Consider the following 72089-nt stretch of genomic DNA (forward strand, 5'->3'; position numbering starts at 1 on the left):
AGATCTGCTTCTGCCTGGTCTGAGCCAGGAAGGAGTTCAGAGGCCTTGGCTAAGGGCCTCTCCAGAAAGCTAAGGAAAGGGGAGTCAGCCTTGTCACTTACTACATGATCATTTAAAGGGAAGCAGTCTGAGGTCTCATGATAGAGCTCCTCCAGGGTTGAGTTCCACAACCAATTCCCTCTCACAGGAAGTGATGCAAAATATAAAGGCAGTTCTTTATGTCACTCTATTTATCTTACATGTACAAATGGTGGCTTAAACTTGGCATTGGACAGCCCAGTCGTCAGTCAGTTGTTTCTGATTTGTCACTTGCTAGTGCACTTGGGTCATAGACCTTCCTCCCCCACACTTAATCCTTAAGTGGGGGTGTATACATTCCTGGTTGCTAGCATTCTAAAGACTTACCAGAGTGGAGTAAAACTAAAATTCACATGAGACAACTGAAGTCACTCCAACCCCAATACTATCTTCTTTTTGACAGGCTTAAAATAGTTATTTCAATTTAATTTTGTGAAGAATATACCATACTGAAGGCTTCCTCTGGATACTCATAAGTTCATCATTGTTTTTTATAAAACATGTCAACCAGAAATTGAAACAATACTCCAGCTATGGAGACACTTTCCAGATGAGGAGAGTGGATGGTGGTAATATCACTTAAGAACTCCCTAGGCTTAAAAAATACCTCTTTGGGCATGCTGAAATAATCCCATTATCATATGAGTTCTTACTTACCATACCATACTTTTAACAGCTAGTATTCTTGCGATACCTAAGTCTCATATTTTTACCCCTGAAAAATATCATTGTAGTGCTTAATGAAAATTCCTATGAAAATTCAGGGGGATTTTGTATTTCCTGTGTCCTTAAGAGATGTTGCCTTTTGCAACTAAGTATAGTCTATAATTTAACTTTTGTTCTGAGAGAAACCCTAGAGATATTTTTAGGACACATTGTATATAAGCAAATCAAGAAATGAACCAAACAATTCTTAATGCTACACTAGACGCCAAAAGAGACATAGATTCAATTCTTTCCTCTGATATTCAGAGGTGAGGTGTGATCCTAGCCAATACCAGTTAGCTTCTCTGAGCTTGTCTGCTCATCTAAAAGAAATTAATTCCTACTTATCCTTCCAGGGACAAAGCAATGATGACAAAATAGAAGCTGGGACAGCTCAAATTATTTTAAGAATCCTCTCCAAGTAACAATAAAATAATGCTCCAAATTGAAGAGTTAGAATCAACAAGAGACAGTGAAAAAATTTTCTTAGAGAGAATGACTTGAAAGATAGGTAGAAAGGGCCTGGTTTACTAGGGTAAAATGTAGCACCACCTACAGGAGGTCATACCAAGAACTATCAGCACAAGCCAATAGAAAGCCGTCCTATCCCATATCTACTGTTCCAGATTCTGAACCTGGGTTCAAGCCAACATCCAGACCTTAAGACCAATAGTAGTGCAACCTCACACATGCTCCTCAAAGTTCCACCCACTAGACCCATGGTGGCAAACCTATGGCATATGTACCAGAGGGGACACTCAGAATCCTCTCTGTAGACATATGTGGTCATACCAGCACAGATTTTGCCAGACTTCATTACTATAAATCTCTATAAAGGAGCCTCCCCCTAAGCTGAGAATGTTTCTCACATTACTCACACCTCTAAAAGGTTCCCCATCACTGTCCTAGACTAAACCTGAAATAAGGCTGTAAGCTTTAGAGTAGAGCAGCTAATGATGTGCCAGGTCAAGAAGAAGACTCTAAGCCCCTTTCTAGGCCAAACTGAGGCCCCAAGGCCCAATACAAAGCAAGAAGCAGAGGGTTTAACTGGTATAAGTCCAAGGAGAGGTCTAAAGCCCTTGCTCAGGCGTGCAATAAGGTTCTGAATCCCAGTGAATCCCTTGATTGTGTAAGCCCAGAGTGAGATTTAGAACCCCATTGAGTACTGAACCCCAGTGCAAGGCAGTCTGCAACTGTTCCTAGCCTCTGAAAGCCCAGAGGGAGGTCCTGAGACCCAACCCAAGGTCCAGGCAAACTTACAAGTCCAAGGATAAGGTATTTGACTGTGTCCCAAGCCTGAGACAAAACTCTGAGCCCCAACACAGGGTAGCTCACTCTACTCTTAGCTCTTCAAGCCTTGAGCAATTTCAGGGGATGATTAAATCAGCAGTAGAGGTCCCTTTTTTGGGGTCACAGCCCACAGGCCATTGTAACACCTTTGAAGAACTGAAAATGGCAGAAATTCAGAAATAGAGCTAAGGGAAGCATCAAGGAAAAATTAAGTTTAATAGATTCCCCCCTCTACTCCTTATTTGAGAACAGAGCCCATATTTACGACAAAAGTGAAAGTTAAGAAAAAGGCTTGGGAAATGAGTAAATATTTTTAAAAAAACACATAATTATAGAAAATGTTTATGCAGACAAAGAAGAACAAGGCACAGACACAGAAGGTAGTAGTGAAAACAAAGCAAATAAACAGAACATATCAAAGAAAAACATGATCAGCCTCAGGCTCTGGAAGATCTCAATAAGGATTTCAAAAAGCAATTAAGGGAGACAGAGGGAAAATTGGGTAGAGAAAGGAAAGCAATACAAGAAGAAAATAACAGCAGAATTGGCCAAATGGAAAAGGAGGTTCAAAAGCTCAGAGGATTGTACAAAGACAAAAGGAAAGGAGGGGTTGGAATATGGTAAATTAAATCACTTAAAGAAGCTTGAAAGATTATTAGAGTGGGTAGATGAGAAGAACCATTGGAATTGGATGTATATACATCAAAGCATACTATCTTTCATATCAATGCATTACTGGTATTATTTGTGGGGGGAGGGGTGGAGTTGATTTTGTATGAGTATGCTCTTATAATTATGACGAACATGGAAGTGTATTTTGTCTTATAATATATGTATGGTCCTCATCAAATGACTTATCATCTCTGAGTCAGGGGTCAGGAGGAATGGAGGGATATGATTTGGATGTTTTAATTATTGAAAATGTATGTTAAAAGTATTATTCCATGTAATTGTGAAAGTGTCTTGCAAAACAAATATCCTATACAAATATAAGATTTTTAATAATATTTGTTTTTAAATTTAATTATATTTTTTCAAGATTTTATTTTCATTCTTCGTTTTTTCCCTTCACTCCCCCAAGAAACAGGTAATATATAATCTGCATGTGAGTTACCATATTAAACATATTAGAGAAAATATCATGAAGGAAATAAAGAGAATGTTTTAATTTCAGTTCCTTCTATAGTGATGGTAGCCTTGTTTTTAATTTTTTAAAATTATTCATCACTTGGAGTTGTCCAGGATACTTGCATTGCTAATAAAAGTTAACATTCATAGTTGATCCTTGTATTTTATTGCTTTTACTGAGTACAATAATTTCCTGGTTCTGCTCACTTCATTTTTCATTACATCATATAGGTCTTTCCAGGTTTCTTCGTGATCATCTTGGTTGTCATTCTTATGGAACAATAGTATTCCATCATTATCATAGACCACAACCTGTTCAGCCATTCCCTCATTTATGGACATCCCTTCAGTTTCCAGTTCTTTGCCACCACAAAAATTGCTTCTATAAATATTTTTTGTACAAATAGTTTCTTTCTCCATATTTTTTATCAGTGGTTTTTCTGGATAATTTTCCAGTCCTGTAGAAATCCTCCCCATCCTTACCAGTTTGAACTAAATATGAATACTAGATATTTTCTAAACACAATAAACTCATAAACCCAGAGATAGAAAGGATCTCAGATGTCTTCTTCACTACCCTTCATTTTATAAATGAGAAAACTGAGGTGTAGTGGGATAAGTTACTTTAACACATTTCACAAAGCTAATAGAGGCAGAACTAATATTGAAACAGACTCCTGTGGCTCTGGAATTAGTGCACTTTCCATTAGATCACAATACCTCTCCATTTTTTGCTAACCTGAATTCTCACAAACCATTTTCTATTCTTGTAGTTCACATTTTCTAATTCCCATCTAACAGAAAACCTATTTTCTTTTGGGTTTAGAACCCTGTTTTCTGCTATGAAGTGACTACTTTTTCCCTATTCAAGATGAGAGGTCATTCTTCATTTTCAATTTTCCTTTTACTCCAATTTTTTTAATATATGCTACATTCCTGAAAGAGGGAAAACATCATTGAGGATGTGCATTGAGCATCCCCCAATCCACTTTTTTTATAATCTCAGCATCTATAACAGTATTTGGAATGTAACTGTCATGTAATAAAGATTTGCAGAAGGAAAACAAGGGTGTCCCATTGCATAAAGAATCAGGCCTACGGACAGCAGGAAGTGGGTTCAAATCTGGCCTAAGACATTTCCTAACTGTGAAACCTGGGTAAGTCATATAACTCCCATTTCTTAGCTCTTACCATTCTTCTGCCTAGGAAACAATATTTAATATTGATTTTTAAGGCAGAAGGTAAGAATTTTAACATAAATAAATAAAGGTTTAGGGAATTGAATTGAAAGCACCTTGGCGTCAGTTGAGGATCATTTCTACAGGACATGATAGTCAGCTTAGCTAAAATGGAAAAGCACTCTGAAGGAGAGACAGTAGACTACATGTGCCAGGAGAACCAAACATTATGAGTACTTTGATCATCATTTCACCTTGAAGCTCAATGGAGATAACCCAGACTTCGTACCCAAAAAGTGGGATTCTAAGTATTCCCTAATCACCAAACATCCTGCTAGTCAATTGACCACAGCAATCATTGAGAAAAGGAATATTTGTAGAGAAGGGATTCTTCCTCTTCATTATTATTAGTTAGTAACTCCTGCTGATCAACTGGGGGAATCATGGGAGCAAAAATACTTCCTCAATTCAAAAATCAGAACATTTCTCCTGTCCTCTTTCTAGTGCACCCTTCATGATCATCATCTGGAAAGGTGGAACTACAGAGGAGTCAGTCATTTCTGTCAACTGCCTAACAATATCCACAAATTCAACATGTAAATCAGATCCTATAAAACATCAAGGCAATCTGAAGGACATTCAGATGTAGCATGTGCCAGGCAAGTCAAACCACCATGACAATCTTTACTACCTTTTAGAATCTGAAGGAGCCAGTCTAGAATCCTCAATGAAGAGATTTGAGAATAATAATGCATCTTCCCCAGTGTTCATTGCCATCATATTGGGAAATGATGCCTTAGGAGATAGAGACTGCCTGACCACTACTACTAACGATCCTACAACCACAGCTGTTGAAGTTCTAGGAAAAGAAAGACTCAGTCAAAGACCAGAGTCTTGGCACTAGTCTATTCACTCAGTGGAAATGATATTAAAGATGAGGCTTTGCTATCTTTCTTGCCACCACATCATAAGGACCATATGACATTCCTATCTGATTTTCAGCTAAAACTTCCATTTGTGCCATCAAATTTTTCTACCTGTATCTCTTGTACTCAGAAATGTTTTACCCATTAGTGCTTAATACATGTTTTCATTCATTTATTCATATATGCATATTATAAGTAGCATGAATAACTTTATTATCTATGAAAATCTTATGTAAAGTCTTATCAAGTATCAGGACTATCTTAAATACTTGGATAAAAATTTTCAAAGATCCATACCTATTTGTGTATGTGTATATGTATGATTTTCTTCTTGTTCAAATATACAGGCAGTATAGAGTCAAGAGAGATTGGGATTTCAATATCTGTTCTTAAAAATACCACCTTAATCTATTCACTTTATTTCTCTTGCCTTCCAGATTTCAAAACCTTCATTCCACCTGTGTCTCATTTTGGACTTTTTTCAGTTCCTGAATCTCCTAAATGTGGGACATCCAATAATGTCTGAGGTCATTTCAACATAAAACAAAGCTTTGTAAGACCTTCACCTTCTCACATGTGTATTTTTCTATTGGCATCTTGTTGCTTCCATTTTCTAGAGAAACAGGCTGTGTTCTCTATTCTTCACCTTGTCGTCTTCCTGACTTTTGAAGAATGGTTTTCTACCCTGGAAGTAACATTACTATAATTCTTGGCTTCACTTTCTATGTTATCTTCTTAGTTTCAATGGAAGCTATTTGAATTATGGACTGTATTCTTGCTTGTGTAGCATCACCAGTGATTATTACAATCCTGTCATACAATAAACACTTAAAAAGTCCTTCATCCTTGCTCCCTCCCTCCTTCCTTCCTTCCTTCCTCCATTCCTTCCTTCCTTCCTCCATTCCTTCATTTCTTTTTTCCTTCCTAAAATTCAGTTTTCTCATCTTTAATATGGTCATAATGATTTAATGCTAATATTAACTAACTATATGATTTGTTATAAGTAAAGACTTATTTTATAAAACTTAAAGGGATCTAGATGTTTGAGATTTTATTAGTATTAAGAGATTAATATATTTAACCCTTTATTTCTAAGAAGCCTTCAGCTTTAAATTTTATAATAAAGTCAGAGCAAATATGAATATTTTCAATTCTGTTTAAAAATATCTAAAACTTCCCAAGATAAATGAAAATAATTAAAGGAGCACTGTTGTCATGGACATAAATCAGAAAACTAAGGAAGTTTGAATTTGTATCATGATAAACAATGAAATATAACCAAGAGCTATAATTTTACCTTTCAGACTATATAAAAATATGTACATATATGTTTGAGGTAAAGTAGTGGAGATGACCTATCAGGAATATGTTAGGGATTAATGGAGAACTATAAGAATCCTTTATCAAGTCTTATTTCCTCATCCAATAATTTTATTTAAAGGCACTGTTTTCCCACAAATTTTCCAAACTGGAAATCATCTAACAATACTGTCTTCGTAGAAGACTTTAGATGTGATCACAATAGACATCTAAAATTTTGTAGGATCACGTCTTCCCCTCCTGTTTTAAAAGACCTTTGGGGATTTCAATTTTTTTTCTCACTGAGAGCACTGGTTTTATTGTAAAATCCATCTTCAACTTCCCCTGAAGATGAAGGTTGTGACAACTGGATTAAAAAGAAAAACAAAATTCAATGCTGAATCACATTCTGCATTGTGGGGAGAGAGTTGAGAACTGGACAACTTTTCTTCTTTCTACTCTTTTCTAAACAGTTCCCTTTAACTTTCAGTCAGTAACAAATAAAATTACTATGAAAAAAAGTAAATGTGAACATATATATATATATAGACCTATACATATGTAAACATGTATGTGTATAAATGCATATATATGTGTGTATATATATTACATATATATATATATATAAATATATATATGAGAGTGATATCTGTAAAAATCTTTGAATGTTTGTACAGTTCATTATTTTTAACTCCTGTGTAGTGTAGTGAAAAGTTTTAAAGTTTTTAGTGGCTTCCATTATTGTTTCTGACATATACATATATATGGTATATATGACCCTGAATGACTCATTTAATGAAAAAATATTTAATCAAATTCAAATTTAATAGGCTTTAATCTACTTTTTAAAATTCTCATTTGCCAAGAAAGTACTTTTCTAGTACTACATTCTCTCTGTATCTCTCTCTCTCTCTCTCTCTCTTTCTCTCTCTTTGTCACTCTCCCTCCATTCATGTATACACCTACACTCACGCACACATTATTAGTAACATTCCTAGAAAATGGTACAGTGATAAAAATGCAAATCTCGATATATTGAACTATTTGGAAATAGAGGTTAGGTTTTCTGTGACCACAAAAAAAAAACAAATATTGATGAAAATACATTTGGTTTCATACAATTTTAAATTAAATCTAATTTTATTCACTTTTCTTAACATTATGACTATAAAACAACCAATAAAATGCCGTGAAAAAACAAACAAAACAAAATTGTTAACATGCAAAACATTTTTCTTGTTAGTAACTCTCTATAAGACTCTGACTAACTGGGCTAAAATAAAACCAAACAAGCAGATGACTACAACAATAGTTAATTCATACAGCACTGTGATGCAATAAAACTGACTTTTCTTGGTACAAGTTTTCTTGGAATTTATTTGCTTCTTTTACAAGGTATTAAAACTGATGTGGATGACAAAACTGTCACCTTGGAATTCCAAACACAAGGGGAGCTCTCTAATCTACAGTTGTAGGTACAACAAGATCTATTAAGCATCTCATAGCATAGAGATAGCATCTCTATCTAGTCACAAATGCACACAGCTAACAATAGAAAAGTAAAAATGATGTTATTAAAATATATGAATGTTTGAAATTGTGAAAGTTAAATGCATGAATATTAAATATTGACTATATAGGTAGATTAGATAATCAATTCAAAACATTCATGCATTTCTAATCTTTCCCCCCCCACTGCGATTTCAGAAAGATATTAATCAGAAAATTTTTCTAACCTATTTAGAAATATTAATATACCTTAAACTATTGTACTGATGATTAATGTAAATACTGAGGAAAACTATTGAGTTATAAAGTCATATTCTATAGACTAATTGAAAGTACCTACAGGTCAGCTCTGATATGAGACATCAATGCAGGGATGACACATGACTTATTTTGATATTTCTAATTATTCTACAAAATCTTTGTATTCAGGAAACTCTAACCTATTCCCAAGACTTTGAGATTTATATGTATTCAACATGGCACTATCTATTAAAACATGGAATTCAAAAGTTTATGGATTAATATTATGTCATAAAAATTGTGGGCAACAGTTTTGTCTGATAAATGATCTGGTTCGCAGTTTAGTTGTTGAATTCTTATGAATATTTGGGAGTCTAAGTTTTTAGTATAAGGAGTGTTAACTTTATTTTATAAGTGAATTAATAAATATTCAATTATTAAGCAATCATATTTCCATATACTGTAAAAAATAGACTCGAATACAGGACTACAATCCCCACAAGCCTTTGCTCCACTTCCCCAGAAGGCCTTGTAATCTCACCAGGGCCGAGATCGAGAAGGTATTTAAGCTGATTCAAAGACTTTTGAGGGGCTTGGCTCTTTTTGGACTTCCGTTTTGGAGCAGGCGCATCTCTTGCATGATGTGAGGTTATTTTGTCTAGCCTCTGGCCTAGGCACATGTTTCTTACTTGTATATTCTTTAATCTTTAACCTTTAATAAACCTCTAAAAAAGATAATACTCCTTGCTGAGAGAAACTAATTTCTACCTGCCTCAGTCTCCACATATTCCTAAATTCTAATCATTACAGTAATATTACAAAGACCCCATATTTTACCCTAGAGACCAATGTTTCAAATGATAACTGCTTGAGACCTGAAAGACTCTGATCTTTTGACTAGTGCATGTATACCCCTCTGGGTGCTGCTCACTTTGGGCAGTAAAACTGAGAAAGTATCTGCTAGTACTTTTTCTCCTGTCCTCATGTATAACAATAAAATTTGTCCAAATTCCTTCTGTAGGCAATCACTTTTCATTGGTATTCCCTTGCCCTAAGTGCACACATACACATGCACACACACATAAATATAAAGCATTCCCAAATATTTTAATATTTTTAAATTAAAATTTAATTTAATTAATTTAATTTTTTAAATTAAATTAAAATTAAAAAAATAATATTTTAAGAATCTGTTATTTCATCAATGTTGGAAACCCCCAGTATAAAAATTCTCTCCACTGATGCTGAACAACAACACCAACAAACATATATGTGTGTGTGTGTATATATATATATATATATATATATGTATGTATATATGTATGTGTGTATATGTATATATGTATGTATGTGTATATATATATATATATGTATATATATATATATACACACACACACACTTTGCTGGGAGACCACAGAGTACCACATTCATCCAGGCTAATTGACAACATTAGGAAACATTGGATTTGATATTTGATTTAGAACACTGTCTAAAATTTTTGTAGTATTTTTAGTTTAGTTTTTTAAAGTATTTTAATTCATTATCTTATGTGATCCTATCAATCTAGTAAAACAATCACTGTTTTTTTAACTATCTTACTAACTACCAGACTGAGGACTAGAGAGGGGCTAAGTGATATGCACATAGTCAAAAAACTGTTAAGTATTTATGGAGAAATCTGAAAACAGGCATTCCTGATTCTGAGTTCAGGACTTTAATCACCCTATACATGTTGCCTCAATCATCAGGTTCTGTGTTGGCAAACAAATGGCATGCATGCTGAAAGGGTTTTTTTCCCCTCCTCCTCTCTCTATGAGGGCCTAAGGGCATTTTTCATATTAGTTGCCCCTCTGCCCAGAAGCCCAAAGAGAGCACTTCTCTCCCCTGATCTAAATGATCCAGAGGTTCCCTTCAATCTCTAAACCCTAAATTATCTTTAAAATTCATCTCTAAGTCTCAAGTTGCCATGTGAAGAAATGGGTAAAAACATCAGTTTTTATAAATAAAATATCCACTGAATTTATTTTTATTTTAATCAAAACTTGGGACATGAATAGCAAAATTAGAAAGATTTCTAGAAATTTGAAGAAAGATGGTTAAAAGAACAGATTGTTATATAACAATGAAAACAACTTGCCTCCACAGTGTCACTTCCACGTCAGAGTTCTTTGGAATCTTATACACACTGAATTCTATCAAGGGAGAAAAAATATCTTACCAACACCCCCAGGTTGTTGATAGGATAAGTAAGTAAGATAACATACTTGTGAAGTTAGTAATCATCTATTGTCTATTCAATTTCCATCTTAGCTAATAAGGTCTTCACTTTGTAAAAATTAAAATTAATCTCAAATAATAAAAATATTATATTTAAGGGATTTTGAAGTATAGTAATAAAAAGGTAACAAATTAAAAAGCACATACCCATAGCTAATCTCTCCATTCAAAACCTCCACTTACCACCAAGGTCACAACACAACACATGAAGTAAAGAGGGCTTGACCAGGAACCCCCACTGAATTTATCCCTCTGTCTACAGGAAGTACATAAGAACAGGAAGTAAGTGGACTCCAGGGAAATGCAGTTTTTAGGGTAACACATTTCCAATTATACGACTTTGTCATAGTAATTGCTTTGTGAGCAGACAACATAAATGTCCCTTTTTAAAACTCTTAAGTTCATTCATTCAAAGATAAGAGTGAAATGGATTTTTTCTTAAGTTTCACCAGGCCTACTCCTAAGGACACATTCCCCATCTTGGAAATAGGGGTACAGGTTGAGGTTTTAGAGGCAAGAGGCTGCCTACACATACTGGGTTTTCATTTGTACTATGAATAGATTTTAATTTCCCAATTAAAATAGTTGTAAAATTTGAGGATGGTTCCAAAATAAATGTGAAATTCTTTTGAAAAAAAAGTCAGCAAATCTCTGTGGACATCTGGAAATTCAGTACAAGTTAAGGTAATGTGAGTTTAAGTGAGAATGACCCAGTTATTTTCAATTAAATTATATAGCTCTTATACTCAAAAGACTGTTAAGCCTCAAACTGCTCCCAAATAACTTTATGAATTATAGAAGATGAAAAAGGATAAAATAATATGAAGGCACATAAAAAAAATGATTGTCTCTTATCTCCTGCTCTTTGGAAGACATCAGGGAGCATATGCTCATTATAATATTTAATGAGTGATCCAGGATTACCACAATTCAGGCTCCAGTCTTTGCACAATGCTGTTTATCTTATTAGAAATCTTTACTCCTGTTGATCATCTGAAAGACTCAAAATACAGTATCCCAGTCATATGTAGATCATTGAAATTTAAAGCATAAGCTTTATCCAGCAGGCTCTAGCTGCTAACAGACAAGGTGATATATGGAAAGTAGAAATGAATCTTTCTGTACTGCATTTGGAATATATAAATTATTTAGAAACTGGAAAGGATCTTAGGCATTATATAGCCCTGAAACATCCAGATATGGAAGAGGAAATTGACAATCAGAGAGAGAAAGTTATTGGTCCAAGATCACAAAGTTTGGAAGAGAACATATTTAAAGTTGGCCTTCTGATACCAGGTTCTTTGTGTTATACCAGTCAACCTCAACTATACCCACTTAACCTGGAGTCCAAGAACTGCAAAAAGTTAAAAATTCAATATAATTCATTTCTTTTGTATGCTATGTATATTTACTTGATATATATTATAAGCATCATTCTGATGAAGCCAGTCTTCATCAGATCACTGAAGACATTTATACTCAAAGAAAATTTAAATTAAAAGAAAATAATTAAAAATCACATCTAATCCCTGTTGGAAATACAATTTGTCAAACAATTCTGTGTATTCCTAAAATAGAATTTAAATTATATGTATACAAGTTATAAAGGAAGTTTTCTATTTTTATCAGAACATACATATTCACATTCTCTTCATAAAGATGAGGAAATTAAAACATCTAGTAGATAAATGCACTAAATCTAGAATCACCAAATTACTATGTGACTGAGTCAGCATCTGAATATAGTCCTCTTCATTCTAAGCCTAGAACACTGTCCATATTATCAAATATTCCTTATCTCCTGGGTATCATATAACATTTAGTAATTCTATAATTCTAGGTTGTTTGTTCTCCTTCATAATTGAAGATTAACAAAATAATATCAATAAGTTATACTTTTTCACTTGCATCTAAATTAAATTTAAATGAGTCAGAGTAGGAAAAAGTCAGAGAACTCTCTTTTCCATTGTCATCAAACTGCAGTGGCAAGACAAAAGTCAAGATTGCTGGTGATGCCTTAGGATGCAGTGGAAGACCTTGGATTCTTTTTTTTTCTGTTTTTAAAAATTTTATTTAGTCAAATTAGAACATTATTCCTTGATTACAAGAATCATATTCTGTCCCTTCCTCCCCTAACACCACAGTTCCCGTAGCCCATGCACAATGCAACTGGGTATTACATATGTCCCTGATCAGAACCTATTTCCATTTTCTTGGTATTTGGATCAGAATGTTCATTTAGTGTCTACATCCCCAACCACATCCCCTCGATCCCATGTAATCAAGCAGTTGCATTTATTCTGTGTTTCTACTCTCATAGTTTTTCCTCTCAATGTGGATAGAATTTTTCTCATAGTTCCCTCCAAGTTTTTCAGGAACACTGAATTGCAACTAATGGAGAAGTCAATTACATTCGATTGTACCACAGTGTATCAGTCTCTGCGTACAATGTTCTCCTGATTCTGGTCCTTTCACTCTTTATCACTTCCTGGAGGTTGTTCCAGTTCCCTTGGAATTCCTCCACTTTATTATTCCTTTGAGCACAATATTATTCCATCACCAATAGATACCAAAATTGTTCATCCATTCCCAAATTGAAGGGCATCCCCTCATTTTCCATTTTTTTTCCACCACAAATAGTGCAGCTATGGATATTCTTGAACATGTTTTTTTTTTCCTAATTATCACCTTGGGGTACAAACCCAGCAGTGCTATGGCTGGATCAAAGGGCAGACAGTCTTTTAGTGCCCTTTGGGCATAGTTCCAGATTGCCCTCCAGATGGTTGAATCAATTCACATCTCCATCAGCAATGAATTAATGTCCTGACATTGCCACATCCCCTCCATCATTCATTACTTTCCTTTGCTGTTATGTTAGTCAATCTTCTAGGTGTGAGGTGGTACCTCAGAGTTGTTTCGATTTTCATCTCTCTGATTATAAGAGATGTAGAACACTTTTTCATTTGCTTATTAATAATTTTAATTATTAATTATCACTGACTTTGAGATTCAGTCAGAGTCAAATCCCTTTGCTCAGGTACTCTCAGCCAGGAGTCCATTTCAACTGCCTGGATCAGCTTTTTTTTTCTCATCCCAAGGTTCCAAGTTCCTTTCTGATCATACCCCCTTCACTCTTTGAAGGATTCTTGCATATCTTCCAGGCTTATTATCAAAGTTTCCAGAATTCTCTCTCTTACAGGTGGTGATGAGCAATACTTAATACACTCTCATTGTAACTGACTCAGAGAGGGAAAAATGAGTATCCTCAGATGGATATCATTTTCTATCACTCTACAGAGAAGTAGAAGGAGAATAAGACAAGGGAAGGGGAAGGTAATTGCAGAGAGGGGCTGGGATGACAAAAGGAAAAATACTGCTGAGAAGGACCAAGAGAAAGAGAATAGAGCAGAATCTAAAGGGCATAATAGGTTGAAGGGCAATACACTGTTAGTAATCATGACACTGAATGTGAATGGGATGAACTCACCCATTAAACTGAAGAGGACAGCAGGGTGGATTAAAAAAAAACAATCTACTATATATTGTTTACAAGAAAGACATTTGAGGCATGGTGACACACAGATTCAAGGTAACATGGTTTGATGGGGATATGATAGGGGTTTTGATGTTATAAGATAACTATTGCAAATATTAATAACATGGAAATAGGTTTTTAATAATGATATATGTACAACCTAGTGGAATTGGCTGTCAACTCTGGGAGAGGGGAGGGAAGAAGGGTGGAAAAAATCATGAAACATGTAACCATGGAAAAATATCCTAAATAAATTTTAAATTATCTCTCTATGAACTTATACCCAAAGATAAATATTATATGTACACACATATATTTATATATGTATGCATAGCTATACTTTATATCTTTACCTATACACAATCAAACAGAAATATATGTACATTTTATTTTAAGGAATCCAATTAGAAACTTCAATACTAATAACAATATATAGTATATACATGGCACTTTAACATTTTCAAAGTGATTAGTTTCTGTTATCTCATTTAATTGTCAAGACAATTCTGGGAGATGGGTGCAATTTTTATCCTGATTTACAAATTAGGAAATTGAAGCACTTTAGTTCAACTGACTTTCCTAGTGTTAAATACCTGAGTTTCTGAGTCAAGATTTGAACTCATGTTTTCCTAGTGTCATTTCCAACTGCAAAATCTAACTTCCTAGACATAAAGAAACAACACAGAAAACTATCTGTTTCCATCCTATCAACTTTAAAATAACCATTTCCATTAAATTAATGGTCTGCAAAGAAGTCAAATTTGTCAAAGCAGGATTTTATATTGATTATGATAATTTAATCATACTGTATTAAACATAGGTTGAGAATTTTCATCTCATTGTCTTACATTCATGTGCTTTAAACAATAGTAAACCACAAATATCCACACTTCATTGTCCATGACTTCTTTCTTTGGTCTCATGACTTTGTCATTTAAAATATGGATTTAGTGCACACAAAATGAATTGGCAAAGCTGGCAATAGGTGGAAACCATTATGAGATAATAATTTAGAACTAGAGCTCTATAAATCTCTTGCTAATAATGAGAAAATGATATCTAATTATGATTCAATGGCAGATAGATTGGTGATTCCAGAAGGTTATATTTATTTTAAGTCACTGCAAATAACAATCTCATGTGCCATCTGTCCAATCTTCAAATTCTGAATGAGGAAACTGAACCCAGGAAAATTAAATTACTTTCCTAGAATAAAAAAGTAGTAAGTGGCAGAGTAGAATTTCAGCCCTGGTGGTCCTCTATCAAATTATTACTCATTCCATTGTATGACATTTTTTTTTTCAATATTGGAAGTGATGCTAATTTGAAGTGACCTTATTTTAAACTAACAGAAACTGAGTTATAGCTCTTTGTGGATGACATGATGGTCTACTTAAAGAATCACAGAGATTCAACCTAAAAGCTAATTGAAATAATCAACAACTTTAGCACAGTTGAAGTATACAAAATAAATCCACATAAGTCATCAGCATTTCTATACATCTCCAACCCAGTTCAGCAGCAAAAACTAGAAAGAGAAATCCCATTCAAAATCACCCTAGACAAAATAAAATACCTAGGAATCTATCTCCCGAGACAAACACAGGAACTATATGAACATAACTACAAAACACTCTCCACACAACTAAAACTAGACTTGAGCAATTGGAAAAACATTAACTGCTCATGGGTAGGATGAGCCAATATAGTAAAAATGACCATCCTACCCAAACTTATCTATCTATTTAGTGCCATACCCATGGAACTTCCAAAAAATTTCTTTACTGATTTAGAAAAAAAACATAACAAAGTTCATTTGGAATAACAAAGGATCAAGGATATCCAGGGAAATAATGAAAAAAAAACACAAAGGAAGGGGTCCTTGCAGCCTCAGATCTCAAATTATATTACAAAGCAGTAGTCATCAAAACAATTTGGTACTGGCTAAGAGACAGAAAGGAGGATCAGTGGAATAGACTTGGGGCAAGTGACCTCAGCAAGACAATATATAATAAACCCAAAGGTCCCAGCTTTTGGGTCAAAAATCCAGTATTCGATAAAAACTGCTGGGAAAACTGGAAGACAGTGTGGGAGAGATTAGGATTAGATCAACACCTCACACCCTACACCAAGATACTTGAAAATAAAGAAGGAAACTATAAGTAAATTAGGCAAACACAGAATAGTATACATGTCAGACCTTTGCGAAGGAAAAGACTTTAAAACCAAGCAAGACATAGAAAGAGTCACAAAATGTAAAATAAATAATTTCGACTACATCAAATTAAAAAGCTTTTGTACAAACAAAACCTATATAACTAAAATCAGAAGGAAAGCAACAAATTTGGAAGCAATCTTCATAAAAACCTCTGACAAAGGTTTAATTACTCAAATTTACAAAGAGCTAAATCAATTGTACCAAAAAATAAAGCCATTCTCCAATTGATAAATGGACAAGGGATATGAACAGGCAGTTCTCAGCCAAAGAAATCAAAACTATTAATAAGCACATGAAAAAGTGCTCTACTTCTCTTATAATCAGAGAGATGCAAATTAAAACAACTCTGAGGTATCACCTCACACCTAGCAGATTGGCTAACATGACAGCTATGGAAAGTAATGAATGCTGGAGGGGATGCGGCAAAGTAGGGACACTAATTCATTGCTGGTGGAGTTGTGAGTTGATCCAACCATTCTGGAGGGCAATTTGGAACTATGCCCAAAGGGCGATAGAAGACTTCTGCCCTTTGATCCAGCCACAGCACTGCTGGGTTTGTACCCCAAAGAGATAATAAGGAAAAACACTTGTACAAGAATATTCATAGCTGCACTCTTTGTGGTGGCCAAAAATTGGAAAATGAGGGGATGCCCTTCAATTGGGGAATGGCTGAACAAATTGTGGTATATGTTGGTGATGGAATACTATTGTGCTCAAGGGAATAATAAAGTGGAGGAATTCCATGGAGTCTGGAACAACTTCCAGGAAGAGATGCAGAGCAAAAGGAGCAGAACCAGGAAAACATTGTACACAGAGACTGATACATTGTGGTACAATCGAAGGTGATGGACTTCTCCATTAGGGTCAATGAAATGTCCCAGAACAACTTGCAGGGATCTAAAAAACACTATCCACAAGCAGAGGACAAATTGTGGGAGTAAAAACATGGATGAAAAGCAACTGCTTGACTACAGGGGCTGAGGGGAAATGACTGAGGAGAGACTCTAAATGAACACCCTAGTGCAAATACCAACAACATGGAATGGGTTTGAATCAAGAAGAAATGTGAAACCCAGTAGAATCACACATCGGCTATGGGGGATGGGGGAGGAAAAGAAAATGATCTTTATCTTTAATGAATAATGCTTGGAAATGATCAAATAAAAATTATTAAAAAAAAATAGAAACTGAGATCTGAACCTAAGTGCAGATCCTATATTTGTCAACAGATAACTGTGTTACTTTTCTGAATCTCAGTTTTCACATCTAGAAAACGAAGCAGTTTGAATCTAGTAAACTATCCCAGGCATTTATTTTGTCCTATGAAGTTAAAAATCTGTATAAATAATTTGAATAAAGTCAGATGGTCTGCATATTCAGCTACTATACTATTTGATTTGAGAGGTTTAGCATGGATGAAAAATCTCCTCCTGATGCCCTCTTTTATAGGAGGTTGAATTTGGACTTTCTAGAGCATTTTACTCTGCATCTGCTGCTCTGACTGGTTTCAATTTCACAATACAGGATGCCTCTTCACTTGGTAACTGGTCTCCTCATGCCCATACTTTCCTGCCTCCTTTTGTTCTTCTCCTTCCCATTAGATTATAATAATTGAATCCCAGCACTATAGCACAGCATATGGCACATAATAAATGATTAATAGATGCTTATTGGATTGGATTAGATGGATTACACAAAGCTATGGGGACATATAATATCTGAATAATCTTTACAAACTGGAAGACTAAGATGAATTGAATAGGAAGAAATTCAACAGTGATCAATGTGTCCTCCTGCCTTGTAGTTCAAAAAATCAACATCACAGATACAGAAGGGAGAGGCAAAATTATAGAGTAATTTTTATTAAAAAAATTGATTTCCAGGGATTGAAGTCTCATTATGTGTCAACAATGTGTTCTAGAGTCTTCACACACACACACAGAAACTCACACACACATACACACAAGTTTATGAGAGATTGTGCTACAATAAGAGTCAATGCTCCTAGACATAAGGGGATAATAGGCTCACTATAGTCTGATAGTGCCTTTAATTTTGAGTTCACTAATGGTGACCCCAGCAAGGAGGACATTAGATAATATTCAAAGGACTCCAGCAAACATACTCAAGGTCTTTATATCTATAGTAAAAAAGGACTATTCAAAGAAATTTGGGAAATTTAACTTTAAAATTATATATATATATATATATATATACATATAATTTTTTAAAGAATAATGAGAAAAATTAAACCTAATCATGGTACAAAAGCAATGTAATTGATGATTTCAGGATGTTAGATTTCTTTTAATTTGCTAAAGATTATAAAACTAATCATTTAAGTTTGAGCGCATTCGTTAATTAGCTGTACATTGAGTTCAAAATATGTCGACATCTAATCTGAGATAATTCAGGAGGAATTTAGAAATATCATCAGCTAAAAGAGTAGAATAAATTTAGATTTTTACCAATTATTCCCCAATCAGCTTCTAATTAGTATTAATAATATATCACCTTCATTATCATTCTTACTAGTATTGTTATTATCTGATAACAGTGACTAGCATTTTATAGTTCCTAAATTTTTGCTGAATGATTTCTATATATCACTTCATTTCATACTTAACAAAAATCACTGAATTATTATCCCCATTTTACAAATATCACTTCACTAGTTAGGGGATCTCTTAAGAAACACAAACCCATGTACTCCAAAGAGATAATAAGGGAAAATACTTGTATATATTTATAGCCACACTCTGTGGGACAAAAAAAAAATTTGAAAATGGGGTGTTGATTAGGGAACTGCTGAACAAATTGTGGTGTCTGATTGTGATGAATACTCTTGTGCTGAAAGGAATGATGCACTAGAAGATTTCTATGTAAACTGGAAATTTCTGGAAATTTCTGGAAAGACCTCCAGAAATTGATGTAGAGCAAAATGATCAGAATCAGAAGAACATTGTACATGGAAACTGAAACATTGTGGAACAATCAAATGTAATAGACTTTTCTACTAGTAGCAATACTATGATCCAGGAGAATCCAGGGGAACTTATGAGAAAGAATGCTATCCACATCCAGAGAAAAAAACTTTGGGAATAGAAAAACATATGTTTGATCAAATAGTTCAATGGGGATATGATTGGAGTTTTGATATCAAAATATCACTATTACAAATATGAATGACATGGAAATAGGTTTTGAACAAGGATACATGTCTTACTCAGTGGAATTAATTTTCAGCTGTAGGAATTAGAAGGAAAGAGGGAAGGGAAAGAATATGAATCATGTAACCATGAAAAAAATATTCTAAATAAATTAATTAATTAAAAAGCATAAACCCATACATACATTCGCAGAAAACAGACTTATACACATACGCACTACAATTAAAAGCTTAAACCTTATCTATTATATTTATAAAGTTATGAAATATAATGGAATTATTTGAAAGAATTAAACACACCTCTGGAGCTGTGTACTTAGAATAGATTCTAGCTCCTGTTTCAATAGTGAATGTTCAGGAGCGTGATGAAAAGGAAGAGTCCTTGAGAATGTACCAGAGGGGATCAGGGAGGTAAAGCATGAATGTAGATGGAGCGACACATTCTGCTATCTTTTTGTCCATCAACATTAATCTTCTCATTTGGGATATTAGAATTCTAATAAATAAAGCTTCCTTCTGAATTCTGAGACATGGTAGATGCTTGAAGATATTGGCAGACTTAGATCTCTTCAAGGCAACTACACAGTCTGAGAGAGGGATACTTCATGAGTACTCCAGGATGGGGAAAGAGTGAATCTCTCCTATGGGATCAGGGAATTATACTTTGGAAAATAACTTTTCCAAACTTCATCCCTTCCTTCTGCTAGACTCTGTATCTACTTGTAGGAAAGCATGTTTTAGATTTCCTTGGGCATGTTATTAGACTTACATTTTGAGAGTTAATTCCCTTTGTAATAACTGATTGATATCAACTGTAATTTGATATTAGAAAAATATCACCTGTTAAGTTATATTGAGTAATAGAATTATAAGAAGACCCTAACCTCTCAAAGTAAACTTAGAATCTTGGTGGGTTAATGGTTTACTTTCTTCTGGGGACCCTATCTGCCTAGAAATGGGGATTGGGGAAAAGTCCTAGAAAGAAGACTTTAATGATATATATCAAAGTGGATTCTATTTAATTCCACATTTAATATATTCCCAAATATTCCTAACTAGGTTAATATTATTAGTTTACATAAATACGATGCTTTCAGAATTATCCCCATTTTATTATAGATTAGATACCTAAGTCATGTAGAAGTAAAAGACTTGTCCCATATCACAGTGGCAATTTCTCAGAGCCATGGTCTGAAGCTTTTAAATTCTCATTCAACATTGGCTTGTGTGTTTTTGGCTCCACTACAGTAACCTGAAATATTGCTGAATAGATATATTTAGGAAATCTCCTTTAATGAATACATAAGGATAGCTCAAATTAATGCTTTATTCTTTTTTCCCTCAGGATTAATTACTAAACGGATTGAAAATCTACTATTCACTTAAGCATGTTAGTCATTTACACCTATATGTTTTTGGTACAACTGATTTGTATTTTATTTTTAAAATGTGGTTCATATTAGTTCCAAAGTATTCCAAATTTTTAATTAATGGTATCTGAATTAATGATCTTCATTTGTAATGATGTGAGTAATTTGATCCAAAATTGACTTTTAAACTGAATCAAATTCAATTTTTTATGAACTGGTCTACTAAAAGAATATCATCACCATTTAAAAACCATTACAATAATTTGATTCAACAGACATGTAGTATATATTTACAATGTACAAAGTACTGTTCTTGGATTAATATTATTAGCGACAATAAGAACAATGACAAGAAATCCAATAACAACAACAAAATTTGTGAACTCAGAAAGTTGATATTTAACTTGCTTCCTTGTCCACCTTACATGTTGGGGATAATTTCTTGCTCTTTTGCTATCTGTTGACAAGTTTGCTTCCCTAATCTTGGATACTCTGATACTCTAATAGAGATAAATGGAATGTATTCATTCTTACTGATACTCTATTGTACTGACTTATGTTATGTCCACCCCAGAGAAAAACAAGCGAGCAAATACATTCATAATACTTGGCATGAGCAGACTATAGATGGAAAAAATCACTGCTGGAGCAAAGGGGAGACAAGTTACATTATATCTGTCATTTTAATTCAACGTGGTTTCATATGGTATGACATTACCCTGGCAACATAATTTAGCATGAGTTTTAATAACAAATAGGAAATACAGGTTTCTTATATTTTGCTGGTCATCTGTATTGAGAAATCAGTTTATGTTTTTATGTAAAATGTAGCCACAGGTAATTGATTTACCTTTTGCTTTCTGGAGTAATTATGTCTAGATTCTATAATACTGTACTTTGAAGAATTTATTTCATATTTGCTATTACTTCAATTATAACATCTAGCTGGTACAGTGGATAAAACACTGGGCATGAAGTCAGAAAGACTCTCTTTTCCCTACCTTAAATCTGGCCTCAGACACTATGATTAACTATGGTGGACCATTTCCTCATTTTGACATTTATGAAGAGCTGTGTTTCAAGTACTTTTGTAGAGGCTAGAGGTCAAAAGAAAAGTAACAGGTACTAACCTCAAGGGTTTAGCCTGTTACTGGGGAGGAAACAAATAGTACCTCTGTCAAAAGAAAGTATTTACACATTAATTTTGTTGGGGATAGGAGAAAAGTTCTTACTACAGGGGAAGATGAAGCTAATACTCCTTAGAACATAATTACTCACCTAAATATGGAGAAAGCTTGACATTCTAAGGGACGTATTTGAGAAGAAAGAAAATTTGATCAATGATGGAGAGAGAATGCAAAGTACTACATATTTAAAGGGATAATAGTTCAATTGATTTTAAGTACCACTTGCCAGAAATACATATATATATATATATATACATGTATATCTATGCATACATGCATATGTGTGTTTATACATACATGTATATATGCAATGTAGTTTAAGTGGCAGGGAAAGACTTCAGATTGAAGCTGGTGCTTCAACTAATTGTCCATGGAAGAATGAAGTTTTATAAATCAGAGTAAGGAAGGGAAGAAAATTGAGAAGAAAAGAACTGGGGTGAGATGGAGGTAGACAGCATAGGCAAAAAGATGGAAAATGGTGTCTCCTATAGAAGTATTGACTGAATCGTGAAGTAGGATGAAAGGTGTCAACCAAGTTATTTGTGGGGAAAGGATCAGGATTTGACAAATGGGGTTGCATTCAGGAGGGTCAAAAGACAGATTTATAGATGACACAAAGGTCCTCATGATAATCAGTGAAAAAGTTAAATGATTTCAGGTAGTATTTTATAGAGAAAGTGACATAGACCAAGGGATTAGGTAAGTCTTTTGAAAGAACAAAGGTTAGTAATAATTTACTATATATATATATATATATATATATATATATATATATATATATAAATGGATGATAGATTACCTCAATGTTTCTAAATAGTTTTCTATAGGTAATAATTCAATATGTCAATGTATAACCATTTAACAGATTCTCATAGAATTCCTGCATCAGTAATTTCTTGGAAGGACATTTAATATTTGGGGAGGAGTTGGATTGAGTTATCATTCTGGGCAGGGCAATGTTCATGTCTGACAATTTCTAAACTATGTCTGTGATGTTACTTGGGCCCACTCTCACTACTGGGGGCTACATTGCTCCTTTGTATATAAATTTAACAAATGAAGAGTGAAGATTGGATTTAGCTATCTCCTGATTCTAACAATGAAGATACTTAGCTCTTCCTTGATTGTGAAGATTAAATTGTAATCCCCAGTTTTTATTTAGATTTTAATCCCCAAAAGTGTTAACTCAGTATTTGAAGTAGATCTACTCATTTTAATCTACAAAAAAATAACCAACTACTAAAGATGTGAACTAACTACAAAAGGTGTGATCTAACCAAAAAAGGTATAATCTAAAAAAAAGAGTTGTGGACACCCATTTCATGCATTGAGTGGGAGGTATGCAACCCATGTGTCAATGAGTGGGCAGTCCTGGAGAGGAGTCTCTGCTGTCATTGGTAGATATAAAATTTAGGAGAGGTGACACAAGAGAAAAAGGTCTTTAAATAGAGGAACACAGAGGTCAGAGATGGATATAAATCAAAGAACTCTGACTTGGATTTGGACCAGAGGATCAGTCTCTCGAGTTTGGAGTGAAGAAGAATCACTCAGAGGAGAGACTGGAAGACAGACACTCAGACTTGGCTGTGGAACTTGACCCTGGAGGAGCTCATGCAGGAGACCTCAGACTGCTTTCCTATTAGATGGTCACCATGGTGAGTAAAAGATTGACTTGTTTTCCTGCCTTTCTGGAGGGGTGAACCTCTGAGAAAGGCCCATCGTCTTGAGACTCCTTTCCCTGATTATGGCCTTAGAATTTCTACCTGTCTCAGAGGAAGCCTGGGTTTTCTTTCTCTATCTCATTCCTTACTATCTTACCCCTATTGTAAATAAACTACCAAAAGTTCATTTAATTGAGTAATTAATTTTAGGATTTAGAAATTATATTCCTGGTCAAACCAATAAATTTAACAGAAGGCAAGGTGAGTGAGTGTATGATTTGTATGTTTTGTAAGGCTAGAAAACTAAATTACAATTTTGTTTGCTTGGAAATGGAGCTTTTGAAATTTCATTGTTTTACTAGGGCCTTTTTCAGAGTGTGTCTCAGAATATGCGGTGTGTGCTGTCTTTAGTGTTTTGTTGTAGGCAGACATTTCTCCATGGATTTAGCATAGGAGTTAAGATGACTTTTACTCAGGGGTCTTTTTTGGCCTAAATTCAGTGGTCCAATCCTAGGGTTATTAAGACTTCCTCTCTGACATGGCTTTTCCTCTGATCATTTTTGCATAGCCATAGTTGGATTGTTAGGCTTGCTATGGCTTTTGATGGAACTCAAGGTCCTTTTGACTTTATGACAAGCATCATTTTTCACAGCTTAAGAGAGCTACTCTTATTAGCCTGATTCTGTTAACAACCAATTCTTTGTTCCATAAGCCTAGCAAATACTGAATTCTCCTTAATTTATGAGTCAAATTTGTTTAATTTTCTAAGTGTCTATGTTATTATTCTGCTAAGGATTATGTTCTATAATGAGTTAATCTACATCTTTTCTTCCTAATCAAATCAACAATAAGTGTTTGGTGTAAGATGTTTGTGCTGAGTCTCGCTAAGTGTAGATCTATTATGCTGTGCTATATTCCAGGAAACAAGGATAAGGTGAGATTGAGCTAATAGAAGGTGAAATATACTTTAGAAACTTACATTTGATACAGAAATAACTATAGCTAATATTATAATACAAGTCTGTACAACATTGAAAGAAGAATAATGAATATGGTTGGAATATCCATTAGGTAAAAGGAAAAGAATAAGCATTTAGTAAATGACCACCATGTGCCATTCACTGTGTTAAGTACTTTGCAAATATCATTTCCTTTTGTTTTTATAATAACTTTATGTGATGTAGACTGTTAATATCCTCATTTCACAGATGAAGAAACTGTAGCATAGGTTAAGTGACTTCCCAAAGTGTATATAACTAGTAAGTGTTTGGGGTCAGTTTTGAAACAAGGTCCATTGATATAAGATACCCCATTTCTGCTTTGAAACTTAAGCAAGGGGGTTGTAGTTGATCCTATAGGTAACAGAGATCCATTGAAGTAGAAAGAATAGAGAACAGTGAATTTTGGACTAAAAAGGAGATTGCATTAATAATGATATTTGGATGGTTTGGAGTAGGGAGAGACAATGCAGGGAAAACAAGAAGGGTGACATTGTGGTAATCTAGGCAAGATGGTGTCTTCAACTAAGTTATGCCAGATATGGTGGGATTGGGTACATTGAGTAAGCAGTTGGAGACAACGCCAAAGCAATGAAAGCATGAGAATAGAAAGTTTTTGGTGTTTTCTATATAAATAGAGAAGTTGAATGAGAGACTTGGGGAAGGATAAGATAATTTATTTAGTTTTGAATACACTTAATTTTGATATATTTAGAATAAGAAGTTTGAAATGTTCAATTGGTATTCAATGATACATGAATGAACTGAAGAGAAAGTAACACAAAAAATACTTCTGGCAAGACATCAAATCAACCCATAAAGCAACATGGTACATAATTTGTCATTTTCTTCATGAAAAATTATCATCAGTGGATAATAACTATTCCTATCTCCTACTTTGGGAAAAGGAATGTTTTCTGTTTTGTGTTATGCTTTTTGAAGATATTTTATGGGGAATAGATGTGTCCCAGATATAGTGATGGGCAAAGGGTTTGAAAGTAGCATAATTGTCTTTTCTAACATATAATAAAATATACAAAATACTTTACGATAATTAGCATATTTATTTATTTATAGATTTGCCATAAATATCACATACCCTGCCAACTTTCCTTATATGACAGAAGGCTTTGTCTGGGAGACATATATGTTTATACAAATTATCCTTCATTTTCTCACCTTTCAGATCACTCTCTAGAGATGGTATTCACAATTTATTCTTCCAGTATTAATTCCATAGATGTGTATGATGATGTCTTGATTCTACTTATTTCACCATTCACTATTCCACTTCATTCTTCCTCATTATTGCTTATTATTTTTATGGGTCAGAAGCCTTCCATTACAATCATATACTACAGTTTTTTTTAAGGAATTCCCCAATTGAGGGGATCTTTAATTTCCATTTTTTTTGCCACCCCAAAGAGAACTGCTATAAATATTTTGGAACATATAGATTCTTTTTCCTTTTTTTTCTCATCTACTAAAGAAAGAGACCCAGATATTCTGGGTCTAAAATTATTCACAGTTTTTTTAACCTCCCTGGGTGTAATTCTAAATTTCTCCTTAAAATTGTTGTATCAATTCATAACTTCACTAACAGTGTATTAGTTTTTTTTTTCATTTTTCCACATCTCCCAGCATTTGTCATTTTCCCCTTTTGTCATTTTACCCAATGTCATTCATGGTTGTGATATGAAATCTCAGAACTTTATATTTTTCTAATAATAACTCAGAATATTTTTTCATAAACATATATTACTTTGATTTCTTCACCCCAAAATTTTCTGTTCACATATTTTGCTTGTTCATCAATTGTTTTTATTGGCTTTTATTCTTATAAATTTGACATAGTTCTCTATATTTAGATATGATATCTTTACCTGAGAGGTCTATATGATTTTCCCCAATTTTATAAATTCCTCCTATTCTTAGCAATATTTTTATTTGTATGAAAACTTATCAACTTAATGTCCTCAAAATTGTCCATTTCATATTTCACAATGCTCTCCATTTCTTTTGGACTCACAAATTCATTTTTATCCATAAATCTTATTAGATAATATATTCTTCTTTCTTTTGATTTATTTATATTCCCATATATATCACATATACATATAAATAATATAGGTCATGTATCCATTTTAGTTTTATTTTAATTAAAGGAGCAAATGTTGGTCTATACCTAATTTATACCAAACTACTTTCTAGCTCTTCCATCCATTTTTCCCAAATAGTGATTTCTTATTTCAAAAAACCTAGATCTCAATTTTTTTTCTGATATATAAGATTATAATAATGATAACAATTTTAAAAGAATATTTAATGAGCAAAATGCATTGATTTTGCTTATGATTCATTATTTTAAGTAATTTTATATAATTTATGTTATGACCACAATATATTGACTACACAGAACTCATTTCAAGCAGATAGAAATAAGCAGAATAAGGTAAAGAAAAGGAATCAAATATGCTATGCTTCACCTATACTGTAAAAAGCAGGAAGAGTAAATATGATCTCAGACAAAGCAAAAGTGAAAATTGATCTAATTAAGAGATAAGGAAGAAAAACAAAACAGATAATGAATTGATTCTACTATTAAACATATATGTACACAATGTCGTGCCATTCAAATTTTAAGAAAGAAATTACATTAGTTCCAAGAAGAAATAGATAATATATTAATAGAGGATATTAACCCCCTCCTCTCAGATTTAGTTAAATAAAACAAGCAAGAAAAATAAATAATAATAAATTAAAGATGAATAGAATTTTAGAAATGGTAGACTTGATAAAGCTCTGAAGAAAACTGAATGGGAATAGAAAGGAATATACCTTTTGTTCTCACTAGTACATGGCACTTTCACAGAGACTTTTCATTTAATAGGACATAAAAACCTCACATTTAAATGAAGACAATCATATATATTATAGACATCCTATTCAAACCATAATACTATAAAATTGCACAAGACAAAAGGCTAGAATAAAAGGTAAAAATTTAATGAAAACTAAATAACATTATCTTAAAGAATAAGTAGGTTAAATAGTAGATGAAATAATCATGAAGGCAATTAAGGATTTCACTAAAGAGAATGACAACAAGGAAACAGCAAATTAGTAAATAATTTAAATACTCAAAAGCTCACATCAAGAAAATAGAGAAAGAGTAGAACAATAAAGTGAATATGCAACTTTAAAAATAGAACTAAATGGTTGAGGGGACATGACAGAGGAGAGACTCTAAATGAACACTCTAATGCAAATATTATCAACATAGCAATGGGTTCAAATCAAGAAAACATGTAATGCCCAGTGGATTTATGTGTCGGCTATGGGGGGTGGGGGGGAGGAAAAGAAAACAATCTATGTCTTTAATGAATAATGCTTGGAAATGATCAAATAAAATATTTTTAAAAATAGAACTAGAAAAATAAGAAATTTTTAAAAAACAGATTAGAAATCCTGAAAGTAAAATGAGATATTGATGAAATTTACAGTAAGAAAATCATAATACATGGATTTGTTTTTATGAAAAGAAATCAATGACATAGATAAAGTATTGATTCAGTTGATCAAAAAAAGATAGGAGAAAACCAAATTACCAGCATTAAAAATTAAAAGGGTGAAATTACAAACACTGAAAAAGACATTAAAGAAAATTTTCAGTTATTTTACTCAATTATTTGTAATAAATCTGATACTCTAACTGAAAAGAGTTGAATATGTAAGAAATACAAATTTTCTAGATGAATGGAAGAGGAAATTGAATAGCTAAATCTCAGAAAAATAAATTAAACAAGCTATCAATGGTTCCCTAAATAAATAGCTCCAAATCAGGTGAATTCACAAGTGAATTCTACTATATATTTAAAGAAAAAATTAATTCCAATAGTATGTAAAATATTTAGGAAAAATAGCTAAGGAAGGGACTTTACTAAATTTTTTGAGATACAAATATGATATTGATACCTAAACCAGGAAGAAAAAAAAAACAGAAAAAGAAAACTATAAATCCATATTGTTAATGAATATTGATCCAAAAATAAAGTTAACAAAATACTGTCAAAGAGATTAGACCAATTCATCACCAGGATCATACACTATGACCAGGTGGATTTTATATTAAGAATGCAGTTACAATTCAATATTAGAAAGACTATTAACATAATTGATCATATGAAAAACAAAACCAACAGAAATCATAATTATTTCAATAGATATAGAAAAAAATATTTTGGCAAAGTACAATACCAATTCCTATTTAAAACACTAGAAAACATTGGAAGAAATGGGACATTCCTCAGAATAATAAATAGCATCTCTCTAAAACCACCAACAGGCAATTCCTTCCTTATAAGACAAGGAATGAAACAAGAATGTTTATTATCTCCAATACAATTCAATATATTCATATAAATGCTTGTTATAGCAATAAAAGAAGAAATTGAGAAAATTAGAAAAGTCAATGAGGAAATAAAGCTATTACTCTTTGTAGATATGGTATATTTAGATAATCCTGGAGAGTCAGTCCCAAAATTATTTGAAACAATTAGCTATTTTAGCAAAGTTGTAGTATATAAAATAAACCAATGTAAATTATCAGTATTTTTCTATAGTACCAATAAAGCACAAAAAGTGATAAAAAGAAAAACTCTATTTAAAGTAATTGTAGACAATATAAAGTGCCTGGGCTGTCAAGGCAATTTCAGGAAATGTATAATCACATTACAAAACACTTTTCACATTAATAAAGTCAGATTTAACTAATTATAAAATAATTAATTACTCTTGGGTAGGCTGAGTCAATATAATAAAAAACACAATTATTTCCAAATTAAATTATGTATTCAGTTCCATAGCAGTAAAACTACCCCAAAATATCTCAACTAGAAGATTAAAAAATAATAATCTTGAATTAAAAAAGTTTTTGTGTATCAAAGGATCTAATACAAATATGATCGAAAGTGGCTTAGTGAAAGAGATCCCAAACTATATTATAAAGTGGCAACCATCAAAACAATCTAATTCAGGCTAAGAAATAAAGTGAAATACTAATGAAATAGATTAAGTGCTCAATATACATTGTTAAATGACCATAATAATAGTCTAGTACTCACCACGTGACAAAAACTGCTGGGAAAAGTGTATAACAGTATGGCAGAAATTATGTGTAGACTGACAACCATATACCATATACCAAGGTAAAGTCAAAATGGATACATGATTTAGAAATAAAGGGTGAGACCATAAACAAATTAAGGGATCATGAAATAGTTTATTTTTCAAACCTCTGGATAAAGAAATGATTTAGGTCAAAATAAAACAGAACATCATGAGATAGATGTAAATATATAACTCAGATTTTATATATATATATATATATATACATATATATATATATACCAGCAAGATTAAAAAGGAAAAAATATCATGGAGATGAGAAATGAATGATTTCTGAGAACACAAAGCATTCCTCAACTTACAAATGGTGAAAGGTTATGACCCGGCAATTCTCAGATAAAGAAATTAGAAGCTATCTTTAATCATATGAAAAATGGTCCAGCTTACAAATGATTAGATAAATTGAAATTAAAACAGCTCTGAGTTACTACCTCCCATCCATTCGTCTGGCTAACGAGGAGAAGAAAAGGAAAATGTTAAATGTCAGGAGGGATGTGGAAAAATCAGGACACTAACACATTATTGGTGGAGTTTTAAATTGGTGCAAACATGCTGGAGTGATATCTGGAAGCATACCCGAAGGGCTATAACATTGTAAATATTTACGGTTTAAATATTATAGTAGTCTCTTGGTAACCAAGGATGATGATTGTATTTGTGCGTTTTCATCTATGGTGTATAGATGAGTGTGCACAAAAAACACTTGTGCATGAAGGAGATTTAAGTGGAAAAGTTGATGCACAGAGACAGTCCCACTCTCTCAGCGTTGGAATCCTGGGTCCAGTGGCACGAAAAGTCGTTACATCTGGAGACTTCCTCAGCTGCATTGGATGGCCATGTTGTCTTTTGTGCTCCAACACACCCTAAGCACTCCACAGTGCCTTGCTGCATCGCCATCTCAGCCGTTGAACCTTCTTATTGGTTTCTTCCATCTGTTCAGCTGAAGCAGTCTTCACATGCTGGGTGAGCAAAGCCCTAGTTTACCAGGGGTCCACGATGACCCAATAGCTACTCTCACAAGGTTTAGCCGGCCTGTCAAAGCCATTGACCGGGGTGTGGCCTCTGCTGCATGCTAGCAGCTACTAGGAGCCACAAGTGAGAGCTGGAAGTCAGATGAGGGTCAGAGGCTGGAGAGCTGCCCTAGGAGGTCACAATAAGCCCTCCATACCAAAGATATTACTCCTCCCTGAGCACCCCATACACCCCTATCCCCCCCAAGATTTGCATTGCCAATGGATAAGGGAAAAGAGCCTACCAGTTCAAAAACATTTGTAACTATTTTTTGTGGTGGCAAAGAACTGGAAAGTGAAGGGATGTTCATCCATTGAGGAATGGTTACATAGGTTGTGATATATGCTTGCAATAGGATATTATTAGAGCATAAGAAATGTCAAATAAGGTGATCAAAAAAAGCCTTTAAATACTTATATGACGTAATGCAAAGTAAAGGGAGCAGAACCAGGAGAAATTTGTACATAGTAATAACAATAATGTATGATGATCAATTGTGAAAAACTTTATTATTAACAAGGCAAGGACCCAGGACTACTTCAAGGGACTCATGATGAAAGTAAATAAATAAATAAATACAATAAAAGGATACCCACCATTATAGAAGAAACATATGGACTCCAAATGCAAAATAAAACATCTTTCTTTGCTAGATTTCCTCCATTAATTTTCTCTAGTGTAAGCAATACAATATGATGAACATAGAAATATGTATTATATAATAAAATATGTACAGCCCATATCACATTCCCCTCCTTCTTGGAAAGGCAAAAAGGATGCAAGGATGCAAGGATAACATGGATGCAAAATGTCATGAAATGAATATTAAAATTGTATACAATATGGAAAATATTATAATATAATTTGGATCTGTTCATATTAACCCCCTTTCACACATAATCTTAATAAACTCCAGTGTCTTTTTATGGCCAAAATTTTCTGAAATACCTGTGAGTTCTATCATTATTATCTTTATGCTTCCTTTACTTTACATCAATATGTTTTTTGCTTGCAAAAAGATGATGGATTATTTTTACATGCCCGTCTTTTGCTATTAGTATTCTGGATTTTTCCTAACTAGACTATATCTTAATGCTCTGTCAGTTGCCCTGTCTATTGTTGATTTGTTAAGGTTTGCCAATACTCATTCAAGTTTGTTTGTTTTTTTAACTTTGTTGATTTTTATATTATGCAAGTCTTAAATTCTATTTTCACAACTTTTTTTTTCTTTTAAATCATTTGACATCTCTCAGTGGTCCCCCTTGAAATTCCATGAAGTCATCTGATTCATCAAGTGTTATTTCATTTTCTTTGTTTAAATATATTTATTGATATATTTGAGAAGATACATTATCTTATGTTATTAATATCTTTCCTTTTTATCTGTTTGTGCTCAAAGTGGTTACTTAAGTTTCTTACTCTTGAAATTTTAGGTAATTTTAGTCTTTTTCTCCTTGTATTCCTCCGTAAATCAATTTTGATGTCTTATTCTTGGATAATAGTTTGGGGGTAAAAAGGGGGCTTCAACATTCTCTTATACTCTTCTGATGGTAAGAAAATAATATATCAATAAAGTTGGTGTCTGTTTAAAAGAGTTCTAAAGGGAAAGTACTACCCTCACCTGGATGTAACCCACTTTGCTTCACTCTTGGTGGATAATATGCACCGGGGCATCCTACCTCAGTTTCCTCTTTTTTCTGTTACCTGGATGAGTAGTGTTGTAGCATAGAGTACTGCTTCAGAGATCTTTTAGACACAGTAAGATTTTGTCTTTTGATTTTCAGTGGTGATGTTGAAGGAATAAGAGTTATTAAACTCTTCCCTTGGTTCAGATTGGATAGTTCTGCCAGAGCATAATATATGGTAAGGAGGCAAGTGCTATGAACATTAAGTATCAGCTTTCTCTCTTCTTAGTTGATCAGGCTTTAGCTCATCAAGTTTTGAGAGGTCTTAGGCCAGGAAGGCAGATAGCATATGTTCATATCTTGCACATAATTTTATTTAGGAAATCTGATAGCTCATGATGATAAAAAGGAATTGTCGAATTCTCACTTTGGTTGATTATATCTTTTGGTTCTTCATCAAAGAACCACATAGTTAACAAAGTGGTTCTTAAACATACCTTTAATAATATTCTGGTTTTCCAGTGCAGCCTTGTTATAACTAATATGAAATAAAAGAGCTTAAATCACAAAATTATATCCTGGATAAATTTCTTACCTTTTGCTTTCAAATTCCATAAATTTATCAAAACTAATCATAATCTAAGAGGAAAAAGAATTCCACAGCACTCGAAGTAAAATAAGATCTGCTTTTTGGCAGTCTGCCTTTTAAGAATGCCATTAATATGACCAGATTTGTAAGCATGACTGAAATATTATATATTTGCTCAGGTAGTCTTGACCAAAAAGTGAATTTCATAAGTAAAAATGATGCCTTTTTTAACCTTCAGATCATAAATCTTCATGTAGTCTTGTTCAGAACAAGTTTCCTTTTTTTTCCTTCATATTACCAACTAGTAGCTTTAAAATGGTCTTCTCACTCTTCTTTTAGCTTTAAGAAGACTATGATGTACTGCCAATGAATCAATAACACCTCCTCCAGGTACTATATTCTTTCATGGTCTTCACTTGTTTTCCAAGGATTAATTAGGTAGTTTCTCAGCAATATATTGTCAGTAACTGGAACCATTTTTCATTGTTTTTTTTTTCACTTTTTCTTACTGTTGGTGCTACTGATTCAGCTTTATCCTGGACTTGAATCAATTAATCTATCTGTTAACAAGCATTTTTCAAGTCCTTACATTTGTCAGACAATTTTTGAAGCACTTAATCATAGAAGGGGAAAAAAATCTTCATTTAATTGACTTGCATTTTTTTATTTCTACTAAGAACCAATGGAATGTCTGAAAATAATATTAGTGTTCTTTTTATTTTCTGGAATTTTTGCAATAAAAATGAAATAATAATAATTTAAAATTAGAATTAAATATATCAAAAGAATATAATAATTTTATTGTTCCATATCATATATGTAAAAAGACATTTGTGACATTAGAAATGATGAACAGGATGATTATAGAAAAAAACTGGAAATACTTGAATGAACTGATAAAGAGTGAAGTAAACAGGACTGGAGAACATTGCACATAATAACATCAATGTTGTACAGTGATCAACTGTAAATGATTTAAGCACTATCAGCAATACAACGACCCGAGAAAACTCCAAGGAACTTGTGATAAAAAGTGTTACCATCCTAAAAGGAAATGATAGAGTCTAAATGGAATTTGAAGTAAACCATTTTCACTTTTATTTCCTTCATGAGTATTTTCTTGTCTTTGTGATGTGTTTCTTTCACATCATGACAAATATGGAATTATATATTACATGATAGCTGATGTATAAATTGTACCATATTTTTTTCCATTGTAGGGAGGCTAAAAAAAGAGTGAGAGAAATAATTTGGACATCATACTATCAGAAAATGAATGTTAAAAAACTATGAATACATTTGGGAATATATATGTACTATTTTTTCCATATATACATATGGAAATATATATGGGTAAAAGAGCATACACAATATCATTATTGGTAAAAGGAAAATATTACTGACCATACCAAAGAATCTCACATGTGACTGTTTCATTAAGTAATATATGCAATATTAGGCACAAACCTTTGGAATATTCAGGCTATATTTTCTTTATAAAATTTACTTTGAACATAATTACTTATTAAAACAGTTTCCAATATTTTAAAAAATAATTTTTGAGTCTTGAATTCTCTCCCTCTTCCCCCTACCCCCACTGACATGATGAACAACCTGATATAGATTTTACATGTTCAATCATGTAAAACATTTTTCCCTATTAATCCTTTTGGGTAAAGAAACTCAATAAAAATAAAATTTAAAAAGAAAGTGAACAAAGTTTGCTTCTGTCTGCATTCAGACACCATTCCTACTTTCTCTGGAAGCAGATGGCATTTTTAAAAATAATGAGTCCGCTGGGATTGTTTTGGATTATTGTAGTGCTAAGAATAGCTAAGCTATTCACAGTTGTTATATTCACTGTATTATTTTCATTGTGTACAATGTTCTACTGGTTCTGCTTGGTTCATTCTACTTGAGTTCATGTAAGTCTTTCCACATTTTTTTCTGAACTTCTCCTATTCGTCATTTCTTAAAAGCAATGGTATTCCAATAAAATAATCATATACTGTAACTTACTTTGCTATTGCCTAGTAGACGGATATCCCCTCACTTTCCAGTTCAATGCCCCCAAAGAGAGAGCTGTTCTAAATATTTTTTTGGTATATCTATAAGTCTTGCCCCCTACTTATATCTCTTTGTGCTACAAACCTAGTAATGGTATTGCTGGGTCTAAAGATATGTACTGTTTTAACATCCTTTTGGTATCATTTGTTCACAACCCCTCAATAGTGTGCATCAGTGTCTTAATTTTCTCATATCCCCTCCAAGTTTTGTCACTTTCTTTTTCTATCATAATAGTCAAACTGATATGGTTGAAGTGGTTCCTCAAAGTTTTTTTGTTGTTGTTTTTAAATTTGCATTTCTCTCAATAGCGAATTAGAGTCTTTTTGCATCACTATAGAGAGCACTCATTACTTTGTCTGGGAATTGCTTATTCATATGTCTCAACCATTTATCAACTGTGGAATGACTTTTATTCTTACACATTCAACTCTTTTTCCATGTATTTCAGAAATAAGGCTTTTATTAGGGAGACTTGTAAGATATTTTTGTCACCACTATTATTACTGTGTATTACTCTCCTTCTGATTTCTCCACTTGTTTGTCCTTTTCTCTTTTCATTCTGTTCATCCTCAAAAGTGATTAGCTTCTGAACACCACATCCCTCAATTTGCTGTTTTTTTTCCAGCTTCCCACTTCTCATATTCCCTTCCCCTCCTACTCTCCTTCTTTTCCTAATATAGAATTTCATTCCCATTTGATTGTGCATGTTCTTCCCTCTGAGTAAATTCTGAGGACAGTCAGTTCCAAGTTCTTTCTACTTCACTTCCACCATTTTGCCTTCCAACCATAAAAGCTTTCATGCCTTACTGATATCAGATGATTTACATTTTTCTATTTCTCATGTCCACTTCTCACAATGATTTGCTTTTTCTTACCCTTTAATTTTATTTTTTTTACTAATCTTTCTGTTATATTCAACTCATGCACTTGCCATCTATCAATGTATACTACTTCTAAATGCCCTAAGAAGCTGAGTCATCTTTCCTTTTAGGGATGTAAAGAGTTTAATATTATTGACCATATTTTGATTTCTCTTTTCTGATTACATTTTTATGCTAAACATGAGTCTTTTATCTGATTTTTTAATGTTCTATTCAACCCCAGTGTTTTCATCAAGAATATTTGAAAGTCCTTTTTATAACTGAATATCCAGTTTTACCCTAAAATACTATGCTCATTTTTTGAGTGAGAGGTTCTTGGTCGAAATCCTAGCTCCTTTGCCCTTGGGAATGCAATATACCAGGTGCTCCAATAATGTAAAAGAGAAGCTGCTATGTCTTATATTATTGTGACTGTGGCACCATAACATTTTGTTCTTTTGGGGTGCTTGCAAAATTTTATCTTTGAACTCTGAATATGGAATTTAGCTATATTTTCCTAAAATTTATCATTTGGGAATCTAAGGAGGTTTTCAGTGGATGTTACACATTTCTATTTTGCTTCCTCATTCTAGAATATCAAGGCAACTTGCCTTGATAATGTCTTAAAAGATGATGTCTAAGCTCTTTATTTGATTATAGATTTCAGGTAGCCCAATAATTCTTAAATTGTCTCTCCTGTATTTTTTCCAGTTCAGTTTTTTTTTTCCCAATGACATATTTCACATTTTCTTCTATTTTCTTTTTAATTTCTGACTTTGTTCCTTGATGCCTCATGGAATAATTAGTTTCCACTTGCCAATCCTATTTTTAATTAGTTTTTTATTGTATTCTTAGTAATTATTATCAATGGGGAATAAAGAAACATGTAAAATATGTGTAAAATAACAAACTATATATTTTTTCAATTTATTTAAAATATGCAGATCATAGATGTGTTCTAAGTTAAACATCCTCTGCTTTGAGTTCCTTTGGAATTTGTTTTATTTTTATATTTTTCTCTTGATTTTTTTACTTTTTAATTAAATCATACTATATATTTTTATATTCTTTTATATTTCTTCATATATTGACTCATTTCCTTTATATTTCCAATATGTGTCATTTCTAATAATGTAATATCATGCATTACATTCAAATATCCCAATATATTCAGTCATTTCTCCCAATTGATGCTTTTGTGTTATTTATCGTTATTTTGTCTTTACAAACAAAGCTTTCCACGAATATTTTCATGCATAGAAAACTTTTTATTCTATCAATAATGCCTTTAGAAGCAAATCCTAGTAATGAGTTCCCTAGATCAATGAACATGGATAGCTTTACAGTTCTTAATGAATATTCCCATTTTGTTTTATTAAAAAAAATTCAAAACTGCTAGAGCTATGCAATGTTAGACTTGTTTCTTCATGTTCATATTAGCATTTAATTTGATCAACTTAAGCTATGTGTTTCTCAGTTAACATACATTACCCAGGCTATATTTAACTAGATTTCTCCTTATTCAGTAGAAACAATCTGTTCTCAGAACCAACTTTTTCCATAACTAAGGCTTTCCACTTTGGTTATAACAATGAATACTTTTGTTCCAATGCCACAATCCCTTAAGAATACAAGATTACAATTAGAAAAATGCAAATTAAAACAACTATGATATACCACCTTACATTGAGCAGACTGCACAATATGGCAGCAAAGGTAAGTGATAAATGTGGGAGTGATGTGGCAAGACTGGAACTGTAAGGTGTCAAGGACAAATAGTACAATGTTAGAAATTAGAAAATTCCTAAGAAAGAGAAGATCCAAATGATGATGATGATCTTGAAAATAATGATGGAGCCATTACATGATTCCACTGGGTATCACATGTGTCCTTGCCTTGAACCCATTTCCATGTTGTTGGTATTTGCATTAAAGTGTTAATTTAGAGTCTCTCCTCAGTCATTTCCCCTCCACCCCTGTAGTCAAGCAGTTGCTTATCTTCGGTGTTTTTACTCCCACAATTTGTCCTATGCTTATGGATAGTGTTTTTTCTCCTAAATCTCTGCAGAATGTTCAGGGACGTTGTATTGTCACTAATGGAGAAGTTCATTACGTTCAATTGTAACACAGTGTATCAGTCTCTGTGTACAATGTATTCCTAGTTTTACTCCTTTCACTCTGCATCACTTCCTGGAGGTTGTTCCAGTCTCCATGGAATTCCTCCACTTTATTATTCCTTTTAACACAATAGTATTCCATCACCAACATATACCACAATTTGTTCAGCCATTCCCCAATTGAAGGGCATACCCTCATTTTCCAATTTTTGGCCACCACAAAGAGTACAGCTATGGATATTCATGTACATGTCTTTTTCCCTATTATCTCCTTGGGGTACAAACCTAGCAGTGCTATGGCTGGATCCAAGGGCAGACAGTCTTTTATCACTCTTTGGGCATAGTTCCAAATTGCCCTCCAGAATGGTTGGATCAATTCACAACTCCACCAGTAATGAAATAATGTCCTTATAAAGACAGATCTTTACATCACTTCCTGTGTCTCACATGTACCAACGGTGTCTTAAACTTGGTTTTGGACAGCCCAGGGGGTCAGTCAGTTGTTTCTGATTTGTCACTTCCTAGGAAATGTGGGTCATAGACCTCATCCCCCACACTTAATCCTTAAGTGGGGGTGTATAACTTCCTGTTTGCTAAAATTCTAAAGACTTAGGAGTGTGGAGTAAATCTAAAATTCACTATATATATATATATATATAATTTTATTATATATCTATATGTATATATAGATAGATAGAGATAAAGATAGAGATAGAGATAGAGATAGAGATAGAGACAGAGATAGAGATAGGAATAGCTATGTTATAGTCCCATGGGGACCTCCATGTCTGTAATTATTATTTCATTCATCACAGGGCCATTGAACTAGAGAACTTTGAACTGTAGAATCTCATTATATTATTACTTTTCCAATGTCTGTCTTCATTCTAAATGCTCTAAACTTTCTTTCCAGGAAGAAAATGACTTTTTAAAAATTAGTATTAGAAGAAGAGTAACTAATGAATTCACAAGGCATAAGGGAAAAAAATAGACTAAATCAAAACAATGTAAAAAAGCTTAGTTTAATTTTACCTATTTGCTCTAAATGGGAATAACAACAACACTTATTCAGCTATAGAAATCTACCATATCCTAAATGTAGGTAGAGAGGTAGGGGAAATAAGAGAGAGAATGACAAAAAGGATAGGAAAATAGGGGAGGTGATCATTGAAAACAAAATATCTGTGATCAGCAAAAGGCTAAAAAATGAGAGAGAGGAGGGAAAAGAGTAGGGAAAAGATTGAAGGAAATGCAATTAGTCATATGACTATGAATATTAATGGGACAAATTTACCCATAAAATCAAAAAAAAAATAGTGAAGTGGTTTATGAACCAAAAGAACCAAAATTCCACAAAATATTGCCTACAAGAAACACATTTAAAGCAGAAGGACACACAGAATAAAAATAAGGGATAGAATAATCTACTTTACCTCAATTAAAAAAAGAACTGTAAGAGGTAAAAATTGGGGGTTATTGACTGATTATATTATACTAGTGGTCACCAGGGATTACTTTAATCCCAATAAATTACTCAAGTCAGTTTGGGATTTTAATGGTGGTTTTAATTACAAGAGAAGGAAGAAATTAAGAAGAAGAGAGAGAGGAAAGGGAAATTGGACTGCTCTGGCAAGCCAGATAGGAATTTATAGGTCAAGGAAAGGAGGAAAGGGGGAATCAGTCACCTCTCCAAGGTGGCTCAGGGAAGCCACCTCACCTAACCCATGCTACAGATCTTCTTCCAGTCACCTCATTGGCAAGCCTCAGATGCCAAACTGCCAAGGTGCCAAGCACACCGCCACAAGATCCCAACTCAGAAAAAAAGACCAACATCTCCACCAGAGAGTGAAAGCAAGTGTTAGAGAGTCCAGGAGAGAGAAAAATGATGCAAAATATATAGACCATTCTTTACATTACTTTCTGTGTCTCACATGTACCAATGTACATGTAGCTTAAGCTTGACTTAGACAATCTAGGGTGTCTATCAGTTGTTTTTTTTATTTGTCACATGCTAGCACATGTCAGTCATAGGCCATCCTACTCAACACTTAATCCTTAAATAGGAGTGTATACCTTCCTGGTTGCTAGAATTTCTAAAGACTAAACAGGGCAGAGAAAATTTAAAATATACAATCCTCCCTTATGATGATGGGGGATTAGTCTCCCCAATTGATCACTAAATATAATCATCTTACACCTCTAAATTCTTCTAACTGCAGGTGCATAAAAAAATTTTCCCTTCTAAGAGGAAACTACAATAGTTAGAAAGAAGAGAATAATATAAGAGATAAAAGACAGAAAAACCAATGTTTTATTATTTCTTTGGATTTTGGAGTTAGAAAGCTTATTTCCTTGAAGAACTCTCTCAACCAAACATTTTTAAACCTTGGATTTTTATTAAAATACAATCACCCCCTGAAATGTGTTTTAAGAAACATCCAGTTCAGCTCTGGATACATGGTTGAGTTATGGGGGTGTATGAGTCAATTATCAAAATAAAAGAAAAAAAAAACAAAAACATAATTAAAAAAATGGGAGAAAGTTAAACTTTTGGGAGAAAGAGAAAAAAATTCAAAATCAAGATCAAAATATCAAAATTAATGCATTCAAAATTTTGAGTAAACAAGAACAAATTCATAATAGGTGTCAAATCTTTTACAGGCCCTTGTATTAGGGTACAATTAAAGTAATTTCTATCCTACAACTCTAAGGGACAGAATGCAGTAATATTTCACTTGCCCATTTGCAGTTAAGACTAGAGGAAGTTACCATACTATAAGAGAGAAAAAGGACCAGTTTTTTTTTTTTTTTAATTTTGATAGGGAAGTATCATTCTCTGGTCTGATTTTTTTGGTCATTCCTAGGGATATGAGGAGCCAGGATGATAGCCAAACTTTGGTACTTGTTTGGGAGTATCTCATAAAGAGTATAGACACAAGAAAGTCCTACATCTTAACATATATCAAGTGTCACAACCTCAAGTCTCACACTAGGTTCAATTCCTTTTGCATTGCCTTAGAATTTCATCAATCCTACCTGGATTGGTTTCTCTCTTTTTGAAGAAAAAGATTTCCTAGAATCAGACACAAACATTAATCAGTATCCCATAGCATTTTATCAATAAATGGCAGGTTCCCACATTTTAAGGCTTTTTGGGTATGCATTAATAGTATTGCAAGTATACATATACTTGTAATACTATATATTATATATATGCATATATATGTATATATATATATACTTATATTACTAGAGAATAAAAATAATATTCATTGTATGTAACTTAAGTACAAGAAATGAGAAAAGGGAAAAATAAAATACTTTAATCAAAATAAAAGTAAAGCAATAATAAAATTAGAATTCAAAAATTCAATGTGTTTCCAAAAAACAGTATCCACTTGTCTATGGATTATTATCTCCAATGCATGTGATAGGATACAGTCAATTAGACTCAATAGAAGATGCTCTTTTTACATGTGAGCAATGAATACAAGAGTCCTTCTTTCCAATATTTATAAATGTTGGAGTAGTTAAAAATATTTGGAATGGCCCTTCCCAGGAAGGTTGAGTTGCTCCAATATGCTGGAAGTTCATTATATACACCTTGTCTCCTGGGTCATGAAGTGAAAATCCTAATGGTTTGGCTTGTACTGCAACTCTAGAGTCATGGAGTTCATGCTGTTTGTATTGTAATCCCTGTATATAGGAAGCAATTGTAGTATCTCCCCCTAATAGTGATGTATATGCAGGCAAGAAAGGCTTAACCTGCATAGGTGAATGTACAAAAAGCATCTCAAATGTTGAGATATGTAGGTCTCCTCTGGGCCTGTTTCTAAGATAAAATAGGGCCAGGGGGAGAATTTTAGGCCACTTTAAATGTGTTTCAGTGCATAATTTTCCAATCATAGTTTTAATTTCTCTGTTCATTCTTTCAATTTGTCCTGAGCTATGGGATGATACTGTACATGAAATTTGGGAGTTATTCCCCAAACAAGAATATATTTAATTTATAACAGAATCAGTAAAATGACTTCCCCAATCTGAATCAATACATGCTGACAGGCCAAAGCAAGAGGCACTCTCTTTTAAAAGCACTTTAGCAACAAAAGCCACTATGGCTCAGGATCTATTAAATAATTCTGGCCATTAGGTCAGTTGATCTACTATGACTAGACAAAATTTATAATGTCCAGTCTTTGGCATTGTTATGAAATCTATCTGTAGGTGTTCAAAAGATGAGTAAGCAAGAGGACACACATCAAAATCTTTGCCACAAAAGGCATGTTGGTTATATGCTTGGCAGGTTGGCTGTACACACTTTAGAAGCTATAGTAATTATACCAGGGACTATCTATACTCTTATAACAGAGTTTGTAGAATGTAGTATTCATTTTCATATAAACATGTATTTAAATTATTTGCAATTTTGGTTTTAGTCAGTAGATGTTGCTACTGGATATGGGTTAAAGTCAGGGAGTGAAAACAAAATATTTGGGTATAGTGTCCTTCTTAAAGAGCCTTTTCATCCAATCAAGTCCTCTAGGCCTAAAGGAGACAGAAAACAAAGACTTTTGCCTGAGGCTAAGGCTGAGTTTTTGTTTGATTAGAGAGGGGTTACAAGCCTTCTCTCCCTCAGTGTAAAACTGTTTCTTACTTTGAGGAAAGCCTATGCTTTTCCTAACTGGCCTCACCAAGTATTTTTTTTTAATTTTCACTTAATTTTAAAAAAACTAGAGACACATGGGGACTTGGGGGAAAAAGGGTGGAAAATTGGGTAGTAATCATAATCTCAGTAAAAGAAAAAAAAATCAAAATCAAAATAGTCAAAAGAGATAAGAAAGAAAATTACACCTTGATAAAAGGCAATATAACCAATTAAACAATGCCATTACTAATAATATATGCACAAAATTACCATAATGAAATGTTATGGATGGGAACCTCAACTTTGCCCTCTCAGAATCAGTAAGATGAAATGATAAGTAAAAAATAAGCAAGACATAATTTCAGGAGATAAGAAGAACATTAGAAAATGTTGATATTATAAACCTCAGGAGAAAACTAATTGGGGATAAAAAGAATATACCTTAATATCAGAAGTTTATAGCACCTTCCCCAAACTGTCAACATAATGGAGCATTAAAATTTCACATCCAAATGTAGAAAAGTAGAATAATAAAGTGCATACTTTTTCATATAATTATACAATAATATTTACAGTCATAAAAGGGCACCAGAAATTTTTGACTAAAAAGTAAATTGAAACTAAATAATCTATTAGAGAGAATAAATGGGTCAAAGATCAAAATTATAGATGAAGTAACAATTTGTTTAAAGAAAATGACATGAGAAAACAGCATAGAAAAAATATGGGACAAAGTTCAAAATTCATATCTCTAAATCCTTATATCTGTTGCATAATTTCTAAACAAAGAAACACAAGTGAAAATTTCTAACCACAAAAGTTAGATTTATTGTCAAAAGGCCAGTTTCACAATAAAGCTGGACTTCTGGTCAAGACTCAAAGACCCAGACCATTGTGAGAGGACTTCTTTTATCCTTAAAGAATTAGACAACTAGAAGATGGCGGCTTAGAGAAAGCTAAAGCTCAGATCTCCGGAAAACCCTTCCCGACCGATCTCAAACGATAAGCTCCTAAGGCGCCGAAATTCAAAACGATCAACAGCACAGACCCTGGGAACCCTCCTCCTGGACCTGGACCCGGTTCAAAAGGTACGGCTCCCCTTAAAAGCCAGAACCCGAGATCACTCGGACCTCACGGGTAGGAGCGCAGAGTCCAAGGCTCCCGGAAGCCGCAGCCCGGCCGGGCTCAGAGAGCAGAACCCTCAGGGCCTTCTACAGTCCCGGTGAAAGTTACTGCCTGGGGCTTCCGCTGCAGAGAGCTGGTCGAAACAACAGCAACCCTCAGGGCGGGCAAGACAGCCTCACGGGCTGGATCCTGCTATCCAAGTCGCAGTGAAAGTCCTTGCCCTAGAGCTTGGGAAAGCTGCAGCCCATCCCCCCGCAGGCCTAAGAAACAGCCTCACAGCCAGCGATTCTGAAGGCAACTTCCTGAAAGCGAGCTAGGGGGAGAGTGTGGCCTCGTGGTCTGACCCTTCCATTCCAGTTCCAGTGAGGCATATTCAGTTTAACCCAGGGAAAACTCATAGAACCAACATCTGCCCAGGACTAAAGCCTCGGATCACCAGAGATAAGAAAAGCTAATCCTCCACATTCAGAAATGGCAAACTCCACAGAACCACAGAAGCCCCAAAATACCAAGAAAAATAAGAAGAAAGGGGCGACTCTGGACACATTCTATGGAGCCAAAATACAAAATACAGAGCAGACAGAAGATAATATAAAAGAAAATGTTCCAAAACCTTCCAAAGGAAATGGAAACTCTCCACAAACCTATGAAGAATTTGAATCAGAAATGACCAAAAAGATGGAAGCCTTCTGGGAGGAAAAGTTGGAAATAATGCAAAAGAAATTCACGCATCTACAAAACCAGTTTGACCAAACTGTAAAAGAAAACCAGGCTTTAAAGGCCAGAATCAGGCAGCTGGAAGACAACGATCGTGTAAAAGAGCAAGAATCAATAAAGCAAAGCCAAAATACCAAGAAATTAGAAGAGAACATAAAATATCTCACCGACAAGGTGATAGATCTGGAAAATAGGGGGAGAAGGGATAATTTAAGAATAATTGGACTCCCAGAAAAGCCAGAAATAAACACCAAACTGGACATGGTGATACAAGATATAATCAAATAAAATTGCCCAGAGATTCTAGAACAAGGGGGCAATACAGCCACTGACAGAGCTCACAGAACACCTTCTACACTAAACCCCCAAAAGACAACTCCCAGGAATGTAATTGCCAAATTCCAAAGCTATCAAACAAAAGAAAAAATCCTACAGGAAGCCAGAAAAAGACAATTTAGATATAAAGGAATGCCAATCAGGGTCACCCAAGACCTTGCAAGTTCTACTCTGAATGATCGTAAGGCATGGAACATGATCTTCAGAAAGGCAAGAGAGCTGGGTCTCCAACCAAGAATCAGCTACCCAGCAAAACTGACTATATACTTCCAAGGGAAAGTATGGGCATTCAACAAAATAGAAGACTTCCAACTTTTTGCAAAGAAAAGACCAGAGCTCTGTGGAAAGTTTGATACCGAAAATCAAAGAGCAAGGAATACCTGAAAAGGTAAATATTAAGGAAAGGGGAAAATGTTATCTTCTTCTTTTACTCAAACTCTCTTCTATAAGGACTACATTTATATCAACCTATGTATACTAACATGTGGGGAAAATGTAATGTATAAATAGGGGGTAAAGAAAGACCAAATAGAATAATCATTCTCACACAAAGATTCACATGGGAAGGGGAGGGGAAGAAAACTCCTATAAGAAGGAGAGGAAGAGAGGGGGGGGTTACTTAAACCTCAATCTCAGGGAAATCAGCTCTGAGAGGGAAAAACATCCAGATCCATTGGGATCTTGAATTCTATCTTACCCAACAAGGGTAAGGAGAAGGGAAAACCAAGGGGGGGGGAGGGGGAGAGGGAGAACAAAAAGGGAGGGAAAGAGAGGGGGGAGGGGGAGGGAACAAAAAGGGAGGGACTAAAAAGGGAAACATCAAGGGAGGGGACAAGGGGGACTGTTTCAAAGTAAATCACTGGACTAAAAGGTAGAGCCGAAGAAGAAAAGGTTAGAATTAGGGAAGGCAATCAAAATGCCAGGGAGTCCACAAATGACAATCATAACTTTGAACGTGAATGGGATGAACTCACCCATAAAACGTAGACGAATAGCAGAATGGATTAGAATCCAAAACCCTACCATATGTTGTCTTCAAGAAACACACATGAGGCGGGTTGACACCCACAAGGTCAGAATTAAAGGATGGAGTAAGACCTTCTGGGCTTCAACTGATAGAAAGAAGGCAGGAGTGGTAATCATGATATCTGATAAAGCCAATGCAAAAATAGACCTGATCAAAAGGGATAGGGAAGGTAATTATATTTTGTTAAAAGGGACTATAGACAATGAGGAAATATCATTAATCAATATGTATGCACCAAATAATATAGCACCCAAATTTCTAATGGAGAAACTAGGAGAATTGAAGGAAGAAATAGACAATAAAACCATACTAGTGGGAGACTTAAACCAACCATTATCAAATTTAGATAAATCAAATCAAAAAATAAATAAGAAAGAGGTAAAAGAAGTGAATGAAATCTTAGAAAAATTAGAATTAATAGACATATGGAGAAAAATAAATAGGGATAAAAAGGAATACACCTTCTTCTCAGCACCACATGGCACATTCACAAAAATTGACCATACATTAGGTCACAGAAACATAGCACACAAATGCAGAAAAGCAGAAATAATGAATGCAGCCTTCTCAGATCACAAGGCAATAAAAATAATGATTAGTAATGGTACATGGAAAACCAAATCTAAAACCAATTGGAAATTAAACAATATGATACTCCAAAACCGTTTAGTTAAAGAAGAAATCATAGAAACAATTAATAATTTCATCGAGGAAAATGACAATGGCGAAACATCCTTTCAAACCTTTTGGGATGCAGCCAAAGCGGTAATCAGAGGTAAATTCATATCCCTGAATGCTTATATTAACAAACAAGGGAGAGCAGAGATCAATCAATTGGAAATGCAAATGAAAAAACTGGAAAGCGATCAAATTAAAAACCCCCAGCAGAAAACCAAATTAGAAATCCTAAAAATTAAGGGAGAAATTAATAAAATCGAAAGTGATAGAACTATTGATTTAATAAATGAGACAAGAAGCTGGTACTTTGAAAAAACAAACAAAATAGACAAGGTACTGGTCAATCTAGTTAAAAAAAGGAAGGAAGAAAAGCAAATTCACAGCATTAAAGATGAAAAGGGGGACAGCACCTCCAATGAGGAGGAAATTAAGGCAATCATTAGAAATTACTTTGCCCAATTATATGGCAATAAATACACCAATTTAGGAGAAATGGATGAATATATACAAAAATACAAACTGCCTAGACTAACAGAAGAGGAAATAGAATTCCTAAATAATCCCATATCAGAAATTGAAATCCAACAAGCCATCAAAGAACTTCCTAAGAAAAAGTCCCCAGGGCCTGATGGATTCACCTGTGAATTCTATCAAACATTCAGAGAACAGTTAATCCCAATACTATACAAACTATTTGACATAATAAGCAAAGAGGGAGTTCTACCAAACTCCTTTTACGACACAAACATGGTACTGATTCCAAAACCAGGCAGGTCAAAAACAGAGAAAGAAAACTATAGGCCAATCTCCCTAATGAATATAGATGCAAAAATCTTAAATAGGATACTAGCAAAAAGACTCCAGCAAGTGATCAGAAGGATCATTCACCATGATCAAGTAGGATTCATACCAGGGATGCAGGGCTGGTTCAACATTAGGAAAACCATCCACATAATTGACCACATCAACAAGCAAACTAGCAAGAATCACATGATTATTTGAATAGATGCAGAAAAAGCCTTTGATAAAATACAACACCCATTCCTATTAAAAACACTAGAAAGCATAGGAATAGAAGGGTCATTCCTAAAAATAATAAACAGTATTTATCTAAAACCAACAGCTAATATTATTTGCAATGGGGATAAACTAGATGCATTCCCAATAAGATCAGGAGTGAAACAAGGATGCCCATTATCACCTCTACTATTTGACATTGTACTAGAAACACTAGCAGTAGCAATTAGAGAAGATAAAGGAATTGAAGGCATCAAAATAGGCAAGGAGGAGACCAAGTTATCACTCTTTGCGGATGACATGATGGTCTACTTAAAGAATCCTAGAGATTCAACCAAAAAGCTAATTGAAATAATCAACAACTTTAGCAAAGTTGCAGGATACAAAATAAACCCACATAAATCATCAGCTTTTCTATATATCTCCAACACAGCTCAGCAGCAAGAACTAGAAAGAGAAATCCCATTCAAAATCACCTTAGACAAAATAAAATACCTAGGAATCTACCTCCCAAGACAAACACAGGAACTATATGAACACAACTACAAAACACTCGCCACACAACTAAAACTAGACTTGAACAAATGGAAAAACATTAACTGCTCATGGATAGGACGAGCCAATATAATAAAAATGACCATCCTACCCAAACTTATTTATCTATTTAGTGCCATACCCATTGAACTACCAAAATACTTCTTCACTGATTTAGAAAAAACCATAACAAAGTTCATTTGGAAGAACAAAAGATCAAGGATATCCAGGGAAATAATGAAAAAAAACACATATGATGGGGGCCTTGCAGTCCCTGACCTAAAACTATATTACAAAGCAGCAGTCATCAAAACAATTTGGTACTGGCTAAGAAACAGAAAGGAAGATCAGTGGAATAGACTGGGGGAAAGCGACCTCAGCAAGACAGTATACGATAAACCCAAAGATCCCAGCTTTTGGGACAAAAATCCACTATTCGATAAAAACTGCTGGGAAAATTGGAAGACAGTGTGGGAGAGACTAGGAATAGATCAACACCTCACACCCTACACCAAGATAAATTCAAAATGGGTGAGTGACTTAAACATAAAGAAGGAAACCATAAGTAAATTGGGTAAACACAGAATAGTATACATGTCAGACCTTTGGGAGGGGAAAGGCTTTAAAACCAAGCAAGATATAGAAAGAATCACAAAATGTAAAATAAATAATTTTGACTACATCAAACTAAAAAGCTTTTGTACAAACAAAACCAATATAACTAAAATCAGAAGGGAAACAACAAATTGGGAAAAAATCTTCATAGAAACCTCTGATAAAGGTTTAATTACTCATATTTATAAAGAACTAAATCAATTGTACAAAAAAAATCAAGCCATTCTCCAATTGATAAATGGGCAAGGGAAATGGATAGGCAGTTCTCAGATAAAGAAATCAAAACTATTAACAAGCACATGAAGAAGTGTTCTACATCTCTTATAATCAGAGAGATGCAAATCAAAACAACTCTGAGGTATCACCTCACACCTAGCAGATTGGCTAACATAACAGCAAAGGAAAGTAATGAATGCTGGAGGGGATGTGGCAAAATAGGGACATTAATTCATTGCTGGTGGAGCTGTGAACTGATCCAACCATTCTGGAGGGCAATTTGGAACTATGCCCAAAGGGTGCTAAAAGAATATCTACCCTTTGACCCAGCCATAGCACTGCTGGGTCTGTACCCCAAAGAGATAATGGACACAAAGACTTGTACAAAAATATTCATAGCTGCGCTCTTTGTGGTGGCCCAAAACTGGAAAATGAGGGGATGCCCATCAATTGGGGAATGGCTGAACAAACTGTGGTATATGTTGGTGATGGAGTACTATTGTGCTAAAAGGAATAATAAAGTGGAGAAGTTCCATGGAGACTAGAACAACCTCCAGGAAGTGATGCAGAGCGAGAGGAGCAGAACCAGGAGAACATTGTACACAGAGACAAACACACTGTGGTATCATCGAACATAATGGACTTCTCCATTGGTGGTGGTGTAATGTCCCTGAACAACTTGCAGGGACCCAGGAGAAAAAAACACCATTCATAAGCAAAGGATAAACTATGGGAGTGGAAACACCGAGAAAAAGCAACTGCCTGAATACAGAGGTTGAGGGGACATGACAGAGGAGAGACTCTAAATGAACACTCTATTGCAAATACTATCAACAAAGCAATGGGTTCAAATCAAGAAAACATCTAATGCCCAGTGGACTTACGCGTCGGCTATGGGGGGTGGGGGGGGGAGGAAAAGAAAATGATCTATGTCTTTAACGAATAATGCTTGGAAATGATCAAATAAAATATATTTAAAAAAAAAAAGAAAGAAAAAAAAAAGAATTAGACAACTATTATACCAGTACAAAATAGTTCCAAAAATAGTTATACCCATTTAAAAATACAGGCACACAAAACCAATGTTCATTGCTTAGGGCAACTAGGAAATATTTCTTTTTGGCAGAAGTCATTTGACAATGACTTAAAAGTAATTTGATGGAAAAGAGGGGAATGAGTGAAGCTGCATTAGTGATACAAAGATAAGAGTGGGTGTTATTGGGTGGTACCAGGCTTTGAACCCTGGGTCAGGCTTAGTGACATATATTAGATCACAAATTCAAAACCATAATTATTGCTGAGAGTACATGGCATAGCAACTTTGAAGAGTCGGGCTAACACTAAGGCCCATGCTAAAGTAGTTATTTACTTAATTCAAAACCTTAATACTTATGCTAAAATAATTGCAAAAAGCCTATCCTAGAATTACAATTATATTACTTAACTACTACTAACATTAAAATCTAAAGCTCATAAAAGTGGTTAGGCAATTTTTCATTCAGACATCAATAGAATAAAGATCAGATAATATGCATTCAACTAAAAAAGTACTTTGAAAAATAAAAGAAAATGAAATAAACATCCCCATTAAATACCAAATTGGAAATCTTGAAAATCATAGAAGAGACTGATAAAATTAAAAGCAAAAATAACCAAAAACAAAACAAAAAAAAAAATTGAACTAAAATGGTAAAGAGACTTTTTTAATGAAAGAGTAAATAAAATACACAAACCATAGATTAATTTGCTTGATAAAAAGAAAGAAAACCAAATTCTAGTATCAAAAATTAAAAAGCATGACCACAACCAATGAAAAGTAGATTCAAAAGAATTTTGATTATTTTATGCCAAAAATCTGACAATCGAAGTGAAATAGTTAACATTTCCATAAATATAAACTTTTTGGACTTCCGGGTAATCATGGCTGCAATCTAGATGCCATACACTTACTCACCGAATGAAATAGACTTACATACAAGGAGCATAAAAATCACCTTTGAAGGAACAGAAGGACTCCCCAGTACTCCCCAGTACACCACAGAGGCAAAGGAATGTGGGGTTTGAACATTTCCACACTATAATAAGGAGGAAAAGCTTGCACAAAAACGTGAACTGAGCCGCCCTTCCCCACCCCAGCTCCCCCACCAAAACAGAGTGAGCTACAGGAGCACTCACTGGGATAGCGAGTGAGTGGGGAATGTCTCTGTCTGGGGGGGGGCACTCCATGGACCTTGGGATCTGGGGACGGCCAGGAAAAAACATAACAGGGTGGTTTCACGGGAGAATCCTTTCGCTGAGCACAGGGGGCCCAGGGAGCCATACTCGGGGAGGTTGAGCTGAGCATCTGGGCAGAGCTAAACACCAGGGGTGGACCACGCGCTGATTATCTTGGAGGAGCTGAACACCTGGGCAGTTTGGCTCTGATCAGGGGCCCAGCACTCTAAGAAACCTCAGAGGCTGTGAAGAACTAGTCTGAGGCAACCTAAATTGACAGAAAACCTGCCCATATCACCCAGAATCCAGACCAAAAAGGAAAGGGGAATAAAACCACCAAAGGGATGGCTCACATGGCCCAAAATCAAGCCTCCAGGAAGAAAGGGAAAAAAGATGACTACTGAAAACTTTTATAGGGAAATACCGAAGGAAAAGAAGAGAATGAGGAGGAAAACAAAAAAAAAAAAATCAGAACATGCCTCCCAAAATGGAAACTATCAAAAAGCTCTGGAAGATCTCAAACTGGAACTTATCCAAAAGATGAAACCTGGAAAGAAAAATGGGAGAAAGAAATCAGCAGTCTGACAGATAAGACTGCTCAATCAGAAAAAGAGCTCGAAGCATCCAATAGAAGGGCAGACAAAGCTGAAAAGCAAAACCAGTCCCTAAAGACCAGAATTAAGCAACTCGAAGAAAGTGAGATCATAAAACAGCAAGAATCAATAAAGCAAAGCCAAAAAATTAATGAATTAGAAGAAGACATAAAATATCTCACTGAAAAGGTCACCGACTTGGAAATCAGAGGAAGAAGAGACAACCTCCAAATTATTGGGCTCCCAGAAAAACCAGAGATAAACAATAAACTCGATGTAATTCTACAGGAGATTATAAAAGAAAATTGTCCACATGTTCTAGAGCAAGGGAGCAAAATAGAAATAGAAAGGGTTCATAGAAAACCCTCTATACTAAATCCCCAAAAGATAACCCCTAGGAATATAATTGCCAAATTCAAGAGCTTCCAAGAAAAGAAGAAAATCCTACAAGAAGCCAAGAAGAGGAGCTTCAGATATAAGGTGGCTCCCATAAGGATCACACACGACTTAGCAGCTAACACACTAAGAGACTGCAAAGCATGGAACACGGTATTTAGAAAGGCAAGAGAGCTGGGTCTCCAACCAAGAATCAACTACCCAGCAAAACTGAAAATATACTTCTATGGGAAAGTATGGGCATTCAACAAAATAGATGATTTCCAAACATTTCCTAAGAAAAAACCAGAACTTAGTGGAAAATTTGATATCCAAGCACAGAAGGAAAGAGAAACATGAAAAGGTAAATATGAAAGAAAGGGAAAAGGAGATTAATCTTATCTTTTTCTTTAAGGCAAACTCTCTTGTATAAGGACTACATTTACATCAAATTATATATATTAATATGCAGGGAAAATGTTTTTTGTAACTCTCAGAAATTGTATGCATCATAAGAGTAGTTAGAAGAAATATGCATAGGGAAAGATTGGGGCATTAAGAAGATTTGGGGAAAGTGGGGGAAAAGAAAGGAAAAGGGAGGGGGGAACCATCGATAACGCTAAGATTTACTTCACGAAATAGGGGGAGACTTAATAGAATAATCTTTCTCATATAAAGATACTCTCATATGAGAAGGAGAGGAAGAGAGCGTGAAGTGGAATTACTTAAAACTTACTCTCAGTGAAATCAAATCTGAGAGGGAAGAACATCTAGATCCAGTAGGATCCTGAATTCTATCTTATCCAACAGGGCAAAAAAGAAAGGAGAATTAAGGAGGGGGAAAGAGGAGGGAGTATAAAAAGGGAGGGAAGGAGAGGGGGAAGGGGAAGGGAGCATAAAAAGGTAGGGACTAGAAAGGGAAGCATCTCAAGGGAGGGGACTAGGGGGACTGACCCAAAGTAAATCACTGGTTCAAAAGGTGATAACTAAAGAAGAAAGTTCAGAACTAGGGGAAGATATCACAATGCCAACGAATCCACAAATGACAATCATAACTTTGAATGTGAATGGGATGAACTCACCCATAAAATGTAGACAAAGAGCAGATTGGATTAGAACCCAAAACCCTACCATTTGTTGTCTTCAAGAAACACATATGAGGCGGGTTGACACTCACAAGGTTAGAATTAAAGGTAGGAGTAAGACCTTTTGGGCCTCAACTGATAGAAAAAAGGCAGGAGTTGCAATCATGATATCTGACAAAGCAGAAGCAAAAAATAGACCTGATCAAAAGGCATAGGTAAGGTAAATAAATTCTGTTAAAATGGAGCATAGAAAATGAGGAAATATCTCTAGTCAACATGTATGCACCAAATGGTATAGCATCCAAATTTTTAATAGAGAAACTAGGAGAAGTGAAGGAGGAAATAGACAGTAAAACCATATTAGTGGGAGACTTGAACCAACCACACTCAAATTTAGATAAATCAAACCAAAAAATAAACAAGAAAGAGGTAAAAGAGGTGAATGAAATCTTAGAAAAATTAGAGTTAATAGACATATGGAGAAAAATAAATAGGGACTAAAGGAATATACCTTCTTTTCAGCACCACATGGCACATTCACAAAAATAGATCATACACTAGGTCACAGAAACATAGCACTCAAATGCAGAGAAGCAGAAATAATAAATGCAACCTTTTCAGATCACAAGGCAATAAAAATATTGATCGGCAAGGGTACATGGAGAGCCAAATCAAAAATTAATTGGAAATTAAATAATATGATACTCCAAGATCGGTTAGTTAGAGAAGAAATCATAGAAACAATTAATAATTTTGTTGAGGAAAATGACAATGTCAAAACATCCTTTAAAACCTTATGGAATGAAGCCAAGGCAGTACTTAGAGGAAAATTCATATCCCTGAGTGCATATATTAACAAATCAGGGAGGACAGAGATCAAGGAATTGGAAATGCAAATCAAAAAACTTGAGAACAATCAAATTAAAAACCACCAGAAGAAAATCAAACTAGAGATCCTAAAAATTAGGGAGAAATTAATAAAATTGAAAGTGACAGAACTATTGAGCTAATAAACAGGACTAGAACCTGGTACTTTGAAAAAAACAGAGAAAATAGACTAAGTACTGGTCAATCTAATGAAAAAAGGAAAGAAGAAAGGCAAATTAACAGCATCAAGGATGAAAAGGGGGATCTCACCTCCAATGTAGAGGAAATAAAGGCAATCATTAAAAACTACTTTGCTCAACTATATGGCAATAAATATACCAATATAGGTCATATGGGTGAATATTTGCAAAAATATAAATTGCCTAGACTAACAGAAGAAGAAATAGATTTCTTAAATAATCCCATATCAGAAAAAGAAATCCAACAGGCCATCAAAGAACTTCCTAAGAAAAAATCCCCAGGGCCTGATGGATTCACCAGTGAATTCTATCAAACATTCAAAGAACACCTAATCCAAATACTATACAAACTATTTGACATAATAAGCAAAGAGGGAGTTCTACCAAACTCCTTTTATGACACAAACATGGTACTAATTCCAAAGGCAGGCAGGCCAAAAACAGAGAAAGAAAATTATAGACCAATCTCCCTAATGAATATAGATGCAAAAATCTTAAATAGGATACTAGCAAAAAGACTCAGCAAGTGATCAAAAACGTCATCCACCATGATCAAGTAGGATTTATACCAGGGATGCAGGGCTGACATTGTATTAGAAACACTAGCAGTAGCAATTAGAGAAGAAAAAGAAATTGAAGGCATTAAAATTGGCAAGGAGGAGACCAAATTATCACTCTTTGCAGATGATATGATGGTCTACTTAAAGAATTCTAGAGATTCAACCAAAAAGCTAATCAAAATAATCAAAAACTTTAGCAAAGTTGCAGGATACAAAATACACCCACATAAGTCATCAGCATTTCTATATAATTCCAACCCAGCTCAGCAGTAAGAACTAGAAAGAGAAATCCCATTCAAAATCACCTTAGACAAAATAAAATACTTAGGAATCTATCTCCTGAGACAAACACAGGAACTATATGAACACAACTACAAAACATTTTCCACACAATTAAAACTAGACTTGAACAATTGGAAGAACATTTACTGCTCATGTGTAGGAAGTGCCAATATAATAAAAATGACCATCCTACCCAAACTCATCTATCTATTTAGTGCCATACTCATGGAACTTCCAAAAAATTTTTTTACTGATTTAGAAAAACCATAACAAAGTTCATTTGGAAGAACAAAAGATCAAGGATATCCAGGGAAATAATGAAAAAAAAAATGGAGGGGGGCCTTGCAGTCTCAGATCTCAGACTATATTATAAATCAGTGGTCATCAAAACAATTTGGTACTGGCTAAGAGACAGAAAGGAGGATCAGTGGAATATACTGGGGGTAAGCGACCTCAGCAAGACAGTATATGACAAACCCAATGTTCCCAGCTTTTGGGACAAAAATCCAATATTTCATAAAAATTGCTGGGAAAATTGGAGGACAGTGTGGGAAAGATCAGGCTTAGATCAACACCTCACACCCTACACCAATATAAATTCAAAATGGGTGAATGACTTGAACATAAAGAAGGAAACTATAAGTAAATTAGGTGAACACTGAATAGCATACATGTCAGACCTTTGAGAAGGGAAAGACTTCAAAACCAAGCAAGTCTTAGAAAAAGTTACAAAATGCAAAATCAATAATCTGGAATAGATCAAATTAAAAAGTTTTTGTACAAACAAAACCAATGTAACCAAAATCAGAAGGGAAACAACAAATTGGGAAACAATCTTCCTAAAAATCTCTGACAAAGGTTTAATTACTCAAATTTACAAAGAACTAAATCAATTGTATAAAAAATCAAGCCATTCTCCAATTGATAATTGGGCAAGGGTCATGAACAGGCAGTTCTCAGCCAAAGAAATCAAAACTATTAATAAGCACATGAAAAAATGCTCTACATCTCTTATAATCAGAGAGATGCAAATCAAAACAACTCTGAGGTATCACCTCACACCTAGCAGATTGGCTAACATGACAGCTATGGAATGTAATGCATGCTGGAGGGGATGTGGCAAAGTGGGGACACTAATTCATTGCTGGTGGAGTTGTGAATTGATCAAGCCATTCTGGAGGGCAATTTGGAACTATACCCAAAGGGTGTTAAAAGACTGTCTGCCCTTTGATCCAGCTATAGCACTGCTGGGTTTGTACCCCAAAGAGATAATAAGGAAAAAGACTTGTACAAGAATATTCATAGCTGCACTCTTTGTGGTGGCCAAAAATTGGAAAACGAGGGGATGCCCATCAATTGGGGAATGGCTGAACAAATTGTGGTATATGTTGGTGATGGAATACTATTGTGCTAAAAGGAATAATAAAGTATATGAATTCCATGGATTCTGGAACAATCTCCAAGAAGTGATGCAGAGCGAAAGGAGCAGAACCAGGAGAACACTGTACACAGAGACTGATACATTGTGGTACAATCGAAGGTGATGGACTTCTCCATTAGGGTCAATGAAATGTCCCAGAACAACTTGCAGGGATCTAAAAAATACTATGCACAAGCAGAGGATAAACTGTGGGAGTAAAAACACTGATTAAAGGCAACTGCTTGACTACAGGGGTTGAGGGGATATGACTGAGGAGAGCCTCTAAATGAACACTCTAATGCAAATACCAACAATAGGGAAATGGGTTCGAGTCAAGAACACATGTGATAACCACTGGAATCATGCATCGGCAATGGGAGGGGGAAAGGTGGTGGGAGGGGGGGCGGGGAGGAAAAGAAAATGATCTTTGTTTCCAGTGAATAATGTTTGGAAGTCACCAAATAAAATAATGTTTAAAATTAAATATATATATATATATATATATATATATATATATAAACTTCCAAGATTAACAAAATAGGAAATATAATACTTAGACAGTCACATCACACAAAAAAGTATTTGAACAAAACATTAATGAATTCCCTAAGAAATGGTCACAGGAACAAATTGATTCCAAGGGAATTCTTCCAAATATTCATAGAACAACTAATTACAATCCTATATAAGCTGTATTTAGAAAATAGTAGAATAAAAGTCCTTACAAATTACTTTTCTGGCACATATAGCTAAGCCTGGAAGTGCTAAAACAAATAAAGAAAAGGATAGTCCAGTTCCCTTACTGAATCTGATATGGAATTATAGGCTTTCCCTAGTTACCTCAAAACCCCAGATTGTGTGCCAGGTCACAGAGTACACAAAAGACTAATTTTTTCCTTGCATTTCTGCAGTACTAAAGAAAGGTGACTTTAAGCTAAGAAGAAGATCCCCTCTGCCCCCCCCCATTCTGGATAAGCACAGATAAGCACCTCCAACCTTGCTCCCTATAAGTAATTATTTTATATCTCAATATATGACTATCCTCTAACCTCAAAAGTTCACCCCTTTTGACTTTGAGATATAGGACATGACCGAATGACCCATCTTGGGTCCCAGAGACCCAGTAACATGCTATCATTCTGCCAATCTCTAGTCACATCAATCCTGTTGTTGAAAGAGTATAAAAAATTCAGAACACATCTCTTGGAGGCAGCATTCCACTCTGCCTCCCTCAGATATCCCACTTGACTTACCCATTTGAATTGCACTCAAATCAATAAATCTCTTTTATTTTTAAGCTAGCTATTGGAGTCTGTCATTCTTGACAAGGGTAACCTATCCAAATCCAGGGTTTTACCTTAAAGCTCTCCCATGACAAATCTTTATACAAAAAAATAATTAATTAAATACTAGTAAGGAGATTATAGCATTACATCCCAAGGATCATGTACTATGGTCAGGTGAATGCAGGGATGTTTCAATATTAGAAAAAGCACCAGTACATTTGCCTTTATTAATAACAAAACCAACTTCCTCAATTATATGCTTTTTTAAATAGATGCAAAAATGTTTTTGACAATTTTAATACAATAGTGATTTTTTATGACAACACTAGAAAACATTGGAATAAATGGAATCTTCCTTACAGTGATAAATGGTATTTCTCTAGGATCATCAGAAAACATTTTCTTTACTGGAGATAAACCCTTCCCATTAACATCAGTAGTAATACAAATATGCCTATTTTCACTACCACTATTCACTATTACACTAGAAATGCTAGCTTTAACAATAAAAGAAAAAAATTTGCAGGAATTAGAATAGACAACGAGGAAACAAAATCATCACTGTTTACAGATGATATGATGGTATACCTAAAGAATCATAAGAATCAAACAAAAATAATAGAAATAATGAAATTTAGCAAAGTTTTAGGCAATAAATAAATCCATATAAATCATCAGCATTTCTATTTACTAACAAGAAATTCCAACATCAAGAGATAGTAGACTAAATGCCTTTAAAAATAACTCAGGACCATATAAAATATCTTGGGGTATGATGATCTTGTTTTATGGAGCACCCAGATTTATCTTTGTCCTCTGGGAACTTCTGGGAACTCCTAAACTTACCTTTGTCTTAGAAATAACAATGATCCATTAAGCATCCTTTAAGCACCTTGAATAGGAGTGATTGAGATACTCAAACCAGAAGTGCCATTTTTGTCTTTTTAGCTTTTCTTAGGCCACTCTCTGGTACCCTGGCCTCAGGGTTCAATCTCTTTCCCAACCCTCCTTTTAACCAGTCAGTGGGAGTTTTCTTTTTATTCATTCCCCAGAGCATATATAGGACCCCAAGTTCTTCAGTTCATTAGAAGAATCCCCTTCAAGTTGCATTTTAGTGGAGACATTGTTCCCAGAGTCCCAAAACTTGTCTCTGTGTGTCATTTTGCACATGACTTTGAGTAGTGGCCTTTAAATTATTGTCTTTCTTGACCTGAGTAAAATCTACTTTGGTGGTTCTGTGTTTTTCAAAGATGATAAGTATACCTACCAAAACAAATCCATCAACTATATGAACACAATTACAAAATACACTTCACACATATTAAGTCAGACCTAAATAATTAGGATAAAAACAACATTAATTGATCATAAATAGTGACAACCTTGTTTTAAGAAACCCCAAATTTACCTTTGTCTCATGGGAACTTGCCTTCAAGAAATTTCCTGTTGGATCCTTCTCCCAGTCTAAGGAATTGACCATCAAGCATATTGAGCACTCTGGATAGGAATGGCAATGGTGATGTAGTCAAGCCTTAAGTACCCTTATTTTCTTATTTTCTCTTATTGTATTTAGATATCTCCCAGATATCCAAATTTTGCACCACAACCTCTTTCCCAAGCCCCAGGATAAGCAGTCTCTTGTTTCTCTTTAGTAATATTCCCTAAGGTATAAAGACATCCCCAAGTTCTTTAATTTCAAGGAAATTCCCATTTGTGGTGTTCCCCCTCTTACCCCAGATTCATTGTTCCCAGAGTCTCATAATTTGGCTCTATGTAGTGTTTTGTGTGTGTATCACTCTATGTGGTAGCCATAAGAGCATTTTCTCTCTTTAATTGATAAAGGCCTTGTTCTTTTGTAACTACTTTGGTGGTTCTTTGGTTTGCCAAGTTGACATATTTGTAGGCCCCAGCAAGATTCCGAGTTGTTGCTGTCTGGCCCACCTGCTAAAGTGATCCCAGATGTGTGATTTCCATCAGAACACATTGTGTTCCAATTTTGACTTAACTGAACAGGCTGGGTAGGTAATTGAAATGCTCAATAATGAACTTTAATGTACTTGGGTAACTGAAGTAATCTTTAATCAGTATTGTGTTAAACTATGGACAATCACAGAGATGTCTGCCCCAGAAAGTCCTATAAAGGAGGTTGCTGTTGAATATATGTCCTCAAATTTTGGACCAGATACCTGTGGGTTTTTAAATAATTGACAAATATTACTTAATCTGACCCTCAGCACTTTGGGCCTAAATGGGGTTTGGGTCTGATTAGTTGTGCAACCTCCATACTTATACTGTATGTATGAATTTGGTCTCATGTGTGTTTTTTGTTTTATGTATGTGAATGAAGCAAAGCAGCTAGGTGTCTCTCACTACCGATACCCTATTGGTGTGAGACATGTAAATAGCAGCATGAAAGAACCTGTTTGGATGGCTAGTTAAAGTTTTGAAAGAAAGTTAAGATGGAATTTTAGAGTCTAGTTATTAAACCCTAAAATGTTTAATCCAAATTTGGGTAACTGATCCAGAAGAAAACATGTGATTTGTAACTTGTTTTTATGGGTATATTATTTGGGGTTTTGATTTTAAACAATTACTCTATTACAAAAAGATATAATATGGAAATAGGATTTGAGTGATAATATCTTTATAACCCAGTGACATTAATTGTCAACTCCAGGAAGAGGGAAGGAAGAGGGGAGGGAGATAACAAATATAATTTAATCCTGGGGGGAAAAATGAGGTGAGAAAAGAAAATAAATAAATGTGGGTAACTGCTTTGGACCAAATAAATGGGAGGAAAGTATCTCATGGCAAGAAATGTTATAACTTAATAATTTTTGTGATAATGGTTGTAATTTTATTTTACAAAAAGCTTCTCATAGAAGCTTGAGAACTTAAGTTCTGTTTTGCCTATATTTTATTTCAAGTCTATTTTTAGATGGAGGTTTCTCTATAACCTTAAATGCTTACAGTTTAAGTGTTAGCCAACAATGTTTGTAATTGTACTAATTGTTGATTCTTCAAGCACAGAGATTATGGAACTTGTGATCTGGGTATCAGTCTCCAACAAGAACCAAAGGAAATATCTTGCTTTTATGTCATTATATTTCAGTGTTTTCCTTAATGTTTTTGCTATGGTGAATGTGGAAAATGTTGTATATCAACAACAGTTGATTTTTTAAAATGATACCAGTAATTAGAGGCATTTTTATCATTAGGCATTAACTCCTGATGAATGCTATCCAATTAAAAAAAAACTTTAAGATATTACTTATTTTAACTAGATAATACAGGACTTTCCTGATTAACATGTTATATTCTAAAATATAAAAAAAATGATTTGTGTTTGATAAACTGCAGAGATGGCTGGTTCTCAAAAGTGAACAAGAAATAGTTTACAAAAATGCTTTGTGACTAATGGTAAAAAAAATGATTATTTCAATCAAACAACTTCAGTTCCTCTTGGAAGTGGCTTCTGCTTTAAACCAAAAGAGACATGTTTGGAGTGTATCTAATGCAAATGTAATCTTTCTTGGAACCACAGGTGAGGGTGGATTAAAAAGAGAATTGATTCAGGATCACTAAATCCATGTATATTCCATATCCAATTATTTCTTAGAGAAACAAAATTCTCAGACAAGGTTATCCAATAGTGTAAAACTTAAGTAGTCCATCTAAGATATCTGTATGAAAGACCTTATAGCCAAAAGGGAAGGACTTCACCAAATAAGAGAAGAATCCAAATATGGATAAGTAGCCTCTTTGTCCTCTCTTCTACTGTCCATCACATTTCTTTCAATACATGTCTCTGGGCCAGGTACAGAATTTTGTCTTGCTGCTTTCTCTTGGGATTTCTATAAGTGTACCTATATTGAGTGAGGTTACTTTTAAGATTGGAAATTATTCTAAACTTGGAACTAGAAGTCTTAATAGGTAAAATCTAGTCTTCAACTATGAGGTTTAATATTATATCCGATTAATTTTGAAGATTTATGACAATTTTTCCCAGAGTGCCTTTCTAAGTTTGTATACATTATCATATATTCATTATCTATGTAGAATTGCAAAATGCAATTATTTCATAATCTGATATCAGAAGAATTAGGAAATAATTGTGAAAAATATTTTATAGATATAGTTGTAATAACAGGTGTTAATTATTCTTAATCCCTAAACTTGATTGAAGAGAACTGTCATTTGAGGTTAAATTATATGGGAATGTAATTAGAAGAAATGTCATGGAGCAAATTCGTCTATGATACTAGAAGCCTAATGTGGTGTCCTCTGGTTGTTGCAGGTATAGTTCTGTATCATTGGAAAGCTGAAATGATTCTTGACTGGTTCCCCTAGAAAGAACCTTATTTTATACCTGAATGGTTCTATACATGGTTTTGAATCATTTCCAAATTCTACATGCCATTAATTCCTATTCCAAAGTTGGAAAACTCTTCTCCTTTATTTTAGTTATGTCCCTCTTTTCCCTTGTTATGGCAAGTTTTCAATAATCATTAAAGGGGATGTAGTTGTAGATAGGCTAATGCTGGAACAAGCAAGTATGTAGAATTTTATCCATTAAAGCAAACAAGTGGATGAATATTGATGCTAATTTTAACATTATAATTTCCCCCTTCTGGAGAATGAGATGATAAAGGATATACACATGGAGAGAGGCAAGGAGAAAAAGAATTTCCTAAGAGTGCACAAGAGTTCAAGGGGCCTGCTTTAAAAAAAAGTGATTAATGTGAGAGAAATGTCCAATCCATTTGTGCATGGTAATGATTAAATCGGTAGTTAAAGTGAATTAAAGGATTTTGGTTTTAGATCCTCAACATCTCATTTTCTAGCAGAGGGACATTAAAATGCTAAAATTAGCATCTCATTCTCCAAATGGGAAAGTTAGAATTTTGGATTTCATTTATAAATTTTTTTTAATCTTGAGAGTTTTGATTTACTTCAAAAATCATTTAGAAAGTGAAATTTTCATGAATGGACTTTCAGCATTTGAAGTTATCAACAGCAATTTAATATATGTCTAAGGAAGGATTTTAAAAATATTTTGGGGCTTTTAAATAGGATATGTAGCAATTTTATTTAGTATTAGCTGGTATTTCTTTTTTAAAAATTTTCCCACAGATGGTGAGTAAGGTAATTTCCAGGTTTCCAAACCTTGCTAAACCTGTGTTGTTTTGTTTTGTTTTTCACTTTTATATTCCTATGGTTTAGTATGTACCTATTTTTTTTAAACTATGCAACTACTTTAGTATTGTTAGGTAAATTATATTTACTTAGCAAATATGACTTGATTATAGTCCTACATGCTACAATTGGATTTTAATAGAAATAGCAAGATGTTAAAATCTAGCTAATGAGATTACCTTTTAAATTTTTGTAAGCACCAGTATCAAGTAATTCCCAAGGACCAACAGAACATTTCAAAGAGGTCAAAATTACTGGATGTCTATTGCAGTTGAAAGCATAATTTAGTCCTATATGTATTTATAAGTAATTATCTGAAGAGTCAATCAATTTTGGTGAAAGTGTGCTTCATGTTTTCTTTTCCAGCAATGGAATTGTTTGAATAACCTGTTTATTGCAAAGGAGACTTTTCTTAAAAAGAGATTCCTGAAGTCCACCTCGAACTCTCAAAACTTGAAAGTCATAATATACTGTGGGAAATGGTGTAGTTTTGTTGTTATTGTTATTAAGATATTTTTCTGAAGTGGAGCATCTTCTGACTAACTTTCAATACATCTGTGCTGATGTGGAATGTCCTTAGAAACCAACTGTCTGTGGATCAACTCTGTCTCCCTTCCACCTTTGGTAAGAAGATGATTAGATTCTCTTGGATACATTGACTTTTGTTCTTTGATATGGTCAGTTGAGGAATTGTCTATGACGAGAAGGGAGAAATGACCACCTTGTTTTATGAAACCCCAAATTTACCTTTGTCCCATGTAAACTTGTCCTCCAGAAACCCCCAGACTGACCTTTTGCCCCAGGCTGAATAATAAGCCATTAAGCACCCATTGAACATCCTGGATGGGAATGTTAGAAGTAGTCAAGTCTAAGGTACTATTTTGCTCTTCTAAGTTTCTGTTATTGTATTTAGGACTCTCCTAGGTACCTTAGTTTTACATTACAACTTCTTTCCCAAGCCCCTATGTAACAAGTCCATTATTTTTCCTTGGTTATATTCCATCAGGTATAAATAGGACCCCAACTTCTTTAGTTTGAGAGATATTCCCATTCATGGTGTTCCCCCCCCAGGAGATATTGTTTCCAGAGTCTCAGAGCTTGACTCTGTGTAATGTTGTGTGTTTGTATGATTATGTGGTTGCCATAAGGGCATTGTCTCCTTTGACTTGATTAAAGATGTATTATTTTGTAATTAATTTGGTTGTTCTGTATTTGTTTTTGTTACTGTTTTAGGTTGACACTGGTATGGTTACAAAATGGAATAGAGGATCAATGAAATAAATTGCATGATCAACACATATTAGTTAATGTCCTTATTAACCTAAAATTAACCAAATTAACCTAAAAACAAAAATCTCAACTCTTGGGGAAAGAAGTGTTTGACAAAATTATTAGGAAAACTAGAAGAAAGTATGATAGAAACTCAGCATACACCAGTGTTTTGATTCTTATATGAGGGTAGAGTTAAAATATACTTCATTGAGAAAAAAAGGGCGACATCACAAATAAATTAGGTGAAGATTGAAAAGTTTGCCTGTCAGATTTATGAATGAGGGAATTTATGAGCAAACAAGACAAAGAATATTAAAAGAGTTAAATAGATAATTTTATTACATTAAATTAAAATATTTTGTACAAACAAATCCTATTCAACTAAAATTAGAAGAAAAACAACAAATTTGGGAATAAACAAAGCATTTTATACCAAGTATTTCTGACAAAGATATCATTTCTCAATTATATAGATAAGTGAGATCAATAAATAAGAATATAAAGTAGTACCCTATTGATTAATGGTCAAATGATATGAAGAGACTGTTCTCAAGAGAAGAAATTAAAATTATCTTTAGTCATATAAAAATGCTTCAAACTCCTATTGATTAGAAAAATGCAAATTTTAATGACTCTGAAATAATACCTCACACCTATTAGATTGGCTAAGATAACTGAAAAGGAAAATGATAAATCATAGAGGGTATTGGGATAATTGTGACCTTAATACACTGTTGGTGGAATTGTGAACTTAAAGTGGAATTCAGAAAATCTAGAAGTTCAAGTGGAGAAATGAAGGACTCCTCAGGAATGTGGTATGGCTGAAGCACAATGTCCCTGATAGCCATAAATAAATGGATAAAGAGGGCATGCTGTTTGATAATTTTTGAGATCTGCATATATGACTAATGGATGGTGTATGGTTTTAACGTAATATTATTGTACTATAAGAAATGACAAACAGGATGAGGAAAAAATGTAAAGACATATGAACTGACACAAAGTAAAGTGAGCAGAATCAGGACAATTATGTATACAGTAATAGAAATATTATATGATAATAAATTCTAAAAGACTAAACTATTATCAACAAAGCAAGTTTCCAAGATAACCACAAGCTACTTATGATAAAAAATTGCTATCTGTTGCAAAGAAAACATGCTGGAGTCTGAGTGCAGATCAAAGCATTCCATCTTTCATTTTATGTCTTTTTTTGGTTTGCTTTTAACTAAAACCATTCTGTAATTTAATTAATATATTTTGAGGTGTTTACTTTTTCGTGTCTGATTTTGTTTTTGTAAAGCTAACATAGCACCGTCGTAGGCCATGAGAAGCTGCAGCACTATTGTTTGATAGCAGGAAGCTATATCTTATATCAGGATAATTTTTTTAGGTTAATTTATTTAATTATTTAATTTAGAATATTTTTCCATAGTTACATGAATCATGTTCTTTCCCTTCCCTTCTCCCACTCCTCTCCTGTAGTCAATAAGAAATGCCACTGGGTTTTACATGCCTCATTGCATATCAGGATATCTTAATAATAAATAGACTATTTTAGATGACAATGTTTAAAATGATTACTCTTATAGGTTTATAAGGTGATTTCTTTTTCACAGAGCTTGTACAAAAATATATACGTAATCTTTATCTATATTTTATAGAAGTATGTCAGTAGTTTGAGAATACATTTTCAGTAAATATACATGATCAATAATTTGATTTCCCATATCATAGGATAGAAATTTTAAATGCAAGAAACATATATGAATTAAATCTAGAATGCAGGATTTTTTTCCATTTGGATTCAAATATATATTATTAGAATATTTTAGCATCCATATCCAAACATATATTTAAAATACCTCAATACAATATCAGGAATTCAGCTCTTGTTCTGGTATGACATCATCTATTTCCTAATTGTTTCCCAGTTTCTTTTAAATTAAAAAGACTTCTAATAACACACTTTCTGTTCTTCACTCTCACTCTAAAGAAAAAAAAACTCATTATTCATTTTAACTAACAGTGATCTTACGAACAAAAGTTGGGAATGTTTTGATAAGGTTTGCACTTCTCAAATTTTCCTTTTCCACAGGCATCTGAATACACTGTGGTGCTGTAAAAATTAATTAATGACAAATTAAATCAGAGTATAAAAAAGCATCTCCTACATGTCTAAGTCTATTTTTTTTTCCTCTGGGTAAAAAATATATCTGAATGAAGTAGGAAGGTTTGTAGCACTGTGAGGATTTGTTTCTCAAGTTACATTAGTAGTATGATCCAACAAAACAATATTGCAGGAGTGTTTCTGAGAAGATAAACATTCATTCTTGTTCAATTGTATCAACGAAGCATAGACTGTAATGTGTTTCTATATGATTAGCAATAATTCTGTATCATCTCTAGGACTAGATAACTATAATAAAAAAAAAACCACTGCCTTCCAGGCCTAGAGCTCTGACAACCTTATTGCCTAAGAGTCTTATGAATCATTTCAATACATCTTTAGCTATGTTGGTTTCCTTCTGTCTTGCTGTATATGGGTTGAGGATCTTCAGGATAAACCAACATAATATTATTCAGGTCTATAGAGGTAAATAAAAACCAACAGATTCTCTTTGGAGAAGGATATGTGGAGAGATGGCTGCTTACAGGCAAGGCCACCACTTGATGCAGCATGCAAAGTCAAGTGGTTTTTAAACCCAAACTTGTTATAATTCTTGACACACTCTTCACACTTAAACTACTCTGTGTGGAGGTAGGCAATTCCTTAGGTTATCTTTTTGGTGAACCCTTTTCTAACAATAATTACTTTTGGGGATTTTAGTAATTTGTATTCATAAACAGAGACCTTGGTGTGGTCTTGTTGCATGTACTTGTAGGGTTTCTCTCTTGTGTGTGAGAGTATGAATGAACCTTAAAGACCTTATCACATAGTTGGTAAGGAAAGTTTCTTATTTGTTTGGTTTCACCACACCTATGTTTCCCAAAGGGACATTTGGGGTCTCTCTAGCTTCTGACAAGTCACCAGAAATGACAGTGGTCATTGCAGACCCAACCAGGTCTTCTTGTTGGATACTTGGGAACTGTTCAATTCCACTAAATGATTGAGCTTCAGATGGCTTCTGAAGTTTCATGGGTTTGTAATAGAAAGAAAAGGGGTGATAAAAGAATTACAATAGCTATGTTCAATACATATCTGATCATAGTTGACAAAATAATATTCATCTTAACCAGTCCTACTGATTCTCATGGGTGGAAATCAGGATCCAGTACTTATCATTTTGACTTATCACTAAGCTTTAACATCTTCCCTCTGGCCCATCTCCCACCTTTATACTGACCACATAATTTTTAGTAATTTCTTCATATTTTGGGCAGGACATACTGGGTCTGGATGTTCCCCCCTTTCATCTCTTTCCAACAATCATTATAGTGTAAACACTGACCCTGACACCTACTTGCAGCCATCACAGTCAATGTCATGTCCACTGCAATCACCACTACTCCACTTTATTTCCTTCATGAGATTGTTATTGTATGTGTGATATGTTGCATGAAAGCACTAGTACTCCCTATATCAGACTATTTATCACTTTGAAGTGGGTGAAGAAAGGAAGGGCAGAGGAAATCTGAATTCTAAAATGTTAGAAACCAATTGTCACAGCAAACTCATAAGTATGTCTTTAAGGCTGCTTTTCTTCATTGGACCCAATTCATCTTGAGGTTTATTCATATATCCTCACACTATAATATCAAAGGAAGAAATGAAAAAAAATCAAGGAAAGTGGGTGAGCTGTGCCAAATTTCAAACTCTATTATAAAGTGGAAACCATCAAAACAATATGATCCTGGTTAAGAAATAGGGTGGAGGACCAATGGAATAGATTAGGTACTCAACATGCAATGTTAAAAAATAGCAACATTATTGTTTGTCAAACTGAAAGATTCAAACTTTTGTAATAAGAATAACTTCCTATTTGAGAAAAACTGCTGAAAAACTGGAAAACAGTATGGCATAAATTAGTTTTAGACTTCACAACATATAGCAAGCTAAAGTTAAATTAAATACATGATTTAGAAATAAAGGTTGATATCATAAGCAGATTAGAGGAACACAAAATAGTTTACCTGTCAAACCTATGGACAAGGAAATAATTCAGGTCAAAAGAAGATATCAGGAATATTATGAGATGTAAGATAGATAACTTTGACTACATTAAATTAAAATGTTTCTGCACAAACAAAAGGAATGCAAGAAAAATTAAAAGGTGAATTACAAACTAGGAAAAATCTTTATAACAAGTCTCTCTGACAAAGGCTTCATTTCTCAAATGCATAGATAAATGAGTCAAATTTACGAGAATACAAAGCATTTCCCAATTCACAAATGGGCAAAGGATATGAACAGGAAATTCTCAGATGAAGAAATTAAAACTATATTTACTCATATGAAAAAACACTTCAAATAAATATGGACTAGAGAAATCCAAATTAAACCAACTCTGAGGTACCACCTCCCAGTCATTAGACTGGTTAACATTAGAGAAAAAGGAAAATGGTAACTCTTGAAAGTTGTGGAAAGCAGTCACTAAACACTACTGGTGTAGATTTCTATCATTCTGAAGAATAATATACAGCTGTGTCACAACTGTCTATGCCTTTTGAAGCAGTGATATCATTACTAGATTTGTATCCAAAAGAGATTAAAAGTAGAGAAGAACTTCGCTATACAAAACACACACACACACACACACACACACACACACACACACACACATATATATATATATATATATATATATATATATATATATATATATTTCAGGGTTTTGCTTTGGGGTTTTGTTTTGTTTTGTTTTTAGTGAAGACATAGGAATGACAATTGAAGGGATGCCAGTTGGGGAATACTGAACAAATTGTTATATGCTGAAAATTCAATACTACTGGGCCATAAGAAATTACAAACAAGATGATAAAAAAAAATAAAATTAAACCCTGGAAAATACATATGAAGTGAAGCAAAATTAAGTTAGCAAAACAAAGAAAACATTATACACAATTAAAATAATTTATAATGATCAATTTGAATGACAACTATTATCAACACTGCAAGGATCCAGAACAACTACAAGAGATTCATAAAAAGTATAATCACTGCAATAGAAATAACAGAAGATATCTGAATGCAAATTTAAAGATACCATTCTGCATTTCCTCTGAGAATTTTCTCTAATGTGAGCAATATGTGTCTTGTTTCACAACATGAGAAATATGGAAATGTGTATTATATGAAACATATATGTATACATATATACATAAGTGTGTATGCATATATACATACATATGTATATATATGAAACTGACATAATATTACCTGCATTCTTGGCAAGTAGGAGAGAGAACTTGAATTTCTAAATACCAGAAAAAAAATGGAAAATTTATTAGCTTATAATATGGAAAAATATTTTTAAAAAGCACAGACAGCTATTAGAATTAGGATTTGCATCCACGACCTCTTAGAGCAAATCCAAATTTTATTCCATTCTACTGTTATCTGTTGCTTTCAAATAAATATAATGAATCTGTGTATTAGTTTATAGAATGATCTGTATTTCTTTTTATAGTAAATTAAATAGAAGGAATATTAGATTTTTGAAGAACAGGACTCAAAACTGGCTTCAAACCCTATCTTGGGAAAATCCACTTCCCAATTCTTGACCTCTTTTTCCTCATTCATAAGGTGAAATAGCTGGGCCAAATGACTTCTATGGTACTTTCTGTTACTTCAATTTTAGGATACCTGGTAATTTAATGTTCTTACAAAAGACATTTGAAAACAAGAAACTCATTAGGTTTCCTTCTCTCTGAAGCCATCTCACTTTGACATTCCTGGAGAAAAGTGATTTTTCAAAAGTACAAATGATAATATTGCTGGAAATGATATGCTTATATAGTCTGAGTTCTCATCATACCAAAGATACATACCTAATATGTAAAGTAATTTGGGGGGACTCACACTCCTTAGATGAAGAAATGAGGTTTGAAGTCAGTGAAGAAAGGGTTGATAAAAATGGCTTATCTCACTACTCCCTCCCGGAGTCCCTGAATTACTTGAAGGAGACAAAATGGAGATCTCCCCTTGGTGAAGGCTTTCTCCTTGGTGCCAGCCCTCAGGGGCAATGGGAAAGTATTCTCTACAAGGAGAGGTATGAGTGACCTCAATCTGGATATGTGCTGCTTTGGGGCACTCACAAGTCTCCCCCTAGGGTCTTCTTGAAAACTGGCAACAAAATGGGTCCACCAATGGGCTTACTCTCTAGATATAAATAAATGAGATTGAATTTGCTATATCTCACTGGTTATTTGATTTAATTTTTGATTGGGGCAGAGGGTAGAGGATAGAGGGCTTTCCCTAAATCTCTTTCTAAATAAAACTAATTACTGAAGTACTAGGATTCCTTGTAAGCAGGGGAGAGGTAAAAGAAGAGAAGAGAACACTGCTACCGATTTGAGTCCAGTATCTCAATAGTTCATGGAATAAAAGTCTTCAGAGAATTTAAATTTTCCTGACAGGAACCAGTGATGTTTTAAACAGGAACTTGCAATGTTAAGATTTCTGTCAGTTTCAGAAATTTCCACAAGTGTCTTGAAAATTGCCCAGAGAAACAATTCCTCCTTCCACTCCCTTCTGTGTCTCAGCACCCAAGACCCTGTTCCTCCAGAGAATTTCCCAGAAGTCCTTGTTCAGTTTCCAAATCTCATTCCTACATTCCAATTTCCCCCAAAGGTGTTTTTGTCCTACTTCCCATCATTACAGTAATATCTCAAGTTATATCAGATCATTAACTTTATTTCCTTATCCATAATAACTAAAGAGTTTAGATTTACCCTCTAATATTATTTCCTACTCTACAATCATGAATCTATAATCTATGAAGGAATCTTTCACCTTATCTGGTTTAGTAGTTTTAAGGTGCAGTATATTTTAGAATAAAAGTTGTAAACAAAGGGAGATGGCTGGTAATTTAGTCAGTTTTGACAGGTCATACAAATCTAAATTTAATAGTATTAGCATGGTTAATTAGTAAAAAAAGACGTCATCACAAGAGATGCTTCCTACATGGTCCTCAATTTTTCTTTATCTAAGTCTAGTCTCTTTTTCAGTCTACTCCACAGCATTTCCCCCACAGACATATGAAAACACATGTAGTATTTAGCAGACTATAATCTAAGTATGTGTGAGCATCTCTAATGAATGTCTTGAAGATTGAGTTCTTGCCTTTCTCTTGAGTTTTTATACTGCACATCCATACCTGGGGTACAAAAATGACTAGCTACAGTTCTGTTTAGAGTCATAAACTTTAAAACTAGAAGGAACCATAGAAATAATTTAATTTAAGTCCATTTGTGTACCTCCATTCTGAGCAGTAAATTTAACAGATTTGTGGTACCTCCATATTTGGACTCTGACTTCATACCACTTGTGCTTAAATAGGATATGGAAATATGGCACTAAAGAGAAGAAAGATAGAAAAGATTTCTAGTGTATATTGAGAGTACATCAAGGAAATATGTGATAATGAGGATAATACAATGTT

Source organism: Monodelphis domestica, chromosome 1 (genome assembly GCF_027887165.1).
Source record: "Monodelphis domestica isolate mMonDom1 chromosome 1, mMonDom1.pri, whole genome shotgun sequence".
NCBI lineage: Eukaryota > Metazoa > Chordata > Mammalia > Didelphimorphia > Didelphidae > Monodelphis > Monodelphis domestica.